Source organism: Stenella coeruleoalba (genome assembly GCF_951394435.1).
Source record: "Stenella coeruleoalba genome assembly, chromosome: X".
NCBI lineage: Eukaryota > Metazoa > Chordata > Mammalia > Artiodactyla > Delphinidae > Stenella > Stenella coeruleoalba.
The window spans coordinates 94,378,390-94,450,478 of NC_137152.1; the positions used below are offsets into that span (position 1 = coordinate 94,378,390).

At 36.6% G+C, this 72,089-nt stretch overlaps 1 protein-coding gene across 1 annotated transcript; it reads left to right on the forward strand.

Annotated features, from left to right (window-relative positions):
* Window positions 1–7,707: 7,707 nt before the first annotated feature.
* On the forward strand, window positions 7,708–32,962 carry SLC6A14 (solute carrier family 6 member 14). Its single transcript, XM_079911381.1, has 14 exons — window positions 7,708–7,834; window positions 8,799–8,964; window positions 12,343–12,474; window positions 13,849–14,010; window positions 14,812–14,950; window positions 16,435–16,567; window positions 18,156–18,296; window positions 23,580–23,808; window positions 25,527–25,652; window positions 26,859–26,977; window positions 27,526–27,625; window positions 27,884–27,993; window positions 29,957–30,124; window positions 30,827–32,962. The coding sequence occupies exons 1-14, from the start codon at window positions 7,787–7,789 to the stop codon at window positions 30,971–30,973; spliced, it is 1,920 nt and encodes a 639-aa protein (XP_079767507.1). The 5' UTR covers window positions 7,708–7,786; the 3' UTR covers window positions 30,974–32,962.
* Window positions 32,963–72,089: the final 39,127 nt, after the last annotated feature.

Sequence of the window (72,089 nt, forward strand, 5' to 3'; positions counted from 1 at the left end):
TGAACTCCATTTTATTAACAAGCCCTCCCTCCTATGTGTATTGGCAGAGGTCTTGGTACTGGTTTCATAAACTGATCTCTGGTTGTAGGAAGTTCATGGAACTGATCCAATTGGCTTACACACTGAATCACCACTCCTCTCCCAAAAGAGATCCCCAGCTTGGAGAAGTGAGATATCTGGCAGGTTTAAGGTATTATCTGTTCAGGCTGGCGATGAATACTAATGACCCTTTGTTGTGTTTTAAAGAGAGACTGACTGAGAGGGGAGGGATAGAAGGAGGGGAGACTGCCAAGAAAGGGAAAACAATTTGTAAGAAGGACTGGGTTAGGCATGATATAGTGTAAAGGAAGGAGAAATAAAAATAAACAACAAAAGGGAGGAATGCTGAGAGGAGGAAAAGAAGTTATAGAATAATCAAGAAAGGCTGAGGTGGGAAGGAGAAGCCTTGTAGTATGATTTCTGGTTTTGTTACTTAGGTTTTGTTAACAGAACTGGGTTTGAATATCAGCCCCTGCATTTTCCAGCCCTATGACCTTGGACAAATTATCTCACCTCTCAGTGCCTGTTTATTAATCTGTAAAAATAAAAATAAGAATAGTACCTGTTTGGTAGAGTTGTTGTGAGGATTGAAAATAGCATAAAGTGTGTGGCATGTGGCAGCTATTCAAAGAGTAGCTGATATTATTACTGTTGTTCTGGTTATTGTTATTGTTGTTAGAGGCAATAACATTATTGTTGATAGTAACGGTACTGTTTGACAGTAATAAAACACAAACAAATCAGTTGCCATGAAATTCAGCAATAAAAGAAAGTGCAAGATGAAGGAGGCCTCAGATGTCAGTTTTAGCAAAAGAAGCTAGAACATCGCTGTGCCTGGTGAAGGAAGAAAGAATGCATTATATTATTCACATATTAGACATTCTACTGCACATCACTTTTAATTTAAAGGACTTCAGCCAAGCAAGAAGAAATAAATCCTATACTGTATACACAGGATCGGTTTTGTTCAGAGCCCTTCTTTTTCCAGTTCTTTAGAATATGTTGTAGTGTCAACTCCCAATTTGACCTTTATTAATTAGAATAAAAGATTGAGAATTCCTGCACATCAACATAGATAGTGTTATCATGACTGTTCTTTAGTTGATTTTATCTTCTTAAAGGACCCTAGCAGGTGGATTTCAGTTAAGTTTCATACTGAAACGATTCTTTTTTTTTTTTTGCTGTACGTGGGCCTCTCACTGTTGTGGCCTCTCCCGTTGCGGAGTACAGGCTCTGGACGCGCAGGCTCAGCGGCCATGGCGCATGGGCCTAGCCACTCCGCGGCATGTGGGATCTTCCCGGACCGGGCCACGAACCCGTGTCCCCTGCATCGGCAGGCGGACTCTCAACCACTGCGCCACCAGGGAAGCCCTGAAACGATTTTTTTTTTAATGCTTGATTTTATTTAAGAAGTCAACAAGATTAGTTATTCTGTGGCTCATATGAGATGAATGATTTCCTTAGGTGGGAAAGCAAAAGATTAGGCACCTGGATTTCTAAAGGACTTGATATTTAAGTGCTATAGCACATAGTTCTGATACAGTTTATTATTGTAAATGCAAACTAGCAGTATGCATGCTTTACAGCAATGATTTTAAAAGAAGTACCAGTGTATCAAGGGTGAAAACTAAATATTTCTCTCCTTTAATGCATCATTACAATAGTATCAGATAACTAAGTCAAATTAAAATGTTTATTCATTGTTACTAACAATTTAAAGAGTACCTCTAGTGGGTACATAATCAAAGTTCCAGGGTGATAGAAAAAAAAAATATTGGTGTACTGAAGGAAGACCGTCTCTGTCCTGGGAGAGAACATTCTTGATTTATTTAAAAAAAAATCCACATTAGCTCCATTGCCTAGTGTGATTCAGATATCTCTTATATTAAAAAGTGCTTTGGTAGGGCTTCCCTGGTGGCGCAGTGGTTGAGAGTCCGCCTGCCGTTGCAGGGGACACGGGTTCGTGGCCCAGTCCGGGAAGATCCCACATGCCTCGGAGAGGCTGGGCCCATGAGCCATGGCCGCTAAGCCTGCGCGTCTGGAGCCTGTGCTCCGCAACGGGAGAGGCCACAACAGTGAAAGGCCCGCATAACGCAAACAAAAAAAGTGCTTTGGTAAATGATATTTTGAAGAAAAATCTGCATTGTATGGGATGGTTAGTGAAGCACCTAAGTGTTCCGTAGGCTCTAAATCCTATGTGTTTGTTACACCTTAGAGAACAATGGGTGTCCCTCTTTGTTTTGAAGTTCTCACTACTGAAATCCAGCCCTCACCCTGAACACCCAGTACTAATCATCCTCACTGTGAGTCAGTTGAATCCGAATCTCTCAGTGATGACCCTTGAAAATTGACAATGTGAAACTCCGCTGGGAAGGAAGCAGAGATGTTGTCTAAGTTGTGACTTCTCCTTCAAGGAGGGAATACAGATAAGCTTATTCAATCTCACTGAAGATGAAATTAAGCAGAGTTTCGCTTATGTGTACTGTTCTACTGGATATGGAGGGTCAATTGGTGCCTAATTACTCCATATCGTCGTTAATGCTGATGGAATACCAAGCCCTATGCAGCAGGAATGCCACAGATAAAGCATTTTCTAACATCTTGTCCTCATGTTCTCATAGTAAAGTGGTCCGAGAGAACAGTATTTAGAGTCATAAAGTCTGGGTTCAAATATCAGACTTGTCATTTACTAGTTGTGTAGCTTCTTTAAGCCTCTGTTTCTTCATTTGTAAAATGGGGGTTATACTCGTTTCTACCTCAAAGGGGTTCTATGAGAACTAAATGAGATCATAAATATAGATCACTTAACACAGTACCCCACTCGGTAAATAATTATTTCTTCTCTTTTCCCACCAAGCACCCTCTTCCTTCCATCTTCCTTCTGCTCCTTCCACAGCCCATTCTATTCCATGTGACCTTTAAAAATCTATGGGTAAAATGCAAAATCGATAGCTAGTGGGAAGCAGCCACATAGCACGGGGAGATCAGCTCATTGCTTTGTGACCACCTAGAGGGGTGGGATAGGGAGGGTGGGAGGGAGACGCAAGAGGGAGGAGATATGGGGATATATGTATATGTATAGCTGATTCACTTTGTTATAAAGCAGAAACTAACACACCACTGTAAACTCCAATTAAATTAACTCCAATTAAACTCCAATAAAGATGTTTAAAAAAATCTATGGGTAGTGCTGGTAGGAATGTAAATTGGAAAATCACTTAGGAAAACTCTTTGGCAACATCTACTGGAGCTGAACAGGGTATACCTTGTGATCCAGAAAATTCACTCTAGCTCTATACCTAATAGAAACACGTACAGAAGACAATGTTGCAGGAAAGTTCATAGCTGCACTCTTCAAAACAGCCCCAACCCAGAAACAGACCACGTGTCATCAGTAAAACAGATAAATAAATTGTGGTATATTCACACATTGGAATACTATACAGAATGACAATAGATGAACTACAGATCTATATTACGGTACAGTTGGGTCTCCAAAACATAATGCTGAGCCAAACGAAGTCAAGTATAGGGTGTATATGCCATAATATTCCACTTATGAAAAGTTCAAAAACTGGCAAAACTAATTTACCGCGTTAAAATTCAAGATAGCGGTTAAACGGGAGGAAGGTAAGGAGGGGTCTTCTGGGCTTCTGGCACTGTTGTTTCTTGAACTTGGTGCATGGGAGTGTTATATTTGTGAAAACGCATCAAGTTGTACACCTATGATTTGTACACATAATACTTAAGAAAAGCTGTATGATATGCTATGGCGAATGTTAAAAAAAAATCCTGAAATTTAACAGATTCACTTTTCCTGTTTAGAAAGCACCAGTATGAAATTATGCATCAGGCGCCTTTGTTTCCTTTCAAGGATCTCTGGCATGTTATCCTTTAGTATTCTGTAGGAAACTAGTAAGCGTTTTCTCTGTCCTTTAACTAGTTGACATAGCTAGAGAATCATTACCTCTTTGGCTGGCAGCAAGGAAATCTATGTAATTGTCTTTCCTAAGTATGTTTTACTTCCTAGGATTGAATGAAACTTTTTCAGAAATTATTAATATTTTGACTATGGGTGTAGTCAGATGTTTTTGAATAAAGTGGTTGTCTGAAACTATAAACTTTAAAGAGATAATTCATAAACACACATTTACTATGAGAGGATTTTTCCAGAAATATATTTCTTTTTCCTGTAGGTAGACTCGTAGGGTTCCTTCTCTTATACTTTCAGCTGGTGAAGTTTAATAGGGTTCTTCCAGCTGAAGTCTAGAAAACAGCGTGGTTACTCAGTAAGGCACTGGGTTTGTGAGATTTTTCAACTGCCTTCTGATTTGTGCAAAATTTTCACATCCAAGTAGCTAGAAGAAAGCCTTAGTTAATAATACACTTTTATACTTAGTGACTAAAAATAAGATCGAAGGGACTTCCATGGCTAGTGACATAAATTTAATCTCAGTAAGAAGGGGAAAGAATGTGGGATATAACTACTGGATCGGTTTTTATTTTAATGTTTCTTTTCCTGGACAAAGTCATAGTTAGGAGCTGATTTTTAGTTGCTAATGACTTACTACTAAATAAATCTTTAAAATTCTGTCAATGATTTTTTTTTTTAGGCTAAGCAGATTCATGGCTGAGGTATGTGTGTCCTGGAGGAGACGGCCCATAGTTTAAAGTCCAGCATTGCACAACTTGATGCTTCAAGGTCATTCATCATAATTTTGAGGTGTTTTTGCACAACAAAAATGAGTGTGCTATGTGTGATTCCCAAGTTTACAATCACTTTTCTATAGTTTACCAGACCATGGTTTAGGCCTGGATTTAAAGGCACGTGAATGGTCACGCTTTCTCTCTCCAACTTTATTTCTAACCCCAACAAACAGATTCGTTTCATGTTCTCCCATACTATGCTCATTCCTACCCTGTGACTGAGTTTATGTAGTTTCCTCTCTCTCGTGCCTGTAACTGAGCGGGACCCTACAGGGCCTTCCTGGGACAGTTCTTCCCCCATATCCTCTGCTTTAGCTCCTCTCTGAAGTACCTAGATAACAGTATTTAATGCACATTTCCTGAGTTGTTTTACAGATGTGAAAACCCCCCACCAAATGGAAGATATCAACTATTTGATGACCATGAGCACATGGGCCCAGGCCTAAGGACTGATAATGTTAACCCTTGTGACACAGTCCTGTTACCTCGCCAACAGCCAATCAGAGAATTGTGCATCAGCTGATCACATACCCCGTGACCCCCCCTCCCTCACCTGGCTTTTAAAAATGCTTTGCTGAAACTCGGGGGAGCTCGGGGGCTTTTTAGGGCTTGAATCACCCGTCTCCTTGCGTGGCCTTGCAATAAACCTTTCTCTACTCCAAACTCCGATGTTTCGGTTTGTTTGGCCTCACTGTGCTTCGGGCACACGAACTTGTGCTAACATTCCCACTCAATTTCCACACTTCTTTCAAGTGCCAAATAAATAAAAGAATTCACAAACACAGTTTGTTCATCAGTTAATAAGTCAGACCCCCAAAGAAGAGAAAATGAGCTCCTGGTATTTTATTATCTTTTGGGGATGGATTCTAGACCAGTTGTCTTTTCCCTTCTTTGACCACAAAGTTATTAAATGGCCTTTTCTGAGTCAAATTTTCTAATAAACATTTCCTGAGTGCCTGCTCTGTGTCTGTGGGGTTTTGTGCTAGGCGTTGGAAATACAGGAATGATTAAGACAGTTTCCCTGCCCTCAGAGAATTTGCAGTCTAGAGGACTGTAAGCAAATAATTTCACACAATGTAAAATGAGTATTGAGTAGCATAGGAATCCAGAGGAGAGGCATCTAAACCCAGTTTGTAGTAATAGAGGCGCAACCATTGTGGAAAGATCTGGAGGAGGTAACACCTAAGCAGAGTCTTAAAGGATGAGTTGTAGTTAGCCAAATGAGGGAGGCAGGAATTTCCAGAAGAAGAAACAGCATGAGCAAAGGCACAGAGGTGAGTAACAACATGTATGTGCATGCACAGGAAAGGACACACAAGCTCAAGAGTTTGAGGCAGAGAATGGCAAGAGATGATACTGAAAAGGTAGGAAGAAGCCATGTCATGGAAAGCCACGCATGGCCATGGGAATAATATACCCGAAGCAAGCAAGTAAACAAAAAATACATTCTCTAAAATACCTTGTATCTTAAATTTTACACCTCTAAACTTTCAAAGTTGTTAGAAGCTTCTCTACTGTATAACAGGCAGGGAAAATTGCTGGTTGTTTCCTCTGCTTACCACCTACCCCTGGGATAGATAGATTCCTAGTCTCTATTCCCACGGTTACCATCTGTTTCCAGTGCCCCATGCAAACAGAACTTTGATATGGGACTTTGATAGTTTGGTAAATGCTATTAGATTTGCTTTTTAGCTCATTCTTTCATAAAGAGGTTTATAAGTCTTCCTTCTTCTCTTCTCTTCTATGTCCAAGACAGGCTAATGTAATTCCTTCATTTTAGCCTTTAGGTCACACCAGTAGCATATAACGCTAATCGGTCCATGCACACGCGCACACAGACGCACACACACACACCAGCCTGTGCTGTGTTCAGGACAAAATTAGATGAAACCTGCTGATACTTTCTCCTTACTACCTTCCCACTTCACTCGTGGACTTTCCTCTGCCTTACCTGCTCAGATTCCCCAGGGCATATTTGTATTGCAAATGGAAGAACAAAGGACCTGCAACATAGGATACAGGATTTGGCTGTAGGCTGGTTCCTCGTGTGCAGTGATTTGTACTGTGCTTCGTAGAACTGCCGTCATCTTTATCTGTCTGATCGAGTTTAAATCCTTTGAGTTTTCTGATGAAAAGCTGCTACATTGGTAAATAGCATTATAATAATACTTTCCTCCCTGGGCAAGCTGGGATGCTTCCTCAGAGTTTATTTTCTAGGCCTCGCCTTTCTTGCAAAGTGAAGTCTTTGGTTAGGCTTAAAATTTCCCGTACACCTGCTCAATAATTTGTTTTGTTTGGCCTCTTTGAAATCAATCCCTGTAAAAGACAACGTTGTCCTGAAGGCTGAGAAAGGTGCTCGAGACATGGACTCAAAAGTTGCTCTTTTCAGGCAGAGCCAGCTGAGTAATCTTATCTCAACTGGCTACTTTTCAAAGTGCCCAGCTCAGGAGCTCTCCCTCTGGGAGCAGTGTTTGCCCCAGGGGATCAAGTGCTTTCTAGTGAGTGGCAAAACTTTGGGAAATCCCGGAGCCCAGGACAGTACAGTGTGTTCAGGAGAATCTTGGGGAACGGAATGGACCCCACAGACCATGCCCTCCCCACCTCCAGCCCCGGTGGAGATCAGCACTTGGCCTCAGGACAGAGACCAGACTAAGAGAGGAGGTTACGAGGAATCAGGGAACCCCAGAAAGGAGGCAAGATTGCGAAGGCACCTGCGCGGCTCTGAGTCAAAGGCTGTCAGTCATCTCGGCTCTGACTGCTCTGTTCTCTCACAGCCCAGCCCTTTCCCGGGGCCCGGGGCAGGGGATTGCTACATGCCAGCTTGCCAGGGGAAAAACCGGAGCCTCACTTTAGTCCCTTCCAGTAATTGACACGACAGGGTGCTCAGGTGGGGGAGGAGAGAGCTTACCTCCATAAATGGCCCCACCCCTGGGCATGGTGGCTCACTCTGGCAGGTAGCGACGGGGGAGTGTGCACCTGCCACCAGTCAAGCTCCGCCAGACTGCGAGACCGGCAGAGCAGCCCAGGGAGCCAGTGAACCATGGACAAGTTGAAGTGCCCGAGCTTCTTCAAGTGCAGAGGGAAGGAGGTAGGAATCTGGGAGCTATGGGAGGTGTGGAGGGCTTGGGAAGGGAAAACTTAAGGGGAGGCAAGTCTCAGATTTTGCTCTCTGCAGCTGTTCCCTGTTTTCCACATTTCTGTTCAACTGCCTTCATGTGTGCCCAAGATGTCCCCATAGAGTAGAGGAAACATAGAACAGTTCTTACTCTGGTGGCTAGATGTCTCAGGGTCACCTCATCCTCTGCCTTGGGTGTGCCCACCACCTTGTGTTTTCTGTCCCTCTCCAGACTGTGTCCATATGCGGGAGGGAAATGAGAAAATGTACTGTCCTTATCTGACCTGAAGAACTCTCCCCTGTCCTCTGAAGTGGAGCGAGCATTGCTCCACCTGGTGGGACAGAAGAATTTGTCTCTGAATATTATTTTGTGGCTTTCAGAAAAGCACTGATTTTACTCTCCAGGATATGGAGAGAAGTTAAACTTCCCTGACAACTCCAAACATCAAAACTACCACCCAGTATGAAAAAGAGTCTATGAATTTTTTTTTAATAGAAACTATATTTCATCCTTTTTCTCAAATATCTCCTCTGATTTCAAGAGCGTTGATTTTACCTAATTCATCTTTAAGACTTTTGTATTTGAAATTTTATTTTCCCACCTTCATTTGCCCATCATGCTGGGTGCCACATGTACCCTTTCCACCAAAATTTGGATGATCTAACCCGAAGAAGTAGTAAAAATATCCACCTACAGAGCTTTTTTCATTTCATGGGATAAACGTTGTAAAGTAAAAGCAGCCATCCTCAGAAATCTCCCCAGCCTTGGAAAGTGTCCTCCTTAGCTGTGGTTTTCAGGGTTCATTCTCTCAATCTCTCTCTGCCTCTCTGTCTCTGTCTCTGTCTCACTGTCACTCTGTGGTTTTGTGAAATTATGCGTCTGTGGAATTTTTAATAGTAAAAAAAAACCAAGCTGTTGATATTTTCCCTTTTCTAGAAAGTGACGGCTTCATCTGAGAATTTCCATGTTGGTGGAAATGATGAGAATCAGGACCGTGGCAACTGGTCCAAAAAATCTGATTACATTTTATCTATGGTTGGATATGCAGTGGGATTGGGGAATGTGTGGAGATTCCCATATTTGACCTACAACAATGGCGGAGGTATTCCCCCCCCCCAATTTATTTCCTCTTCAGTTTTAAGTGCGGTGTTTTATGGCCTCTGAGGATATTATAACAACTGAGGAAAGGTATATGATAATATGGGTTAGTGGGAGGATGGGAAATGAGCATACTGCATTTTATTATTAGACTATGAGTTTCTAGCTCACGTTGGAAAGCTGGCTTCACAAGATGTTCAGATATAAACTTGATAAAAGTTGTATATTTAGCACTTCTGAGCTTCTGATCTGAAATCCCATGTCATCTTCAACTATGACTTCGTCTTCTTAATTTACACCTTCCTATGATAATCTGTTCACACTCAAGTTGTGTTTTGCCTAATTTATAGCTGAACCTAAGCAAAAGGCAGGGAATTCTCGTTCTCATAAGAAGCTCAAATAAATTGTTTGCTTAAATAAAATAAGGCATTACATTTTGGAAATTTAAGTGTGGAAGGAGTTGATTAAAAAGTAATTAAACGTTTTGTACTTTAAGCTGCAATATTCAGTTACATGTATTTCAAATTGGATTGATCATGTAGAAGGTCCTTTGAAAATGCAATAGAATGTAGATCAAGGCTAGGTGTTTAATTTCTGCAAAATAATGCAGTTTATACCTCATGGATCACTAAGGAAGACTCCATCAGAACAGGAGAAAAAAATAAGTCTGAAGTGACACACAAAAGGAAACAAAATGAATTGCATAATCTTCTAGTAATGTTGAAACCACTTTTCACTTACCATATTTTATTTACTTGTAATTACAGGTTCTGTTAGAAGTGTAGAGGTGACATCCCCTTATATTTCATAATTGGTTACCAGTGAAACGATGTCAGTATAAGTATTCTTCTTGGTACAATAGGATTTTGTGTGGTGATATTTCAATCTTATATTCCTTATTAATTGGTTATATTAAACATTCGTACTGGCCTTCAGAGAGTTAAGAAAGGGGCTCTGTTTATCAAACACTTTAAGTGTTGGTGACATAAATTACCCTATCTAGAGCATACATTGTTTAATCATGGGTTTGGTATAAATTTGAGCTGGAAGATGACTCAGGAATCACCGTCTTTTTGGTGTCTATGTCCTAAGGTCCGTGTAGTGGAGAGAAGCATTCAGGCTCCTTTCCAACTTCTTATGTTCAAGTTTAGAATAGGAAATTCCCTGTGAGTTGACATCATACATAGGCCCAGTACTTACTATAAATTTCCAGGAACTATATTAAACTAGATTTAATAGAGAATTCTTAAACTTAGCTGAAATAAAATGGCATTATTTATTGTATGCTATTACCTCTTTCACCACTTCCTCTAAAAATTAATGTATCATATTGGCTCTCAGTTTTTAAAGATCACATCATTTGGGTAATGGATGATCTAGTCTCTCTCAATTGCTTCTTTCTCTTTTACCCAAGGGTAAAAGAGGAACATGAAATTCAAATTTGTCAAATGTTAATAGATTAGATTTTAAATTATGGTCAGGCTTGAAAGACTTGTTAAAATCTGGGGTCATTTTTATCTGTAGGAGCTTTTTAACAGTTTATGAAAGAGGAGTATCAGACTACCTTAGGGTCTAGGTCAGCAGGACTAACAATTGGTGACCACTATACTGGACTGATAATTTACCAGTTATGGTTGTTATTAATAATGAAATAATGAAATAATATAATGGGTGACAAGCCTTATACAGCATTGAGGAAAATCCTTCTTTGTGTGTGTCTAAAAACCTACTTACACTGGGCTAGCAAAGCGTTGCTTATTGTTGTGTTTAAACAGGGATATTTTGTATTACTTTTTCTTCATATTTATCATTGGTAGGAATTAAACTTCTATTAATCATAGTAATGATGGTATGTACATTGCAACATCTATAAAAACATATTTGTCCCTATGTTCTGGTGACTAGTATGTAACAAGTACTTTATTGTCTCCTAATTTTTAAAAATTAATTAATTAATTTTTGGCTGTGTTGGGTCTTCGTTGCTGTGCTTGGGCTTTCTCTAGTTGCGGCGAGCAGGGGCTACTCTCCGTCGTGGTGAGTGGGCTTCTCATTGCGGTGGCTTCTCTTTGTTGTGGAGCACAGGCTCTAGGCATGCAGGCTTCAGTAGTTGTGGCGTGCGGGCTCAGTAGTTGTGGCACACAGGCTCAGTAGTTGTGACTTGCGGGCTCTAGAGCGCAGGCTCAGTAGTTGTGGCGCACTGGCTTAGTTGCTCCGTGGCATGTAGTATCTTCCTGGACCAGGGCTCGAACCTGTGTCCCCTGCACTGGCAGGAGGATTCTTAACCACTGCGCCACCAGGGAAGCCCGGTTGTCTCCCATTTTTAGTAGAATATATTTTTAGGGTTAGAAACAATGTAATTCCCAGGTATGATGTTATAGTAGCATAATAGGAAAAATATATGAGGAAAAAAATGTAACATGGCTGTATGAAATGTACATAATCCAAAGGCTATTTTTATTCACTTATCTCCACATTTTTTAATTAAACTTTGTTAAGACTTCTAGAATACTTGAACAGTAAGCTTAATATTCTGTCCCTGCCTCTACCAAAAATCTGGTCATAGTTCTAATGAATAGTATTATGCCCTAAAAGCGGGCAGAAAAAAAGTAAAATAATAAAAGGTTTAAAACAAAAACCAAAAATGGGCCTGAATAATGTAAATGTAGGAGAATTAGTCCTTATGAAATTGAAAGTTAATTCTGAATGCATCTCAATTGTTCAGATTCTTCTACCAAAAATAATATTTCTTATTAACGTTGAGTGAAGACCCTTATGACTATTTGGAGAATACTGAACTTAGCTGTAGTAACTTCCACTTTGAACCACATTTAACATTTGAACCCTAAGTCTTAAACACTGTTTATTTTTTAAGGAGAAAGGAGGGAACTTAACTTTGAAAATATACTATGTGCCTGCCCATTTCGCCAAGTGTTTTCACACAGGCTCTGTGATTTAACCCTTGCCACAAACTGATGAGTTGGCATTGTTCTTCCCATTTATGAGGAACCCAAGGTTAAGAGGTTAGGTAATCTGCCCCAGGTCACATAACTGGTATACGATGGAGCCAGGATATAAAGCTAGGGCTACCTGGCTCCAAAGCCTGTGATCATTCAACTTCTCTGGATTGCTTTTTACGGGCTATTGTTTTTAATAATCACAATAACCTCATTAGGTAATACTAGCATCCCCATTTCATGGATGAGGAATCCAAGATTTAGAGAATCAACTATTTTCTCACAGACAGTAGTAAATTTGGAGCCTAAACCCAGTACTCTCTGACTCCACTATATCAGAATGCTTTCAAAATGTTGTGCTAGTTGCCGAAGTGCCATCCGGATTTGGGCATATAATAGTGCTTTGGTTCTTTTTTTGTGTTTTCTAGGTGCCTTCTTGATACCTTATGCGATTATGCTAGCACTGGCTGGTTTACCTTTGTTCTTCCTAGAGTGCTCACTGGGACAATTTGCTAGCTTAGGTCCAGTTTCAGTTTGGAGGATTCTACCATTGTTTCAAGGTTGGTATTAAAATGTTTTCCTTATTGGTCTATTCCTGCATATAGCTGTCCTCATATTAAAGGCAAAAGGGCATACGTTGCTTTTCTGACTATTTGACACTGTCGAATTTAGAAATCAAATGTTACTTTATATTTCTCTTTATCTTGGGCTGCAGGTATGGTAGGGGTTAAGAAGGATATGAGAGAGTTGTTAAGGTGTCATTATTTTCCTGTTTTCACCTTTTGAATTATCTTGGCAGAAAAGTTGAAGGGCAGGTCACTATTTGTTCTTGAACATTCCTAATGGAATAGGACACTAGGAAAGTTTTTTTTTAATGCTTTGATTGTTATTAAACATCCAATAGCCTTTCTGTTTGAAGATTAGATATCATTTTGGTATGTGCTAGCTGCTGAAAACTACTCGTAAAGGCTTCAGTGTAACATCAAAAATATATTTATAGCGAGGTGGATAGAATATAGTGCTGGAATATTAAGGAAGCTACCTCAAAAGCTAGTCTTAACATAGGAGTTACATTCAGTATGCTTGCTGTGTTTTGAAACCACTGAGCTAAAGAAATTTCAGAAGTTTAAATTTGGATGGTTACTGAGTTATTGAATTTTCTTTACATGCACTTGTAGAAATGCTGTACACTCTCCTTTTAGGACATTCATTCAGAGGATTTATCTTCTACTTGTCAAAATGTTGGTTTATATATGTCCATACCACTCTCTCACTTGGTCCCAGTTTACGTAAAATAGCTAGCTAGTGGGAAGCAGCCACATAGCACAGGGAGATCAGCTCGGTGCTTTGTGACCACCTAGAGGGGTGGGATAGGGAGGGTGGGAGGGAGACGCAAGAGGGAGGAAATATGGGGATATATGTATATGTATAGTTGATTCACTTTGTTATAAAGCAGAAAATAATACACTACTGTAAAGCAATTATAATAAAGATTTTTTTTAAATGTTGGTTTGTAGATGAAGAGGGAAGTATTGGTCAGCGAGTCGATAGGATATGAGCTTTGAATAGTTTGTTTTTTTTAATAGTATCCACTCTGACCAGAATTTACAGACTTAATAAGAAATAATAATGAACATGGTTGTCCCTTATGTGAATTCGATGGCTTAATACAGGTCTTTGATCTTAGAACCTTTTTCTGATCAACTAAAAAACTGTCTCAGAAAGTCAATCATCAAAATAATTTTAAGAAGAAAGCTACTCAGACAGTAGTACTGTCTCCCCCATCAAAAAAAAAAAAAAAAAAAAGAGATAGAAAACATTGTTTGAAACAGTTTTCTCATTTTAAAATAGATTTTGTGGAAATTGAGATGCAACTTTACGAATTAGGAAAACAAATTTCACTTGTTTTTTATTTTAATTGTTCTCTTTTCCAGGTGTGGGGATTACAATGGTCCTGATATCCATTTTTGTGACAATCTATTATAATGTCATAATTGCCTATAGTCTTTACTACATGTTTGCTTCTTTTCAACGTGAACTACCATGGAAAAACTGTTCTTATTGGGCAGATAAAACCTGTAGCAGATCGCCTATAGGTAAAATTCATTTATTTATTTAAAAAATATTATTAACTCTGCATCATTCTTTTATATTTTCTAAGAAGATTAAAGGGGTAAATCATTTTCTAACCAATTTAGGTTCAATTTTAAGTGAAACATAGGTTATTGATAAAAGCAGAATAAAGCATGTATAACCTGAAAATTGATTAATGCAATATGTTAATTTCTGAGGGCACCCAGTAAGGCTAAACCACTACTTGGAGTACTTCTTGCAGGCCTAAGTTGTGGGCAGCAAGAAAAGGAAGAAAATGGGAAAGTGGTAAGAGAGAAAAGCACTATTTATGATAGTAGTAGTGTTTCAGTTGATAGTTGAGTGTTGCTAATCTTTGGGACAATGTAGCATCAGTATTGTAGACTATTACCACTGGGATTGCCTGTGTATATTGGAGGATAAAGTGATAAAGATTTAACACTTCTTAGGAATTTAAAGGTGTCATTTATCTATATAAGTTAAATAAGTCCACATATGAAAAGTTCCTTAGAGCACTAAATCCCAACTGAAATGATTGTTACTCTATAGCTGTTATTACTATAAATATAACCACAATTTTAAAAGGCAGATATTTTCATCCTCACCCCCAGCTTAGTAGTAGAGAGGATTTAAGATGCTGAATGTGCATGGCTTATTCCATTTGTAAGATTTCTACTCCACCTTCACCAAGTAACAATTTAGACAGTACTTTAAATATTTCATCATTAAAACTTTTTTTTTCCAGGTAAGTACTCTTCTAAAACTAAGTATGTGTCTGTGTATGTATTCTTTTTTCTAATTTTTAGTGACACATTGTAATGTGAGTATAAAGCTAGGTGAAATCTTCCAAGTGAATAAAAGCTGGTTAGACGCCAACAATTTTACCTGCATCAATGGAAGTGAAGTTTATCAGCCAGGGCAGCTTCCCAGTGAACAATATTGGAAGTGAGTACAGTAAATTATCTACATCTTAAACGGATGTTATTAAAATTTTTTATAACAATAAAATATTGATCCGCTCTTTTCTTAACTCATATAAGTAGAAAAAAAAAGGGGGGGGGGTGGAGTCAGAGCAAATTATACGTCGTTTGACTCAAATGTTTACCTAGCCTGTGTGAGTAGTAGTAGCCTGCAAAATTAGCTCACAGTTAACAGATTGTCGTTTATAAGTTAGTTATTAAATGGGCACAATGTTGTCAGTGATGATTTATACAGTGCTTATTAGCTATAAGCTAGGGCATTGCTTTGAAGGAAAAATATGCAACTTTTAGACTATAATGAGCAAGTTCTAATGATAAACAGTTGGGTGATGAGTAATATTGGGGGAAAATTGCTATTTAAGGCTTAGATTCTTCATTATCCATTTTGCTTATAATTGTCATTATATGGTAAAAATAGATGTTTGGGGTTATATTTGCTTTTATTAATTTTAAATGATCTCTCTTTAATCTCCTTACTGTATACATACCCTTTACCCTTACATAACTTCTTTGACTATTGCTGTAATGAGCTCTTCCTCAGCTCCATGTTGTTGCTCTTTTTTTTTTTTAAGATGTTGGGGGTAGGAGTTTATTAACTTATTTATTTATTTTTGCTGTGTTGGGTCTTCGTTTCTGTGCCAGGGCTTTCTCTAGTTGTGGCAAGCGGGGGCCACTCTTCATCGCGGTGCGCAGGTCTCTCACTATCGTGGCCTCTCTTGTTGCGGAGCACAGGCTCCAAACGCGCAGGCTCAGTAGTTGCGGCTCACGGGCCTAGTTGCTCCGCGGCATGTGGGATCTTCCCAGACTAGGGCTCGAACCCGTGTCCCCTGCATTGGCAGGCAGACTCTCAACCACTGCGCCACCAGGGAAGCCCCATGTTGTTGCTTTTTGTGACCCTTTTAAAATTTGGATCTTGAAATGTTCGAAATATAAAGCTAAGAATTAAAATCCTAGATCCATATATGTCCCTAGTGGAAACCATGGAATTATACCTTTGAAAAAGGTGTAAATAATGGGACCATTTAGGTTTGATAACTACAAGTATGATGAATAAGAAAATATTTAATACAATTTAAATGTTTTCTCCATCATTTGAACTTGAGAAAAAATACCGTAATAAGTAAAATGAAATAATCTGATGTAAGGTTAATTTCTTTCCATACAGGAGCTTTGAAATATTAGGGGAAAATCATAGCTAAAGGAATGAGTGGATCTTTTATTCTGGGGTTTGGAACTTTGGATTGGCTGCAGTTGACCAGAAAGTTCAGAGCCTAATTTTTCACTGAACTATTTTTGCCCCTCCATACAACTGCATCAATAAAAGAGTCACACAACAGTGATGTATTAATAAAATACTCATGAAGCTTCTCCCTGGATGAAAGATATTTAAAAATTCAGTGTATTAAGACAAGTGATTGTGTGTTCATCAAAGGGCTTATGTGTTTTCAGTAAAGTGGCGCTCCAACGGTCAAGTGGATTGGATGAGCCTGGAGTCATTGTGTGGTATTTAGCACTTTGTCTTCTTCTGGCCTGGCTCATAGTTGGAACAGCACTATTTAAAGGAATCAAGTCTTCTGGGAAGGTAATTTAGAAAACACATTAGACAGCGATGTAGCTGTTTTCCGATTTCATTGTAGTTCAATGCCAGGTATTACCAAATGCATGTTTTTTCTATGATGGGAACATTCAAATGTGTGAAAAGCTTTCTAAGTAGGCAGCCTCGCTCTAAGAAAATACATAAGAACACTGCTATTATTAAAAATAAAAGAAAACAAGCAAAAATTAGTACTACATGTGTGAAACTTCTCTAAACGTGGGCCCTTCTAGCTGATACAGCATTCTGAGGCTTGGGAGTATTTCTGTCCTACTATAATAAAGAAGCGTCTTGAATGGAATTATATATTGCAATGTTTGGTTTGGAAGGTTTAGATCCTTGTTATATATGTTGTATAGGGTAACAGTGTCAGGATTCCCCTTGTTAGAGAGAGAAGGATAAAAACGATACCATTGTTCTCTTAAAGCTTGCCAAAATTGACTCAGAACCTTGTCTCAGCAGAGTCCTCTTCTGAAAAACATTTCCCACTTCATTGTTTTATCTTTTAAACTTTCAGAGAGCATTGTGGCAATTTCTGAGAACAGTATGAAATTTTCTCTGTGAGCAGTTGTACAGTACTCAGAAAAGTAAATGTGTATGTGTTTGTAACTACTAGACTGAAATTTCCTTAAAGACAGAGGACAGGAATAACTGTGGATACTATCTTTGTGTTCTGGTACAATATCTAGCACAGTCACTTAATGTTACATTGTAATGAGACATGCCGTTAGATCACAAAAATACAGTGAACATCACAAAGTCAGTGGAAACTTTCCAAAATAATGTTGCAATTGCACATTTTTGAAACCTTTGGTTCCTTTTTGATGTTAATATCGAAAGAATCCATTAAAAGCCATTTACCCACGCAATTAATTTTTATTGGTCTCTGGATGACTTGTTTAAATCATCTCCTTGGACATATTATCAAACATACGACATCTATGGACCAAAGAAATCATCCACATTAATGAAAAGCCAGCCTCAAAGGCAGTCTGCTCATCTGGAACCATGTATTGTCTAGGACACAAGCAGTTCACACGTATATATGTGTGCTATCAAACTCTCTTAATGGTAGCTTTAAGGATAATAATAGCAAGTGTCCAGTATTCACTTGATCAACTTTCATGGAATTTGGACACCTACTAGGAGATTTTCCTTCTCCTTGGGGATTGAGTATCATTGCAGGGTTTAAAATCATTTCCCTTCCCACATCAATGCAGTAATTTACCAAGAGGTGCTATTCAGTCCCCTCAGACATTTATTAGGATACATTTAGGAAAGCGCTCGATCTTGATTCCAAGTTACCATTGCTAATGTATTGTGTATTTACAACACAAACCTGGTAAATATTGCTTCATACATCAGAGTGTTTTGAAAGTGGATCATTTGAGAGTGGTGAGAACAGGAAGAGAAAATTATGCCAACATTGGTATTAGTATTATCAGACATTAATAATCTAATGAAATCTTTGATACTTTATTTTACTAATTTCAACTGGCTAATAACTTTATTTGTATATAATTGTACACCATGATTTAAAGAGATAACATTAACTTTTGGTTGTTCTTCGTGGTAGGTGGTATATTTTACAGCTATTTTCCCCTATGTTGTCTTGCTAATCCTGCTGATCCGAGGGGCAACTCTGGATGGCGCATCAAAAGGCATTTCATACTATATGGGAGCACAGTCAAATTTTACAAAACTTAGGGAAGCTGAGGTAAGACAATTTGGATTTCAAATTATCTGAGGAGGTAAAACTTAAAAGCCAATATTGAAAATCTTTGATTGCCATTGAGTGTCATAACATAGTAGCTTGCAAAAGAATATGTACTTAAGTTTATTAGCGTTTCCGTCCCCTAGGATGTCTGATTTAACTATTTAACATGACACTAATGCTCTCTTATTGGAAGTGAGACAATCATTTTTAGCAATAGGATTTTCAAAGTCATTTTATTCAAACTGATTCTATTTGACCAAAAGGATTTGGGGCTTATTAATCTGAAAAAGAATATTTCATGCATGAATACCCACAAATTGATGACTAGGGCTATGTGACTTATCAGATAAACTCGTAGTAGGTTTAAAGATTATAGCTGATGGTTTAATGGTCTAATATAAATTTTAATTGTCTTCAAAAGTTAATATCAAAAGTTCATATTATGAAGTTAAAACATAAATTTGAAATGATGAAGCATTCCATAAACAAAACTGTTACTTGTACCAGACACATAAATATGTACCATGAATATGAATTGGTAACCCCTTTTAATATTAGTCTATCTCCAGACAATGGCTGTGTGTATCATAGGTACATAAAATCTTTTACAATTTTGACTGCAGACAGCATTGTCAGTAAGTGTACTCTATATACTATGCTTCTATTGATACAGGCTAATAACACTTTCACTGTTTTAGTAGTCATGTCACATTCTTGGAACACATTAAGCTTCTGGTCAGGTAAAACCCCACGGTATTACATTAAAATCAAGAAACACTATAATATCTACCATATTAGTACTGTTAGCCAAAATGGATATTAGTTTTAGTTTGCTATGGTATTCTTTGTGGAACTCATGCTAATTTCCAGCAATTGTGACTTTCTAAATACTCACAATCCAGATATTTAATTATCTGTTGTAGAATATTACTGGTAAGCAAGTCAAATTTATCAGTTTTTAGTAATGGAAATCCATCCTTTACCTTTCTGAAAATTGAGAGGTCAATCTCTGGCCTTCAGTTACCTTCTGTGTGTCCAATTTTCACTCAATAATTAACCATAAAACCCTAAATTATTTTAGAACTATGAAATTTTATTGTTTATGTGTTGGAGATTAACATAGTTTGATGTGTCTGTAGGCCCCTGTGTTGATTTCTTCATTTATCTTGGGCCTCATATCTTTTAATCTTGTCTGTTAATCTCTTTCCAACTAGAAGACCATTTTTGGTAATGGATGAGAAGCAAATAAAATGGAAGTTGGGACTCATCATCTTCCCTCTGTTAGGTTATTACACAAGATAAAATATGTTAATGTTCTTTGAAATGGTAAACTGTTATATAAATATGAGCACGCAAGTATTTTAATTATTGCTGTTATATAATACTGTATTGTAGATGCAACATTTTCCCTAAGAAGTGGACCCTCCATTTTCTTTAAACCTCATAACTTGGAGCACAGTTGAAAAGCCCCTTTGATATTCCTTTAAGTGGCTTTTACAAGCCTCAGATCACCTGGGCTTTATAGCTCCGTGAAACTATCCTGAAAATTTTATATGACTATTTTATACTGGTCTGTGTTTCGGTGTCTCTATTGTCTTTAAAACATCAGAGCTAAGCCTAAAGCTCCTTATGAAACATACAGTTTAATCATCCTACCTCCTCTCCCCAACACAAACACTACCCTCATGCCTTCTTTGGGTTTGCTGGCAATGAGAATTTTTTCTTAGATGCTTTTTATTCTGCTCCAATCCATACTCTAAACATGCAATCATAAGTATATATTTTTTCCTTTTCTTTAAGTATTTGAACTCTACTGATATCTCTAGGAGAGTAGAGAACCATAGAAATTTATAGCTAGAGGGGTCTCCAGTGACTATTTTACTAACTCCGTCATTTTACAGTGATGAAGTTGAGACCCAGGAAGAGTCACACTTCATTAAATTTACATAGCCTGCTTTTGCATCTTGAATTAAGGTTTCCTAATCACTCAACTAATAATCTTGTATATAGCTATGAGATGGGTAGATATAGAGATTATAACTATGTTTGGAACTATATTTCACTTTTATTTGCAGCCTAGGTACATCATGGTATGCAGTAGCATTCTGACACAACCCAGACCTGCCACACGACCTCCAGCCTCCTTCCCCCAACTCACATATGCATACATAATGTATCAAGTCAAAGCAGCTGAGAGACCAACATAAACATGTTGTTCATTTCTTAATATGTACAACTGCCTAAGAAATAAGAGAGCATTTTTTTCTCACATGATTTTGTTATATATAAGGGAAATAACCATGATCTAGCTGTCTATCTATCCATCTATTTATCCATCCATTTTACTTCCTACTGGCTTCCTGCCAGTATATATATTATATATATATTTCACTTATATATAACAAAATCATGTGAGAAATAAGATGTAATAATAATCTAACATCAAGCTGTATTCTGAAGACCTAGTATTTATTTCACTCCTAACAACTTTATTTCAATTGAAATTGGAAATAGATTACATATCTTACAGGGAGAAAATTATTGTTTTTAACTTCCACAAAAGAAACCGAGTATCAATTTATGTTTCTTTTCCATAAAAACAATAATAGCTATCACTGAGTATCCTACTAATTGCTTTACATATGTTATCTCATTTAATTCTCACATCCTTCCTAGGACACATAATTATTACTACTATCATTAGCATCATCATCATCTCCATTTTATAGATGACGAAACAGGCCTGAAGATGTTAAATAAATCAAATTCAATGAAAGTGAGACGTACTGGATTTAGGCTTCATTCTTTTTGACTCCAGAGCAAGAACTGTTAGTCACCATGTTATACGGCCTGCCTTCCACTGACCAGTCCTGTTTTCAGAAGGACTAAAACCACACTTTTGCCTACATATATGCCAGCCCTATTATGTGAAGTCTTCACAATTAGATTTTTCTTTGGGGTAATGTTATATCTACAGAATTTTACTATTAAAATGGATTTACCTAGGTTAGTTTCTAAGATTTATTATCGTCCTTTAGCAGAGACATAGGAGGGGTAGATCGTGAAAGGGGGAATGATAAAGGGGTCGAATTAGATGGAGAGATGAGGCCAGCCACGTGGGGCTCTAATCAAAACATGGAATGAGGGTACTGGATGATTGAGGGGATGCCTAAATGTATCATCATTCTTCAAAAACTGCCTAGTACCACCCTTGTTAAGAATTAATGTTTTTATTGTCCCCAAGTTGATATGTGGAGTAAATAGAATTCCAATCAAATTCCCAGCACAGTTTCCATGGAACTTGAAAATTTATTCTAAAATTTACGCAAAGGAGAAAAGGCAAAAAAGCAAGGTGTTTCTGAAGAAGTGAGGAAGACTTGTCTTACCAGATATGAAACAATATTATAATGCTATGGGTATAAAAATAATGTGGTGTTAGCCTAGGTATAGACATACAGACCTGTGGCACAGAATAGTAATCTCGGAAACAGATTCATGAACATATGGAACTTGATATGTGGCAGAAGTGGGGATGCAGGTCAGTGGGAAAGGGATTGACTATCCAATTGATATAATTGAAAATATCAGTTATCTTTGGACATAATTGATAATATCAATTATCTTCAGATAATTGATATTCCATTTAGAAAACAATGTGTTGAGGGACTTCCCTGGTGGTCCAGCGGATAAGACTCCACGCTCCCAGTGCAGGGGACACGGGTTTGATCCCTGGTCAGGGAACTAAGATCCCACAACCCACATGCCGCATGCCACACGGCACGGGCAAAAAAAAAAAAAGAAAGAAAGAAAGAAAGAAAGCAATGTGTTGGGATTCCTAATTTAATATGCATAGTATCAATTTCAGGTGAACTGAAAACTTAAGGATATAAGCAAAACTTTAAGTCTTTTAGAAGAAAATATAGGATAGTAGCTTTATGACCTTGGGCTAAGGATTCTTTTTTTAAGTCAGAGAAATCAAGAACAATACATAAAAGCAAAGATGAATACCTTCAGCTACATTAAAACAAAATCTTTGGTTCATCAAAGGACACAATGTTAAGAGGTGAAAAATATAAGCCACAAATTGGGAGAAAAAAACTAACATATATAACAGATAAAGGATTAGAATCCGAACTACATAAAGAATTCCTCGAGATCAAGTAAGGCGAATAACCCAAACAAGAAATTGGCAAAAAATATGAACAGGAATTTCACAGGAAAAGACTATGGAATATATACACATAAAAACATGCTACACCTTATAAAGTACTTAGGGTTATCAAAACTCATTTCACAGCCACTAGTTTGGACAGTATTAAAAATTCTGACCAGTGTTGGCAAGGATGTAGGGGAATGGGAACTCTCATACCAGCTGGTGGGAGTGCAAAGTGATACAACTACTTTGGAGCATAATTTGGCAATATTTAGTGGGGCAATACAGCAGTGGAAAAAAATGTTCAGAACTACATACATTTAATTGAACCATACAAATTTGCCTATATTCTTTCATTTTTGACTTACAAAATTGAAATTTTATATGGTTCAAATTGATAATGGATAAATCTCATATACTACTGAATGGAAAAAGCAGGTTGTATAAGTTTACATGCTTTAAGAAAACTTTTCTATAAACTCAGAAACATGTAAAGCTAAATGCCATATTGTTTAGGTTAGTAAAAATATAAAGAACATTGAAGAAATGATAAACACAGAAGTCAAGATAGCAGTTACCACTGAGGTTGGAAGAGTGATATGATCAGGAAGGGGCACAGGGAGGCTTTAATAGACTAGTAACAGGGCTTCCCTGGTGGCACAGTGGTTGAGAATCTGCCTGCTAATGCAGGGGACACGGGTTCGAGCCCTGGTCTGGGAGGATCCCACATGCCACGGAGCGACTAGGCCCATGAGCCACAACTACTGAGCCTGCGCGTCTGCAACGAGAGGCTGCGATAGTGAGAGACCCGCGCATCGAGATGAAGAGTGGCCCCCGTTTGCCACAACTGGGGAGAGCCCTCGCAGAGAAACGAAGACCCAACACAGCAAAAAAAAAAATTAATTAATAAACTCCTACCCCCAACATCTTCAAAAAAAAAAAAAACATTAAGTCCCTGGAATTTATAAAAAAAAAAAAATAGACTAGTAACATTTTATTTCTTAAGCTGAGTAGTGGGTACTTGGGTATTTATTTTGTTCTTGTATGAATATTTATTCATTTGTATATATGAAATATTTTATATAAATGAAAAATTAAGAGTGTGTTTTTAAATATTATTTTCCTTGTAGGTTTGGAAAGATGCTGCCACACAGATATTTTATTCCTTGTCAGTGGCTTGGGGTGGTTTAGTTGCTCTGTCATCTTACAATAAGTTCAATAACAACTGCTTCTTAGATGCCATTGTAATTTGTTTGGCAAATTGCCTCACTAGTGTGTTTGCTGGATTTGCTATTTTTTCTATATTGGGACACATGGCTCATATATCTGGAAAGGAAGTCTCTCAAGTTGTAAAATCAGGTATGTAATGCTATATATTATTAACTTTGATTAAGTCAATATAGCTCATTTAAGAAACACTGATATATTTTATACAATTAAAGCACTCAAGATTTAGGGTATTGTGTTTTCTTTCTCATTTCATCTTATATAACTTGGTTGTTTTAATGATTTAATAATTCTTAGATGATCTGAGAAACAACAGTACATTACAGAACACTTGTTTAAGAATATTTTTTCCAAATTTTGTTTAATCCTTAATAGGAACTACTTACTGCACAATTGCAAGTATCAGGCATCATGCTATGCACTTTACATGCATTATCTTCATCTGTGTGTATGTATATCTATATACACATACATATATATACATGTGTGTGTTAATATGTATACATGAATATATGAGAGACTATATATAAAAATTAATCCACGAAAAATTACACTATTAGGTCTGAATTTTTAAAACGCACAAGTGTCATACAGATAGAAACACAACTGACTTTGAGTATACAGCTGTGTCCAGCTTTAAAGGAATCTGATTAGTGAACTTCCTAACTTTAAAGACATTAACTAGGGATGCTTAATTATCTGGCTAAAGATTCTCTGGAACAGAATTCTAGGGTTCTTTTAAGTAGGACTTTCTTATTAAATTTCTATTTATGGTTAGTATCATTTGATGGAGAGATTGATGAATGAGAATAGAATGTTAGGACTAGAAAGGACTTTGGAGATCATCTAGTATCCAGCTCCTCATTTACCGAGGAGTGGATTGATGCACAGAAATGTTATGTCTTGCAGAAGATCGAATCATTAGGAAGTGACAGAGCCTAGGCTAGAAGCTAATTCTCCTGACTCCTAGGCCAGTCCTCTGGGAGGTTGGAGAAACTTAAAATACTTAAAACTAAGTATCATATAACATGACTGAAATTTTTTTATAAAGCGTCTCTAAAGGTAACATACATCAAATAGAATGAATTGAGTGATTGGGACTGACATGTATACACTGATGTGTATAAAATTGATGACTAATAAGAACCTGCTGTATAAAAAGAAAAAATGTGCCTTCCTGATAAAATGTTTAAAATAAGTAAAAAATAAAAACAAAAAAAACAAATAGAAAATAAGATTCAATTTATAGTTTCATTACATACAATTTTGCAGGTATCCATATAATAATTAAAAGGGCACTAAAATTATACCCATTACCTTGTAATAACCTATAATGGAGTATAATCTGCAAAAAATACTGAATCACTATGCTGTATATCTGAAAGTAACATAATACTGTAAATCAACTATACTTCAATAAAAAAATAAAATGGCACTACACGGCTGTGAAATGTACAGTGAAAAAAATAAATTAAATGGCACTACATATAGTGATTTGGGGTAAACATTTGGAAAGAGAGTTAAAGACTAAAAAGTTAATTCCATAAAGACTAAAAAGTTAATTCCATGAACATATCTTTTGCGGGCCCCTCACTGCTGTGGCCTCTGCCGTTGCGGAGCACAGGCTCCGGACGCGCAGGCTCAGCGGCCGTGGATCACGAGCCCAGCCGCTCCGCGGCATGTGGGATCTTCCCGGAATGGGGCACGAACCCGTGTCCCCTGCATCGGCAGGCGGACTCTCAACCACTGCGCCAACAGGGAAGCCCTCTAGTATCTTATCTTGAAAATGTTCAAATATGTGAATTTTCTTGGCAACTAATTTTAAATTAAAATGCCATTTATTTTCTTAGGTTTTGATTTGGCATTCATTGCTTATCCAGAAGCTCTAGCTCTACTCCCAGGTGGGCCATTTTGGTCCGTATTATTTTTCTTCATGCTTTTGACTTTGGGTCTCGACTCTCAGTTTGCTTCCATTGGTAAGAAATACTCCCAATGTTAACATATCCCTCTTATATTTTACTCATGTTTCCTCTACTTAAAAACATCCTTTTCTTACCCTTGTTGCCCCCCTCTAGCTTTTACTCTCAAAATCATCTTACTGAAAGTTCTTTTTAACTTAAGTTTTAAATATGGAAAAATACAAAGTACTCCTGTATCAGACATCCCAAAGGAGCAGAGATTAATATGTTATATTTGCTTCAGATATTTTTTAGAAAACTAAACTGTTATAGATAAATTTGAAGTCCCCTGTGTTTCTCTGTCTAATACAATTCACATTTCTTCCTTCTTAGAAGCAACCGTCACCATGGATTATGTATGTTATTCAGACCATGTTTGTATACATTTTATATGTATCCATAAATAACATATAAATTTTAAAAATTTCACATAAATGTGAAGTTTCATAGCATACATATCATTCTGACAGTTGTTTTTCATATGTGTTATGAATCCATGTTGATACATAGACATATAGCACTAATTAATTTACAATCTGTTGCCATAATGATGGGCATTTGGATTATTTCCAATTTTTAAAAATTACACACACTGCTGCAATGACTATTCTTGCACATGGTTCTGTGTACACATAGGGATTTTCCCTAGGGTACCCACCTAAAAATTCTGAATTTCATCATATCGTGCTCTTACATAAACCATTTAAATAGTTTACAGGATAAGGTCCAGCTTCCTCTAGTTGACTTTCAAAGCCCTCCAAAAATCTCGAATATGTTTCTTAATCCTTTTACTCATATATCCTTCTACTTTTAGCCAGTACCCTGTTTCACGAACACATTTATTTCTTAAACCTAGAAGGCCTTTCTGTCTCCATGTTATTTATTCAAATATTTACCTTATTTAAAAGTTCTACTAGAATTCTTCCTTCCCTATGACCCTCTTTCACACTACTTCAGCCCTCGGAAACCTGTTACCTTATAATTGCTACCAGTGAAAAGCCTTATAAAACAGACTAAAAACAACAAATAGGGCTCCATTTGATTCTTATCAGAACTGATGAGTAGTCACTGCCAAGAGAAAGGACCCCGTGGATTTCTAAAAGTAAGAAGTAGGGCCCAGCGTATATTCTCAACACATATTTGTAAATTTGATTAATAGAAGTTGATTTCTGTGATTAAAATTATTGGCAAATGAGTTGACATGTCATTTTTTCCCTTCTGAAGAAACGATTACAACAACGATTCAAGATTTATTTCCCAAAGCGATGAAGAAAATGAGGGTTCTCATAACTTCGGGTTGCTGCTTGGTTTTGTTTCTCCTTGGCCTCGTGTGTGTGACTCAGGTATACTACAGTATTTTTTCATAGACAAAATATTAGTTGGAATGTACTTTATAATCTAAATGAGGAAGCCAAGGTTTAAGAGGATGTTTAGTGACAAGTCCAAGTCTGACTTGCATCAAGATTTTCTGACTTTTAGCCCAGATTTTTTCCCCATTATAACACAATTTCAATAGTAAGTATATTTGGCAGAGGGGGAAAAAGCCCAATAATGGACAATTTCCCCGATTACAATAAAGTTATATACTTTAAACATAGGCTGTATTTCTTGTCAGCTACTACAGAGCACACACTGCATATCATTTTGATAATCAACTATTCTAAATGCTTATTTTTTAACAGTGACTCAGTATAGAATAAAAGGTACATCCTGTTTGAGATATTTAAAGCCACGTTTGTGTTTACATTTGAAAACATTCCTTTTCGCATTTTGGCAGAGGTGAAACCAAGGAGCATATGTTAAAATCAAATTAGTAGATTCAATTTGAGTACCTCATCAATCATAGAAATAATTAAAAATACACTGAAAAGTAACTGATTTTTTTTGGTAGGCTGGAATTTACTGGGTTCATCTGATTGACCACTTCTGTGCTGGATGGGGCATTTTGATTGCAGCTATACTGGAACTAATGGGAATCATGTGGATTTATGGTAAACAGTGACTATAGAATTATCTACACATTTTACTAAAACGACTTAGTTTGATTCCTTCTTATTATGTTTACTGTAAGAGCTAAGTATAATATACTGGACAAAAATTTATTACGAATAAAATGTAGTTAAAGGTATATATATGCTTCATTGCTGTAATATTGGAAAATGTTTAGACATGGAAAGATAATTTGGGGCCACAATGATTAATGCATGAAAGTATAAATAAGGGCTGAATGCACTCTTTGTTGTTTTTAGGAGGCAACAGATTCATTGAAGATATAGAAATGATGATTGGAACAAAAAGGTGGATATTCTGGCTATGGTGGAGAGCTTGTTGGTTTGTCATTACGCCTATGGTTTTGACGGTAAGTATTAACATGCCATGAATTTGGTATCAATAATATATATATTTAAACACTTTTAAGGTAAACTTGAATTATTCACACTGAATACAGTAAGGCAAATTAATGTCATAAAGTAATGATTTTCAACTTTTACTTCATGACTGGCGCCTCCAAGTTGCCTAAATTACAATGCCTTTCTTTGTAGTATTATTTTTGAGGCCATAGGCTTAAACAGTTACCATTTGAGAAAATAACCAGGCTCCTATAGACTTAAAGGTCCTAGATACTTAAAAATTATCAATAGGCTAAATTTTTAAAAACCAGTCATTTGCTCATTCCCTAAAAAATATGCTGAGCCATCTACAATGTTCTTAACCTCTCTGCTTAAGACCCAGTCTCTGCCTTCAAGGAATTCAATCTAAATATACTAATTGCTAAGAAACAACACTCAGTTGTTAATGCATATTTTTTTATGGGAAGTGTTTAGTATCTGAAATTACTAAAAGAAACTCATGTGTGTCAATAGAGGCAATAGTTTATGTTAAAAATTGGTGCTATTTAGGAGCTGAGGGAAAGCAAAAGATGCCTTCTTGGAGAAACATGACATATAGACATGATATCTTTAAATAAAAGCTCAGTAAAAGGCTGAATGCCAAAATAAACACTTAATGGGACAGAGAATTTCTATAGACTAGAAATAATGGTGGGGGTGGGGCAGTGGCAAAGCCTTACAGAGGATGCTTTGGTTCTCACTGCCCCCACGCTTCAAAGGTTTTCCTAGAAAAGGCCATTACATAATTTGATCTAGAATTTGTTTTAGAGCGTGTTTTTAACATTATAAGGTCAGGTTCAAGTAGTGAGCGGTTGGGATTTTCACAGTGCTACTAAATATTGTTTTCCTTATTTCACAAGTCTCCACAAGTCTCCATGATAATATAAGCCCTTTACCAACTTAGAAAATCTAACTAGACTTTTTAGCCAGCTAATTTTCACTGATTACTAGGTTTGACAACTGGATTTACTTTAAAATGCAAAAGTATTAGATATTAAATGATATACATTATCATCTATTTTGTATAAAGTCATATATATTAGATTCCACTATCCCTCAGCCATTCTCTTGTAGTTACGTAAAATTATGGTAATTGTGAAATAAACTTAAATTACTGTAATGAAATGAAAGAAATTAATCTATTTAATTCTAAAATTAAACTTGAATATCTATAAAATTCAAGACAGGTAAATTTAGAGGAACTACTAGATGATCTTTTAGTTTTTGCTCATTTTGTTTTGTTTGCTTTACAGATTTCTAAATAATTAGTTTTAATGCTGCAACATTCTAGTAGGTTGTTTTTAAAATACTTTTTAAAAAACTTGGCCTTAGTTTTCATCTTGAAGAGTCACTGTTTTGCCCAAACATATATTGAGCTTGTTTTTTTCTCAATAAGAAAGTGAAGGGTGCTTTGGTAATTATGTACCAATTTGTGAATGCGTGTGTGTTTTGGGTGTGGAGTAAGGGGTGCTCTGTGTAGTGGAAAATAATAGAAACAACTGCTAAGCAAGGTGCAAAGCATGTTCACTAAAGTGTACTTTACATTCTCATTGAATTGATTGATATGCTGGCTAGCTTATAGAACAGAATAAAACCATGCTATTATAAGTGAAATAAATGTTATATTTCAGTATTTTATTGAAATACATGTTGTACAAGTATTTGTATCTTTTATAAGTATATGGAAGTGCTAATTTTGGAAGAATCTATTCAGAGCCAAATACAAGTTATTTAGATTCATTCATTTAGTATTTTATCTTCTGGCTAGTTACCTGATTATCTTAGTTGGCTTGAATGTATTTTCATTTTAATTGCTTTTGATAAGTTATTTCTAAGGAATGGAATCAAATTGCTAATACTTAGTGCAAATGAAATCATTAGTGCAATAAAGTTTAATCTTTACCATTTTCTTTTCATATTTTACTTTCGCAGGCAATCTTGATCTGGTCATTGGTACAATTTCATAGACCTGATTATGGCAAAATTCCATACCCTGACTGGGGAGTTGCTCTAGGCTGGTGTATGATTACTTTCTGTATTATTTGGATTCCAATTATGGCTATTACAAAATTAATTCAAGCTGAAGGAACCATCCTTCAAGTAAGCATGTTAATATTATTTATACTTTAAAAGTTATGGTATCTATACCCGTACTGAGTTCTACTGAGATGACACAAAGCAAATGACCTTTTTCCTTTATATCTATAATTTTCACCTTTAAAACTTCATCTGGTTATAATACATACTGTAATAGCATGTTAAAACTGGAAAAACTCTGGTAAATTTCTTGAACTCAGTCTAGACCCTGAATTATCCCTCTTCCATGGAGGCCCAGGGGAGTTGATTATGACATCTCAATAGGACAATGACAAGGTAGGCTCAGCAGGCAGATTGGGTTCAAGATCTAGGTGAGTGCTTTGTGGATCTAGATCAATGGTTTGACCCTTTCTTTGGTTATTGAAACTTCCCAGGCATACCTGGTTTAGATCCTCACTTAACCCTCACCCTAAGGCCAGGATAGAAATGTCTGAGAATTCAGTGAAAGTATATGAAGTGATATTGTTGCTTGAATGGGTTCACGAAACATTTTCTTTTGAAATCATTTACATACTCAATTATTTTGGCTTTGTAGTTAATACAATTCTGTTAACAATTGGTTACATTTGAGTATCATTTTTTTTGGTAGACAGTATATTAAGAATTTAGATGATCATTTTTTACTTTTCTATGGTTCTTATTTCATTTTGGTTAGCAAGGAGACTTAACACTCTAAAATTTTCATTTTTTTTCTTTGCTTTTCAGCGCATTGTAAGCTGCTGCAGACCAGCTTCTAACTGGGGGCCATACCTGGAAAGACATCGTGGGGAAAGATATAAAAATATGGTAGATCCTAAAAAAGAGACTGACCATGAAATACCTACTGTTAGTGGCAGTAGAAAACCAGAATGAGATCTAGTTTTTAAAAATATGTGGTTGTGTAATGTGATTATTTTAGAATAGAGGAAATTTTTATTTATTTGAATGTTGAGTAGAAAAACATATATACTAGGTTCATAATAGTATGATGAGCTTTTTTTCCCATTTAAGCAGGAATGTAATATAAAAATGTGAATCTACTAATGTTTAGCAATGTGATTATTATATTTCTTTTAAGATTATCTTAACACACACATAGCTGCCTCTATTTCACAATAAAATATTAAAAATAATATTTTTCTAGTATATTGAAGGCTTTATTTTGAACTGGTTATTTAGAAAATAGTTACATTTTCTATTATACAAGTTTTTAAATTTTGCTTACGTTTTCTTAGTACATAATCCTTCCTTTCCATAAAGCTGGGGAAAATAAATCAATATGTTTAAAAGACAGTGTTAAAATTGAAAGCCTCACTTAATTAGAAATGCCATATATATGAAAAAATGGACTGTGTATATAATATGATGACTGTAGCTTAATACTTTTGGTTCATATGTCTAAAAACTTCATGTATTCATGGCTCACTTTTTCTAGGTGAACTTAGTGGTTACATTCTTTGTTTACAAATAGTGAAGTAAGACAGAAAACTAAGGATCCCATGGCCAGTAAGTGATAAATCTAGAAAATGGAATCCAGAAGCTTTGATTACTTCTAGTTAATAGATCAAGTAGAATGATTTTGTCTTATCTGAATAAGTTACTACTTATGGGTGGTAACTTATTTACATACTTACAGAAGATAAACGTGTGAAACTTGTCAAGAATGAGGGCAGCCAAATTAGAAAGTCCTATGTCCCAGTTTGCTTACAAAAGATAATGAAAACATATTATATCACTAATAGATTTTTTTTGACAACTCATGGGAGTTCTAAGTTCTCCATCCACTTTTTAAAAATTTAATTTAATTTTTATACAGCAGGTTCTTATTAGTTATCCATTTTATACATATTAGTGTATACATGTCAATCCCAGTCTCACAATTCATCCCACCACCACCCCCACACTTTCCCCTCTCGGTGTACATATGTTTGTCCTCCACATCTGTGTCTAGGTTTTTCTAGGTTCCACATATATGCATTAATATACGATATTTGCTTTTCTCTTTCTGACTTACTTAACTCTGTATGACAGTCTCTAGATCCATCCACTAATAGGTTTATACGTTGATTATATATCACTGACAACTGGTTTACTATCACAGCCTAGGATGGTGAACATTACCTAACTATGTAAGAAACTTTTCACTTATTCTTAAGGTTCTTAACCTGGGCTTCAGAGAATGTATGAAGCTGAAATTACATGTAATATTTTTCTACGTGTATGTGTGTATGCATTTTTCTAGGGTGAGAGTACATAGTTTTCACCAGAATATCAAAAGTGATCTGTGGCTCAGAAAAGTTTAAGAACCACATATACTACTGCTGGCTTTTTGTTCTTGTCAAATGAGGAATAAAAGAATAATTTTAAGCCTTAATTTCTTATACATTTTAAATTCCTTTTCCTCTTCCTTTTGATTGAAGATTAAAGGAGAAACGGATTAAGGTGTTTCTTTAATTTACACTGGTAACTTATTTTGGGGGGAGGGGGCATGAAGGTAGGTAAATAGGTAGGCCTGTAACTGAACAACCTCAGTGAATTATGTACATATATAAGATGAACTTGTGTTAGGTATTTTGAGGGTTTTCTTTGAGCGTAGATCAAATGCTGTTAGTGAATGTCAACAGATTGTTAATTCCTCAATTATACTGGATTTTATAAAATACTATTTGAAATCGATAACTACAGCTTAGACGTTAACTTTAATCCATATTATATTACATGCATTCTACCCTTATATTTTGGTGTTATTTGAGGTGTGGATTTTTCACCAAATAAAAAAATGCATGCAATTTTCTACGGTGACTCTTGTAGTTCAGGGAAGATTTAGGCACACTTTTAATGAAATACTGATAATATCTAATTGGTGGTAGTGGGGGTACTGGAAAAGAAGTCCACTTCAAGAGCTGACTACAAAGAGTAGTTAAGAGTTTCTGTGACTATCTTTACAGTTGTGTAAAGTACAGATCTTAACAGAGTGCCTGGCACATAGTAGGGTGTTCAATGATAGCTCTTAGTATTATTATTATACAGATTCAGCAGTGGTAAGAAAGACTATTCTGCATAATGGAAAGAGTTCCATCAAATCCCATTTACTTTAATGCAAACTTGGAGACATTTACAGTATTGTATTGTAAACCATTAGAAAAAACTGTTTTTCACACTTGAGTGAAATTAAAATCACTCTATCTCAATATTCTTTTTAGTGTAGCTTATTAAAAAGAAAACAACTCGAACTGTTTCTTTTTCTATTGTGCTTTCATTCCTTTCCTAGTGAAATATATATTAGCAACATAATCAATTCTTTAAATGTGAGTGAGCAAACTGACAAATGTCTGAAGTTTGTATCTGACTTGGCATCCCCTCCCCCCCTTTTTTTTTCCGGTACGCGGGCCTCTCACTGCTGTGGCCTCTCCCACTGCATAGCACAGGCTTCGGACGCGCAGGCTCAGTGGCCGTGGCTCACGAGCCCAGCCGCTCTGCGGCATGTGGGATCTTCCCGGACCGGGGCACGAACCCCTGTCCCCTGCATCGGCAGGCGGACTCTCAACCACTGCGCCACCAGAGAAGCCCTCCCCTCTCCTTTTAAATAATAATTCATTCGGTATAAACACATATAATCAAATGAATCCACTCAAAGTGCCTTTAATGATTGCCTCCGGTGTCATTACATTCTGTATGCTTGTTAGTGGATTTCCGGTTAACTTAATGCACGATTTAAACCCTTAGTAACTAGGAATCGTTCCAATTCAGCCAGATTGTATTCCATGATGCTGAGGTTTACAAATATTTTCCTCTGCATGGCTATCGAGTTTTGGAGATTAATATCCCATTGACTGTTGACTGAAAGACACTTATCAGTATTGCTCTTAGCTGACTGAGTAGAAGAGGATGATCTCACCAGTGCAAGAGAAGTCGATTTGATGACATTTCACCAGTGTTTCTCTGTAAGGGAAGGAAATTATACATATGTAGTTTATTAATATCCAAATACCGCCAAATAACATCCTTAGTCTTGGTCTACAAAAATGAACTGATTGTCCATCCCCAAGATTAAAAATCTGTTGAATGAATACACTGATTTGGAAATATGCCCTTCCCAAACACAGACTGAGAAAAAAAAAAAATTAAAGTAGCCTTTTAATGCCCAAATGCCATACCCTTGGCTTACATTTCTTGGGCATTCCAGTAGGTCTATACTTGGATCCTGTCTGATTCCTGTCTAAAGGCACCTCACTTGGAACTTTAAATATCACCAGGAAACCCACATTTTGACCTTAATTACTTGTGAATGCCCCCAAAAGCTCTTATAAAGATGGCTGAAAAGGCAAATACAAGGGAGGAAGAGGCAAACAGAAACACATGTGGCAGTAGAAGCCAAAGAAGAGAGAAAGTACAGATTCTTAAAATGGGAGGTGGTGCTGGGGAGTGGGTGCTTTCTGCTGTACTTTTCAAGTGGGTGAAAAGCTGACCATATCACTTAGTGACTTGGGGCTTTTTATAACATACTTCAGCTGTGGAACCACTGGTCAATATGAGAGAAGTGTGTGGGTAAAGAGTCAACATCTGGGGCCCTTTCAAAAGAAAAAGGAATGAGGTGACCTCCCCCTTACTCTTATTTTACTATCTTTCTACTCTCTTAAACACGGCCCCTCCCCAGTCCATGTATTCATCGAGCTTCATCAAATCCAATTGCTCTTGGACATTTTATCTGAAACAGGGTTTTCCAGAAGACAAACTTGAAGGCAAACAGAACGCAGCTCACTAGCAGGAACAGGAGGCTCATGGCTCCTCTACGGCCTCTTCACTTCGCGGGCAACAAAGCACTCAGCTGGCACCTGGGAAACAGGGGGCTGCTAGCTGCCCAGACCACGGAAGCCGCTGACCAGTACGCTAAGCGCGCCACACCGCCTGATGCAACTGGGACGTGTGGCAGCGTCCAGCCTTATATACTGGAGTGAGTTGCGACCTCAGAATTAAGCACACGCAGCGGGGTGCTACTCACAACCGGATGACATAGCACCGGCTTTCAGGAAACCAGGCAGTGCCTACTAACCACCCACCTGGTTACAGAGTTAGAGACGATGGGAGAGTTTGGGGTTTTCGGGAAGCTGAAACATGGTAGAAGTACAGACTCTAAATTGACTGGTTAAATACTATATTTTAAAAATGTTCCCCCCCCCCTTTTTTTTTTTTTTGTTAAGATAAATTTATCTTTGCTGCAACCACTCCATTATTCATTTCAAAAACAAGTCCAAAAACGAATTAGGGCTTCCCTGGTGGCGCAGTGGTTGAGAGTCCGCCTGCCGATGCAGGGGACGCGGGTTTGCGCCCCGGTCCGGGAAGATCCCACATGCCGCGGAACGGCTGGGCCCGTGAGCCATGGCCGCTGAGCCTGCGTACTGCAACAAAACAAAACAAAACAAAACAAAAAACAAAAAAAAAAACGAAGTAGAAATGCTGTAAAAGTAGTTACCTGCAAATTGTGAGTCTTGGCCAAATACCTCCTCCCTACCCCCGCTGCTATTTTAGGATTCACTCCAACCCTATTCACACTGGGATAGTTAATGTACATTTGTGTCACTGTACAGTTTAAAAAGTAATTCCAGGGTCATTCCTCCACATAGTTCTCACAATAATTTTGTGCTATAGGTATTTTTAATACTGTGTCTACTTTTGGAAATGCAGAAACAGATTCAGATGTTAAGTAAACTCATTTGAAACTAGCAGCAAAACCACGACTTGAACCCACAAGTTTGAGTCCTGAGATAAACTCTCCCATTCCCTTACCCTCATCCCCTTCCCCAGGACCTCTACCTACACTTGTGAGCCTCAAGTATATACTATTCTCCACCCAAGGAATTGAACAGTATATTTGGATTAGATAGTGAGAGGGGATAGATACAGGAATCATTGTACTAGACAAGTTAGAAGCATTCAAGAAATTCAGGTAAATGTACAAAATGGCACTGAACTAAAACACAGAACTAAAAGCAATAGCCAGGGTGATCTCAAGATGAGTGTCAAAGTGTAATCCACTAACCCTGCTTGGGGAATAACTCAAATCTTCATACAGACAGGAAGGAGAGGAATTACATTTATACATTTTTCATGTCAAACTTATTTCCCAATTATGAGTTCGGAGCTTAAAGATTTATTTAACACGTATTTATTAAACACCCACATAAAGGGTGGGCACTGTGCTGTATTCTGGGAATATGACTTTGAGCAAAAATAAAGTCTCTGTTCACCTGGAATGTGCACTCTAGTGTGAGAGATAGACATTAATCAATCAAATACTCACAGAAATCCTGTAAAAGTATTAATGAGATAAGTGATAACAAGAAGTACATGATGGCACAGGAGCTTATAATAGGATATGAGATGTAAAGGAGACTGAAGGTCCTGGCTTTATGGCCTACTCAATTGAATGGATGGGAAATAACCAAGTATGGGGATGCTGATCATGAATTTGGTGTTGGACATGTTGAGTTTGAGGAGACTTTGAAACGTAAAATAATTGATCTCAGGGAAATAAGTGAAAACATACATTTGGGAGGCATCTGCATATAAATGACAATTGAAGCTCTAGATGTGTAAGAAATTCCCTCATGTCAGTGTAGGGCATACAAACTGAAAGAGAAGTAAGAATAGAGCATTGAAGGATTTAAATATTTAATAGTTGGGTGATAACAGTTCCTTTGGCAGGTAATTGTGGTTATCTTAACATTTAATTTCTTATTTCATCAAATAAAGTTGACTGAAGCCCAGTAACATTGTCTCTAACAATAGAATTTTGAATTTTGATCTTACTGGTATCCAAGGGAGCACCTCAAAGATTTTGGAAAATATTCTCATCATGCACTTTGACTGTTGCTAACATTGACTTTTTATGGCTTTTTTTAAATTGTCATAAAGTATATAAAACATAGAACTTAACATTTTAACCAATTTTAAGTGTACAGTTCTGTGGCAGTAGGTACATTCACATTGTTGTGCAACCATCACCACCATCAATCTCCAAAACTTTTTCATCTTTCCCAACTGAAAATCTGTACTCATTAAACACTAGCTTCCTATTTTCCCCTCCACACATGCCCTGGAAACCACCATTCTACTCTCTGTCTCTATGAATTTGACTATACTAGGGTACCTTATATAAGTGGAATTACACAATATTTGTTGTGTTGTGACTGGTTTATTTCACTTAGCATAATGTCTTCAAGGTTCATCCATGTTGTAGCCCTTGTCAGAATTTCCTTCCTTTTAAAGCTGAATAATATTTCACTGCAACAATAACTTAAACAAAAAGAGTTGATTAAAAGACAAGCAATTCAGTGTGGGCACAGGAGATTCATAAACGTATTGGGAACCCTGGTTTGTTATACTCTGTTGCTTTGTCATCTTCAACATACATCTTCCTCCTCATGGTCCAAGTTGTTGCTGAACTGTTCTGTTACCAGGCTGGTGGAAAACGTGAAGAAGGACGTGCCTCCTTTCTTTTAAGGACATTTCCCCAAAGTTGCACATGATACTACCACTTTCATTTTACTGGCCAGAATGTAGATACATGGCCAAATCTAGCTGCAAAGGAGGCCAAGAAATATAGTATTTATTCTGGGTACTGATAAGCCCAATCAAAATTTATGGTTATGCTACTGAGAAAGAGAAGATGAGGAATTATTGAAGGATGTCTATCAATCTCTGTGACATCTTCTAGAGGAGGGGATTTAGAATTATCTCATGATACCAACCATCCTTGCACCCATAAGACACACATGAACTCCATCATTTGTAAGGACTTGGCTGATATTTGAAGATTAGGGAAAATGAGGGGGGGAGGACAGCAATCTGGCTTGTTCAGAATTCCACCCATCTACATCTTCCACCTTGCTTTAATTGAAGTTGTCTAAAAATGGTTCTTCCCTTCCAATTGTTTTTCTTCGAGAACAAGTTCCGAGTAGATCACACCTATTCAAGGCCATGTAACTGGGCCTACTGCACTAACCATTTATATGTTGATACTTTTTCCTATTAACTGACATAATTTTGTGCTGATTGCTGTAAAAACAGAACATAAAACATTTATTTTATGAAATTCAATTAGGACATATTTTAGAGAAACTAAACAAAAATGAACTAAGAAACATATGCTGAATTTTTTCTTTCTGATCATGCATTCTCTAGTCACATATTTCATCAACAGAGGGCATTGTAGGTTTATTTCATTTTTTTGGTTGCTCTGTACTTTTCAATTATAGCTTCCTTTCATTTGGAATTGCACCATATTATCCAGGGCCAAATAAATAAGTGGTATGTTGTATTTGTTAAATATAGCACAGATCATTGATCTGTGACACCATAATCCAGACTTCACTACATATAAATTGCCATAGAATTTTGCTGAGAACATGCCCTTTCAAATTAATCATATTTGAGTCAAAATTACTAGACCATATTTCTTTTATTTGAAAAGAAAAAGGATAAAGACTGTGTATGTTATGATCAACCCTAACCTGAGACATTTTTTGCTCCTCTACCCCCATATCACCTCTGATGTTGTAATATAGGTAAAATAAAAAGATCATATAATCTGATTGATGATGCTTAAATCTGGTATTTTATTTTCAGTGGCATTGTTTTACTTTAAGTGACATTCACAGCTTATTTTAAGTGACCTTTAGAACTGTAATATGTTCTGGAAAGTATTATGGGACTTGGAAGAAAAATTGCTTTTAGCTTTTTTGCTAAGAGAATGAGCTACAATGTCCATCTCAAATTGAGACTTTAACAATTCATTATGTTTGTCACTGAAACTTTGAAATGCCAACCTGAAAATTTTATTAAAATATAATTTTCAGCTTTTTATAACTTGTAATAATGGAAAATATAATAATTGTTCTTAATGTCAGTGGGAAATTTAAGTATAATACATGATTTTTCTAGTAATACATATACTTGAGTTGCCTAAAATAAACCAGTGTTTTTTTTTGAGGGGTGGTATATGTGTGTGTGTGTAAGTGATGCCCTAGAAGAGCTTTATAGAGCAAAACACGGGATAAATCAGGAAAAGGAAACCTTCTAAACAACTCTACCAAAGGTCCGGGAGACTATTCATTACTTTCCGTTTATTCAACAAACGTTTACTGAATACCAGGTACTGTTCTAGAACAGTAGAGATACAGCTGTGAACAAAACAGACAAAAATCCTCCTTGCAGCTTATATTCTATTGGGAAGCTATATTCAAATTCTCAGACTGATTATTTATGTTTTTTTTTTCAGATTTTCATGTAATATTTAATTAGCCAGTAATTTAAAAAGTCAGATCTTGGCAAAAGAGGGAAGGCTCCATAAAGCATTTTTTTGAAACTAACATAACCCTGACATAAAATCTTGTCAAATATACACAGAGAATTTAAAGACTGATTCTCTTAAAATGAAAAAAATCTAAAATAAAGCACTAAGCAAATAAAATATGGACAATATTAAAAAAATAATATCACCAAATATAATTTATTTCAGAATGTTAGGATGACAACATTAGGAAATCTCTTAGTATATCATTTCCATAGGTAAAAAAAAAAAAAAAAGACAATATTATAAGACTATCTCAATAGACGCCCAAAAGAGGCATTTACTAAATTTTAACACCCATTTCTGGATTAACAAACTAAACATTAATTTTTTAAAAACCTGGGCATGAAAGAATAGGTCCTTAATATTAGGATATTGAGATGAAAACAATAACCAACAACATCTGTAACAGTGACACACTGGAGACATTATAATCAACATCAAGAAAAAGACAACTGTGCTCCATCACTATAATCATTTAATAATGCTATAGAAATTCCAGTGAATGCAGTAAGAAATATCTGCATAGAAAATCTAAAAGATTCTACATAAAAAATCTTAGATCTAATGAGTTTAGTAAAGTGCCTGGATGCAAAGTAAATGAACAGATTAAAGAGCTTTCTTATATACTGGTAATAAATAGTTAGAAAATATAGTAGGAAAACAAGACCACTTACAATGACAATATAATATACAAAATACCCAGAAAAAAAATTGGCTGAAGGAAATTATAAAACTTTACTGGGAGAGATACAAGATTTACATAAATGTAGAAGAATAACATGTTCCTGGATAGGAAGACTAAACAATATAAACATGCCAAGTTTTCAAAAATTCAGATGTAATTTTACTGTAATTCAGATCAAAATCTCAAGAGGATTTTTGAAACTTGAGAAAATGCTTTTAACATTCATCTGGAAGTTTTAAAATATAAGACAGCCAAGAAATTTTTGAAGAACAAAAATAAAGAGAAGATACTTGCTTATATAAAAATGTATTAAAGAAACACTTTTTAAAACAATGTGGTGTTAGAACGGGAATATGTCGACATGGAAAGAGACTGGAAATCTCAGAACACAGATGAATATTCTAGTAGAAAATTGGTAAGAACATAAAAAAAGAAGTAAAACAATTGACAAAAAATTATAATAATAATAATGCTCAATCTAATTAGCAATCAAAGGAATAAAAGTTAAAGTGAGGTGTATATATTGATATTTGACTAATATTTTAAAGAAACTAATCCTCAATGATAAATGTGGATACTCATTCTTCTTTTTCCATTCATGGTTGTTTTCATATCTTGGCTATTGTATGTAATGTTGCAGTGAACATAGGGGTGCATATTGCAAATCAAACCCACAATGAGATATCACCTCATATCTGTCAGAATGGCTATCATCAAAGAAACAACAAATACTGACAATAATTGGAGAGAAGGGAACCCTCACGCACTGTTGATAAGAATGTAAATTGGTGCAGACACTATGGGAAACAATATGGAGGGGCTTCAAAAAATTAAGACTAGAGGTACTATATGATCTTTCATATGTTTATTGACTATTCATATTCCTCCTCTGTGAATTACTTGTCCATATTCTTTGACCATCTTTTAACAAGTGTTTTTAAAAAACAAATATATAGGAGTTCTTTGTGGATTCTTGACCCCCGCCAACCTGGTTTTGGTTATACATGTTGGAAATGTCTTCTCCCAGTTGTATCTTCTAATTTTACCTTGTCTTTTGTCACATGGAAATTTAAATTTTTGCATACTCAAATTTTGACATTTTACTGTATAGTTTTAGCTTTGGGTTCTTGTATGAGAAAGCCATTGACACCCACAAATCATACAGATAATCCTCTATATTTTCTCCAATAGTTTTTTTTTCATATTTGGTTTTTACATCCACTTGGAATTGATTTTTATTATTATGTGATGTTGGGTTCCAATTTTATTTTTCTTCATATATACTCAATTGAACCAACACCATTTATTGGAAAGCTTGTATTCTAATTTTAACAACATCTCTATTATATGCTGATTTTTCATATATGTACAAATGTATGCATATACACTTGGCTTCATTTCAGTTTCATTAGTCTGAAGGCTCCATCAGTATCACGCTGTTTTAATTACTATAGTTGTATAGTAAATTCTCACGTGTAGTATTTTTGTGATTATTTAATTCTAAATATATAACCATTTCCTTTATGATTTCTTCTTTGAACCATTGATTAAGAAAAAAATGTTCTTTTTGTTTTTACAAATCTGTGCTTTCATCGTGGTTTTCATTTATTTCTATAATCTCTATAATCATTTTAGATATTTACAGTCGCTTTTCTATTGTTCTATTACTGTATTGTGTTTGGAGAATGAAATCAGTCATTTAGCATAGATTTTCTTTGTGGCCTAGTAATTTTTTAAAGGAAAGTTTAAACTTTAGAATAGCTATCCATTCATAGAAAAATTGCAAAGCTAGTACAAAGAGTTCACATATATCCGTACCCCTATTATTAACATCTTACATTAGTATGGTAAATCTGCCACAATCAATGAACAAATATTGGTACATTATTTTAAACTAAACTCCATATTTTATTCAGATTTCCTCAGTTTGTTTTTTTTTTAATCTAATGTTCTTTTTCTATTCTAGGATCACATCCAGGAAATACAATACATTTAGCTATCATGTCTCCTTACGCTCCTCTAGGCTCTCAGGTATTTTGTAGAATGTCCCTTAATTGCGGTTTCTACTGGTGTCCTTATTTTACCATTCTGAGTGAAATATTGAACTAGTACCTCCCTTTATGTCCCTTTTCCCTCCCTGTTTTGCAGGATAGTTGTCTTAAATATTTCTTCTACATACATTTAAAACCACATCAAACAGTTTTACTTTTTTTTTAAACCATCAAATATAATTTAGAAAACTCAGGAGAAGAAGAAAAGCATATTGTATTCACCAATATTTTTGCTTGCCATGCTCTTTCTTACTTCCTGATGTTCCAAGGTTCTTTCTTTTATCATTTCCCTTTGGTTTAGAGGAACCCTTTTAGCCATTCTTTTACAGTATGTTTGTTGGCAAGAAATTCTCTTAGTTTTTCTCTCATTTGAGAATGTCTTGATTTTCCCTTTATTACTGAAGGGTATTTTTGCTGGATATACATTTATGGGGTTGCCAATTTTTTCCTTTTAGTTAATTCAACATCTCTGTCTATCCTCTTGGACTTGGCATTTACTGATTGTCTATTCTTGTTCTGTTTGGGATCATCCAGCTTCTTAGTATGATGAGTGACTTTCTATTGAAATTTGGACATTTTCATATTATAAGATTCTGGATAGCACTGAAACCTTCAGGATTTTTTGCTGATTTTCTCTTTTCTCTGACAATGCTCTGGCAGTGAAAGAAGAGATGCTGCCTCATTGCTGTCAGTTTGAGTAGAAGTAAAGATTCCCAACTTGGCTTCCATTGACATCTGAGTGTTGAAGAAGGGTGAACTCATTTCTGCTGTTAGGAGTGGACTTCCAGCTCCCCACATGGTCTCCACTGACACCGTGGTAGGGGTGAATTCACTGCCTCTCCATAATGGTAAAAGTCCTGACTCTCCACTAGACCTCCTTTGACACAACCTCAGCAGGGAGGGAATACAGCATCTCATTAATGGTGGGTGGGAAGTAAGCTCAGGACCCCCATGTAGTAACCACTGATGCCATGGGAATGGGATTCGTTGCAGGGATTGGTGTTGAAAGTCCCTGTTTTCTATTTGACTTTCTCTGAGCCACCTAATCAGGGGTGTTGGAGAGCCTTATTACAGCCTTGTGAGTGTAGATGTCTAGGTTCCCCATTTGGCCTTTGCCATCATGGGTAGGGGTCGGGCCACATTTTTTTTCTGTGGTGTCTCAGTGTAGTATTTAGGTTCTAAGATGAGGATCAGAGCTCACTGTTTCTATTGTCTGGAAAGCACAGTTTCTACAAAACGTCAGATGATGTTTTAGACACATACATTCTACAGGTTTTGCACAGTTCATTATTTTTTCCATGAAAGCCTGCTCTGGACAGAAGAGGTTAAGGTGGATCCAATGAAGATATGGTGAAAGCCCTGACCGAAGTCACATAAATTTGAAAGGAACTGCTGTCCTCTAGTCTCCACATTAATCTAGCCCGGTAACTATTGGAAGATAGACTGAATGTGAAAAGTGGTTTAAAATATGGGTATTTTTTGTTTGTTTTTTTGTCCATTTTTTTTAGAATATTTTGTTTTATACAGCAGGTTCTTATTAGTTATCTATTTTATACGTATTAGTGCATATATGTCAATCCCAATCGCCCAATTCATCCCACCACCACCACCACCACCCACCCCCCCACTTTTCCCCCTTGGTGTCCATGCGTTTGTTCTCTACATCTGTGTCTCTATTTCTGCCTTGCACACCAGTTCATCTGTACCATATTTCTAGATTTCAAATATATGTGTTAATATACAATATTTGTTTTTCCCTTTCTGACTTACTTCACTCTGTATGACAGTCTCCAGGTCCATCCACCTCACTACAAATAACTCTATTTCATTTCTTTTTATGGCTGAGTAATACTCCATTGTATATATGTACCACACCTTCTTCATCCATTCTTTTGTCGATGGGCATTTAGGTTGCTTCCATGACCTGGCTATTGTAAATAGTGCTGCAATGAACATTGTGGTACATGACTCTTTTTGAATTATGGTGTTCTCAGGGTACATGCCCAGTAGTGGGACTGCTGGGTCATATGGTAGTTCTGTTTTTAGTTTTTAAAGGAACCTCCATGCTGTTCTCCATAGGGGCTGTATCAATTCACATTCCCACCAACAGTGCAAGAGTGTTCCCTTTTCTCCACACCCTCTCCAGCATTTATTGTTTGTAGATTTTTTGATGATGGCCATTCTGACTGGTGTGAGGTGATACCTCACTGTAGTTTGGATTTGCATTTCTCTAATAATTAGTGATGTTGAGCATTCTTTCATGTGTTTGTTGGCAATCTGTCTATCTTCTTTGGAGAAATGTCTGTTTTGGTCTTCTGCCCATTTCTGGATTAGGTTGTTTGTTTTTTTGATATTGAGTTGTGTGAGCTGCTTGTAAATTTTGGAGATTAATCCTTTGCCAGTTGCTTTGTTTGCAAATATTTTCTCCCATTCTTAGGGTTGTCTTTTCATCTTGTTTATGGTTTCCTTTGCTGTGCAAAAGCTTTGAAGTTTCATTAGGTCCCATGTGTTTATTTTTATTTCCATTTCTCTAGGAGGTGGGTCATAAAGGATCTTGCTGTGATTTATGTCATAGAGTGTTCTGCCTAGGTTTTCCTCTAAGAGTGTTATAATGTCTGGACTTACATTTAGGTCTTTAATCTATTTGGATTTATTTTTGTGTACGGTGTTAGGAAGTGTTCTAATTTCATTCTTTTACATGTAGCTGTCCAGTTTTCCGAGCACCACTTATTGAAGAGGTTGTCTTTTCTCCATTGTATATTCTTGCCTCCTTTATCAAAGATAAGGTGACCATATATGTGTGGGTTTATCTCTGGGCTTTCTATCCTGTTTCACTGATCTATATTTCTGTTTTTGTGCAAGTACCATACTGTCTTGATTACTGTAGCTTTGTAGTATAGTCTGAAGTCTGGGAGCCTGATTCCTCCAGCTCTGTTTGTCTTTCTCAAGATTACTTTGCTATTTGGGGTCTTTTGTGTTTCCATACAAATTGTGAAAATTTTTTGTTCTAGTTCTGTGGAAAATGCCATTGGTAGTTTGATAAGGATTGCATTGAACCTGTAGATTGCTTTGGGTAGTAGACTCATTTTCACAATGTTGATTCTTCCAATCCAAGAACATGGTATATCTCTCCATCTGTTTGTATCATCTTTAATTTCTTTCATCAGTGTCTTATAGTTTTCTGCATACAGGTCTTTCGTCTCCTTAGGTAGGTTTATTCCTAGGTATTTTATTCTTTTTTTTTGAAATGGTAAATGGGAGTGTTTCCTTAATTTCTCTTTCAGATTTTTCATCCTTAGTATATAGGAATGCCAGAGATTTCTGTGCATTAATTTTGTATCCTGCTGCTTTACCAAATTCATTGATTAACTCTAGTAGTTTTCTGGTAGCCTCTTTAGGATTCTCTATGTATAGTATCATGTCATTTGCAAACAGTGACCATTTACTTCTTCTTTTACAAATTAGATTCCTTTTATTTCTTTTTCTTCTCTGATTGCTATGGCTAAAACTTCCAAAACTATGTTGAATAATAGTGGTGAGAGTGGTAGGCCTGGCTCTTTTTATAAGCAAAGCATCTGTCTAGTTTGTCACATGATTTGAAGGATTCAATGGTAATTATCCCTAAATATTTCTTCCATGGATATAGGCGTAGTATTTAAAATTTCCATATTATATTTACATACAAGCTATTGAAGGCTTATTTAAAAATGTACATTTTTCTGAACAAGGTAAAATTCTGAGGATATTATTAGGTAGTAAAAGATTATGAAAAAATTTTTCTGTCCCCTAAAACCTTGATATTCAGAGTGCTGTCCTCAAACAAGCACATGTGGGCTTCACCAAGGAGCTCGTTAGAATTGTAGGCCCCAACCCAGCCCTACTGTATAAGAATTAGCATTATAACAAGATACCAGTGAGTCATATGCACATTAAAATTTGAGAAGCACTTATCTGAATGACTTCTGGAGAAATGGGATACCTTTTGAGATGAGAAAGTGGTTCAAGTCTGGGCAGGAAAGAAGACAATTACCATAGTAGAGGGAGTGAACATTCAGATGAGAGTAGGAAGACAAATACCAAGGAGAAAAGACAGAAAGAGGGTTGCAGAAGGGACATGCAACCTATTTCCCAACCCCTATTCCCATCCCCTGAAGGGATGTATCCTTCAGGACAAAGAGAATTAGTAAACTGAAGAAAGAAAAAGAAAAAACAGTGAGAATGACAGAGAGAGTGCTCCAAGTGCTACAGGGACAATTTTCATTTTTATTTAAATCTTTATCAGTTCAAAAGAACAATTTCTTCTAGGCTAGTAAAACATCCTAGAGGCCTTGGAACCATGAGCAAATTTACATGTTAGTTCACGTTCATCCTACAAAGCATAAAATGCCTGATAACTTCTGGTACATAAATCTAAGACATATTCTACTCTAAAGCCTTATTCCTGAAAACCCATTGGCTTTGAGCCCACTTATGAAAAGGTACTTGATTTCATTCAGTCAATGAGATCTATGTCTTTGTATAAATCAAAATCTTTCTGAAGTTTTAATAATTATTCCACTAATTGTAATGCAGGGTCATTTATTTTTTCTTTTTTGAATTTTAGTCCACAACGTGAATTAATTCATCGGATGAGAACACAAGTTAAAAATAACCAAACTTTGGCTGTGACCTCTGGAAGGAAGTGCCAAGAAGTTTCTGCTCCAATGCTGTTTTCTCAATGATTCACAGCATGGCATCAGCAGCATTCCTTCTGGAGAAGGCATATCATCTTGTTTGCTGTTTGAAAAATGGATGAATTAGAAGTCAGACTGTGAGGTAAAATTGAGTGAATGACAAAAAGGACTTGGGACTTTTTTATTAATGAAAATAGTGTATATTGAAGCCATATGAGTTCATACATCCATATGTCTAATACCTATAGCTATATTTACTTTTATGAAAAACATTGGTTGGCAATGTATATTTTAATAGCTTTTGTAGTTAAGGAGGAGATGTTCTGATAGCAGTATATTCACAGGTAATCTTACTCTTTGCAGAATAGTAAAACTTGTTTCACTTTTTCAGCAAATATACCCTGTATCCCTTGCTTTACCCAAAGAACTAAGCTAAGCATTATGGTGGTTACAGATTGTCTTAGAAAAAGACTTTATGCGATTATGGTCTAGTAGGGGAGACAAGACATTCTAATACAATGCATAAGTGCTATAAACAAAATGTTTCTGGAGCTCTCAAGAGAGTGGGAAATCAATTCCAGCTTAGGAGAAGTCCCAAAGCCCAATAGAGGAAGTGGCCTTGGAATAAAACCTTCAAAAACAAGGATTGTAATTGGCAGACGTGTGAGGCGAATGCATTCTAAGCAGAGAAAACAGTACAGTATATACAAATAAACAGGAAAGGCAGATGGTATTTAAGGAATTGCTATAGTCTTGTTTATGTGTAGTGCAGCAGAAGGAGATAGGACTGGGAAGGTGTGTTGAGAAGATGGTTTTCAAACAATTCTACACATCAAAATCTTCTGGAGAGCTTTTGGTAATATCAAATTCCTGGGCCCCATCCTAAGAGTTTTTGATTCAAGAGGTCTGGGATGGGGATCCCAGAAAGTTTTCTATTGGAAAAGGTCTCCCAGGTGATCCGAGGCCCACTGTGTTGAAATCACGGAGTTAGGGACAGATTGCAAAGGTAGACACTGAGGTAATTTAAGAAACATTACTCTGGCCTCAATGATTAAAAGGGAGTGGAGAGTGGAAAGGGTACAGGCAGGACCAAAGATTGAACACCGAGGTAATAGTCCAGTTGTAAGACAATAGCCAATAACTGGGCAGCAACAATGGAAATATAAAGAAAAACCAAGATGTGTGAGATATTTCTCTGAAGGATAGGATATAGGGACTGAATGGGGGTAAGAGAAGTCCAGGAAGAAGGTTAGATCAATGATGATTGTGAAATTCAAGTTTAGGTGACTGAATGAACAGGAATACCATTATCCAGCTTAGAATATAAAAATTAAGTGATGCTTAACGTGTCACTTATGTGTCATTATGAAGAGATAACCTAATAAAAAGCATTTCTTGACACCCATGACTTTAGGTTAATCTCCCTGTTATACAGTTTCATAGCACCCTGTACCTTTCCTTGTAGCATGTCTTAAAGTGTAATTTCATATTAATTTGCATGGCACTTTGATTAATATCTACGTGTCCTATTAGACCACCAAGTCCATGAGGGCAGGGAAACACGATACCTGGAAAATCATAGGAACTCAGTACATTTTTAGTTGATTCAATTTTTCTACATGAGTGGTTGAATAGACAAAAAAAAAATGAACTTTTCAGTAACTCATTAAGATTAGTAGTATATATTACTGGTACAAAAATATTTACATATGAAGGATTAAATGGTAACCGTACATATTTTTATTCCAAGTATTTCATAATACATAATGGTAAAATTATGCATTTTCTCTCAAGTTAGGGGGACAAAAAATTGAGTAAACTAGTTTTGATGAAAGACTCTTTAGATGAGTTTATGTATGCTTACTTGAACAAGAAAAATTCCAAACATTTTAGAAGCTCCATCTATCTGTTTTGTTATTGTAAGAAAGGTATGTGCACAATAGATTTGCTTTTATAATTCAAGGTCATAGCATATGATTCTATGTGAATTTTGGAAATTCCAGGTTGCCTTTTTATAAAATAAAACAAAATTACATAATGAACCCACTCTCCATTAAACCATAAGGATTTGGGTCTGTACACTACTGCATCCTGCATGATCGAAAATAAAAATAACCCAGAGGAAATTTACAGAGATAAAGTTCTTTTTTTGTTCAAGATCTGCCCAATCTTCTGTCTTACTTTTTTTTTGTGTGGTACGCGGGCCTCTCACTGCTGTGGCCTCTCCCGTTGCGGAGCACAGGCTCTGGATGCGCAGGCTCAGCGGCCATGGCTCACGGGCCCAGCCGCTCCGCGGCATGTGGGATCTTCCCGGACTGGGGCACGAACCCGTGTCCCCTGCATCGGCAGGCGGACTCTCAACCACTGCGCCACCAGGGAAGCCCCCTGTCTCACTTTTGAATAATAATGCTCCATTGATCTTCTTCCTCATTTTACTCAGAAGAAATGGAAGCTAAAAGGATTAAAAGGCTTGATGAAGATTCTACATTTGGTTAGTGCCAGAACTAGACAATTAGGGATAATATTTATCGAATGTGTCTTGTATGTGACAACACTTTAAACATATTTCTATTTAAATGTCACAACTCCACTACATGATAGATGCTACCCCATTTTTATAGACAAAATATTGAGGCTCAGGATGATGCACTTTTTTTTTTGTAACATCTTTATTGGGGTATAATTGCTTTACAATGGTGTGTTAGTTTCTGCTTTATAACAAAGTGAATCAGTCATACATAAACATATGTTCCCATATGTCTTCCCTCTTGCGTCTCCCTCCCTCCCACCCTCCCTATCCCACCCCTCCAGGAGGATAATGCACTTTTCCTATGCCATATAGTAAGTTGTGGAGTGTTGATCTATTTGATTTCAAACCCCATGATTTTTTCCCCACAATGCTTTATTTTCAATTAAATAGCAAAACTAGAATTAAATAAACCAGGCGCTGCATTGTAGAGCCAGTAATATTTTATAATTATGATTATTTGGCAAATTAAGGCAACAGACCAGGTAGAATGGCAAAAATAAGCTACCTCTATTTATATTATAATTACAGTATTCTCCCTTATCCAGAAATCACTTATCCAGAAATAATTAGTTATATGAAAAAGGTCAAAAAGCTAACAAAATTAACATTTGTACGATTTTTAAAACTGAAATATAGTTGATGCACAATATTACATGAGTTTCAGGTGTACTATATAGTGACTTGACATTTACATACATTATGAAATGATCAGCATGATAAGTCTAGTAACCATCTGCCCCTATACAAAGTTATTACAATATTATTGACCATATTCCTTATGCTGTATATTACCTCCCTGTGGCTTATTTATTTTATAACTGGAGGTTTGTACTTCTTCATTCCCTTGACCTATTTTACCCCACCACCCCTCTCCCTTCTGGCAACCACCCTTTTGTTCTCTGTATCTGTGAGTTTGTTTTCATTTTGTTTTGTTTTGTTTTTTAGAATCCACAGTACTTGTCTCTCTATATATATCATATATATATGACATATATATGAGACATACTTTCTATAAATATAAAGATATATATATATCTTTATCCAGTCACCTAAACCCCAGGCTTCTTTACAGCATGCTGTGTCCTAATTCTGCTGATTTCCACTACAGTGTTCCATACTGATATCTTTCTGGGAAACACAGAACAATTTCAGCAGGAACATTTTCATCCAACTGTAAGCAGAATGAGAACTTATGTGATTATTGGCAAGGTTGAGGAGATAATGCAGGTGTCATCTGAGTGACATGTAGCACTGACTCAGCAAGACCAGACCTAAAAGAGGCAGAAAAATGTAGCTCTGGGTAGACAGAGCATAGCAAGAATCATCATACAATTAGGGAAAGGTAGACTGGAAGTTGACAGATGAGTTGGAAAAGGGCAATTGTGAGTCACCAAGGATGACTTGGTTTTCTTTGTAATTTTTGTCCTGTTCTTTTTTTCCAGATTCTTTTCTTTTTTTAATTGTTGTGAAATATACAACATGAAATTCACCATTTCAAATTGTAAAATTCAATGGTGTTTAGTACATTCACAATGTTGTGCGACCAACACTACTATCTAGTTCTAGAACTTCATCATCTTAAAAGAAAAATTCATATCCATTAAGCATAGATTCCGTTCTTTTTAAAGTGAAGCTAGAGAGCAGCAGTTCAGGTTGGGATAAAAGCACTTAGCTGTAAAATAGCAAGCTTTCTGCTGAGAAAATATCAGGACCATCTCCAAGTTTCCCAGTCATTCAGTTTCTTCCCTCTGCTGCAATGTTCAGGGTGGAACTATCTCTTGAAATCCAGCCCTTAGATCAAAGGCAGCTATCAGAGAAACCATTCTCTCTGGTCAGTCCATAGGCATAGACTGACAGCTGGAATTTAATAAACCAAGTTGGTTACACACTCATTCTTGTCGTGAACAAAGAGAATACCATTCAGAACATGATATAAGACTCCGTTGGGACAGTGCACTTTGGTCATTAAGACCTCCCTTACCACCCATGCACATAAAAACCCTGACAAAACTTGGTATGTGTGGGTAGGGGTGAGGAGGAATCTTTTGTAGTTATTGCTTCAAAGGAGAGAAGAGAAGTTTGTGATAAAATGTTAGCACATGATTTAGTGTTTCTAGACGAAAAGAAATAAGGAAAGCACCTAAAATGTTGAAGAAATATTGCACAGCAGTGTACAAGAGGAACAAATGGAATGAAGACAGCATTGAATGAGGAAAGCTGAGGCGTTAGAGCTTAAGTCTTATAAAAGCTTTATATAATGGAAGCTACAACATAGTTCACTGGAAGGTTTCTTGAATGGAACAGAGCAATCCAGCCTCCAACTGAAAGAGAAAAAGAAACTGATAATTGATTTTCTTCCCCAACAAGCAATGCTCCATTCACAGTAACGGGGCAGGGTATTGTCTGCAGAAACCCACCAGATGGTCTGAGGAGAGAGAGAGAATAAGCAAGATGATATGAGGGAATACAAATCAGTCACTTTTATTGCAGCACTGCTTAGAGTTTGATGGGAATGGCAGACGGCAAGTTTTTTAGTATGCATTTGATATCTTTCTTTTGGGAGCCAATTTATTTTGATATTTTACCTCAAACATCAAAATGATACACAGAACTGCAAGCTCTCAGCAGGCTTCCTTAGCTTGTCCCCAGAATGGGGTCAGATTCAATCTCCCAGCCTCTCAGGTTACAACTCATTAGAAGGGAGAACAAGACGACTAACAATTTGAGACAAATGGACCAAACATTTAAAAAGAATATTCAACCATTCTGCATACACTTCTTGGAACGTTTCAGTAGGCAGAGGAGAGAATAATTTTGACTTTAACATGGCTTTAATACACTTTTCCTAATGGACAAAATAGTCTTAAATATTCTGCTTTTAGAATACCAGCAAGGAATGTATTTATATCTTCCCAGAAAGAATCATGATATAGGAATTGAGGTAGTCCTCAACTAAAGAAAATGGGTGGGCTCCAATATTTCATTGTATGTTGGTTGCTTAGAATTTGTAATACGTTTTTCTTTAAAGACAATTTCCAAAATAAATACACAGGTCAACTTCCAAGCCCGGACTGTAACGCAAAACTAAGTGTGAGGTCCTGGTTTTGGGTCATGAAATAAAGGAATGAGATATGGGAGGAAAAATAAGAAATTTTTTTACCCTCTTTCCAGGGTGAATGATCAGTTCAAGGTAAAATTTTAAAATAAGCAAGTTTGGTCTTTGATTTGGGGCACATACCAGTGTCTTCAGAGCCACGTAAAACTCAATGCCCTCAGGCTGCCCTGCATAGCCCTCTGCCCACTACTGTGGGATTCCAAACAGGCCTGATCTGCTTCTTAAAATGCTGCAGGATCCAACAGTATCTATTTTGTTTGCCTCTAATAAAACTGCCATAATTTCCTTTCAGATAATTCATTTTATATCCCAGTGTTAAGAGGAAAACAATCTGCTTTGTCTCTTTTAATGCGTGGATGATCAATGATCCCTTTTTTATTGGCATCGATGCTTAAATTGCTCAAAGAGAATTTGTGTTAATCCAAAAATATCACTAATTAACAGACTTCCTTTGTGTTAATAACATGAGGTGAAACTATTCAAGCAGTGCAGGCAGAATTTTTTTCCAAGCCGGAGGCCACCAAACAGGTTAGTTATTCCTGAATGGTTCTCTCTCTCAGGAGACATTTTCTCTAAGATGTTTCTGATTTTTAGCTTCTTCCTCTTTTATTATTTTTGTGTTAACAACAACAACAGAATACCTTTTTACAGTGACATAGTGACTCCTGAGGCAGCGTTGGTGATGATTCAGTATCAGGGATTTTAGCAGAGATGAAGCAGGGACAGGAATAGCAATCCTGATTTGTGAGGTATAGGTGTTTTAAAGTGGAGAAATTGACTGAAATCCCCTCTTATGATCAAATTCACTAGTCTTCAAATACTAGTTTTCAGTTCACTCTTGTCTACAGCCCAATGAATCATCAGCAGTACAAAAATAGTACACACAGGGGGCTTCCCTGGTGGCGCAGTGGTTGACACGGGTTCGTGCCCCGGTCCGGGAAGATACCACATGCCGCGGAGCGGCTGGGCCTGTGAGCCATGGCCGCTGAGCCTGCGCGTCCGGAGCCTGTGCTCCGCAACGGGGGAGGCCACAACAGTGAGAGGCCCGCGTACCGCAAAAAAAAAAAAAAAAAAAAAATAGTACACACAGCATTTGACAATAATAAACTGTAAGATGGTAGAATAACTTACTGTACATCTTGTGTGAAAGAGTTGTTTTTCCTCCATGGGGTGATTTTTGCTGTGATGCGCTGGGGAAAGTCATGAATAGGCAACATAAACATTAGCACCTAAAAACTAAATTGCAAGGCTAACACAGATTTCATTCATGGTATGTGTTACTGAGCAACACAACTTGAAAGTTTATTAAAAAAAAAAAAAAAGATGAGTGAGCCATTACAATTTCTAAGAAAACACGATTGAAATTCATTTACTTACTGTCCTAACCCTCGCCAAATCTTCAAAATTTCTGTATCAAATAAAAAGTATAGATGAAGAATAACAAGTAAGTATAAATTTACCTCTCTGGGAAGCATCAACCAGGCAATAGACAGGTCAGAGAAGTAGATGATATCTCAGAAAGTAAGCAGTAATGAAAGTATTCTCTTCACGGACCAATAGATTTATTCACTGTGAACTCATCGGTTCCCTAAGCATGGCCAGTTTGGGAGAGAGTCCCATCCCAAATGGCTGTCCTCTGAGGACAATTCCAGCTAACGTGTAGTAGATATTTCCCATCACTTTTCAATGACACATTTCTGGAGATTCCAAACCTACAGAAGTAATCTTGCTAATAATGGATAAAATATATCGTGTATTAATTATGTGCTGGGTTTGGTGGCAATTATTTTACGCACGTTATCTCATTTAATTCTCATAACTCTATGTGATAAACATTTTAACATCTTCATTTTACAGATGAGAAAAATGAGACAGTGAGATCGTGTCTTCCCGAGGTTACACAGCTAGTAAGTGGTGGAATAGAGATTTGGAACCCAGATCTGCCAGAGCAAATCCATGCTCTAAATCCATGGTCTTAAAAGTGGGTACACGCATGCTAGCAAGTGTACAAGAAGATTCACTTGGGTGCTGGAAGTTAGTAATAAATTGTGTATTTAAGAAAAAACAAAAAATGAAAGTTTACCAAAATTTAGTATTATAGGTTGACACAGGCACCTTCGCTAGATCTGCATGTCAGATGGTCGAATACTACATGTGGTACATGACATTTTAGGGAAGTGCAGACATTTCATTATGCAGAGGGGAAGGCAGTGGTGTCCTGTTGCTTGTGGCATATTGCCACATGTAACAATCCGTGTGCTCATTTTAGTGCATTTATGGATTACATTATGCACTTCTGAATGGAAAATTATGTATTTACTTAAGAAAACATTGATTATAGGTAATACCAATATATAAGCACAAACGAACAAAAAAAGATGGGGCAGTTCCCTCTGGAGCATTATTTAACATATAAGTGAACTTGTCTACTATAGCATGTTTGCAAAATCATATATTTTTGCCTTATTGTCTTTACTTATTTATCTCTTGGAGGTTGGTTTCCTGGGTTTCCAACCCTATGAAGCACTTACCAGCTGATTTTCTTCAGCAATTGTGAGATAATTAGATATGATTGGTACATTAATACTTTTGTGTTACTATATCAAATATATTTTAAAACATAATCTAGGTCATGTGTATTAATTTCCCTCCGTCACACATGACAATAGAACCTCTTGAGCCAATTTGATCTAATAGCGTTGGTGCTGTCATACACCTGGTGGCAGCTCCTTGAATTGCAGCAAAGATGTAGAGAAGAAATGCCTGGGTCACCAAAACAGAGGAGGAAGAGAATTCTAAAAAGGAAGGAAGACAAATGAAAAAACAAGATACAATATAGTTTATATTTACCATTTATAAACTCAATGACTTTTTTTTTTTTTTTTTTTTTGCGGTATGCGGGCCTCTCACTGCCGTGGCCTCTCCCGTTGCAGAGCACAGGCTCCAGACGTGCGGGCTCAGCGGCCATGGCTCACGGGCCCAGCCGCTCTGCGGCACGTGGGATCTTCCCGGACCGGGGCACGAACCTGAGTCCCCTGCATCGGCAGGCGGACTCTCAACCACTGCGCCACCAGGGAAGCCCTCGATGACTTTTTATAAAAGCTATACAAGTAATTCCGAAAGTAAGTTGACTCAAACTGCAAGAACACAATTAATATTTACAAACTATTTAGAATTATTTTATAAACTAGAAATAAGGAGCTTTAGGGAATTCCCCGGTGGTCAGGCAGTTAGGACTTGATGCTCCCACCCTGATTCCTGGTCTGTGAGGCGTGGCCAAAAAAAAAAAAAGAAAAGAAAGAAGAGATTTAGTGTTAAAAGAAAATGGCAGGGTATTGGCAGTGAATACTTAGTTTAGATTTATTTTATATTACAGCTGGAGTCTTTTCAAGGAGTACATAGATTCAAGAATATGTTTTAATCCCTGTGAATAAATAGAACTACTGCACTGTGAAATGACTCAGCAAATTGAAAAGTTCCGTACAATTTTTTTATTAGCTATAATGAGAGATTTTTATTATCTGTTAGGATCCATAAAACCTTGCCCTAAAATCACATGTCATTTTGAGAGTAATCTCAGCTCGGATAGGACCAGAGCATGTGTGTGTGTGTGTGTGACTCGGGGAGGGAGTCGAATTCCTAGTTGAAAGGATTGATAAGAGGGGCAAGAGATACACATACGTATAGAGAAGGGATAGTTCAGGGAGCTGAGATGCATCTTAAAGGAAAGAGGCAAGTTCAAGGATATTCCATACTGAGGCTGTGCATGCCCCTGAGTTGAGGAGTTTTTCTGAAATGATGGGGGTGGGGGTGGGTGGAGGCGGGGTGGTGAGAGGCAGATACTCAGGAAGGACAACATTTCCTCAAGTATCCAAGGAGATGAGATAAATAGCTTAGGCTGCCACCTAGAAATAGAAGTACATGATCAAGAGAGGACAGTGTGAACCCACATATGAGGCTGAAAGGGAAATCTCGAACAAGAACCAAGTATTAAAAGCAGGAAATGTTGAGTAAGTATTTACACTAAGTCAATTGAGCATACATGATGAGATTTGTACCTGTAATTTGACTATTCCATAGATAGTCTGCACCCTGAGATTCCCCTGTCCTCTAGTAAAAGATGTCATAGACATTCACTTAGACATGATGTAAAAAACACTGGTGGGCACTGTGGAGTTTCAACTGAAAAGGTTTTCATTGGAGGATATATTGTTTTAATACTTGTGAAATTAGGAAAGGGAAAGCTATGAATCCTAAAGATATTGTTTTTGGAAAAGAACATACCATACCATATTCTTCAGATGGTAGAAGCAGAAAGGTACCTACTATTTTTCATTCTCTCTGTATATAGTGTATTCTTGAATTTTGTAGGAGATGTAACTGGTTTACTGTTCGCGATCAGTCTGATCTTGGTGGGTTACAATTATGGAACTTTTGTTCTCTCTCATCATTGCTCCCAACTATGCTACTTCTGATATCCCTTCTATAATAGGTGACAAATACCTTAACACTACCTTGACCAGATGCCATAGCTTTCTGGTCACTGGCCAATTTCAGTTATTTTAATAAGTTATCTAATTTGAATACTCCAATATTGAATCTCATATTGGATTCAGTTCTTTCCTCAGAATGATATCAGGAGACATCTCTCCACCACTGACAGGAAACCCGACCTCTTCCTCTTCAAGCAAAACTCTTATAGGAGGGACTTCCCTGGTGGTCCAGGGTTAAGAATCTACCTTCCAATGCAGGGAACACAGATTCGATCCCTGGTGGGGGAACTAAGATCCCACATGCCGCGGGGGCAACTAAGCCTGCACGCCGCAAGGAAGAGCTTGCGCGCCACAATGAAAGATCCCGCCACAATGAAAAATCCCACGTGCCACAACTAAGACACGACACAGCCAAGCAAAAAAACAAAACAAAAAAGACTCCTATAGGATTGGGAGATAGAAGGAATAAGAGAGATTGCAGGGATCATCTTACATAACTAGTCTTCTGTCAGCTGCTGGTGACTTTTGCTAATATGTCGTCATTGATGGAGTAACAGGATTTTTGAGGCTCTGTTACAGTAATAAACAACTCTAAAATCTCAGTGCCTTGCAAAAAAAACCCCTTTTTCATTAATCTTACAAAGTCTTCTGGAGTCTAGGTGACTCTTCAGCTCATATGCCTCCATATGTTGTCTCAGCATTCCAGGATGCTTCAGTCAACATAGCATCTCATCAATAAATGCTTCCACAATCACTGCAGTGGGCAAAAGTAGGCTGTAGCACCAAACACTGGCAATTAAATCCTTCAATATAGAAGTGATGCATGCTACTTCTGCCCACATTTCATTGGTCAATGCAGTTCACACCTCATGGCCACACCACACAGCTTCAATGGGCAATCGCTCCATGTGTACAGAGATAAAAAGGCTTTGAATATTGGTAAATAATGGTAATGCTTACCACAGACGTTTTTGTTGTTTTTTCTTTTGGTTTTGTGGAGGTTGGGGCAGTGTACAGAGTACAGTGTAATCTCAGTGAGCCTTCTACTTGGCTGATATGTTATAGAGTCACATCCCAAGCCCTTCTCTGATTGAGATGTTTCCTCACTTTTTGGCTGCCTAGGTAGCCCCACTGCAGCTGTCCCTCCTGTATCATATACTCCTTCGTGCGGATTCAAGGGAACCGCTGAGGTCCTTTTCTGTACACTCCAGTGCTACTGAGTACTGGGTAGTGTTCTGTGTGAGGATTCTCCCCTTCTTACCAAGGGCACCACACGACATCCCCTCCTTGCTCTGGCTGTACTAGCAAACTCCTTGCCTCCAGACATTTCTAGTAGAGAGACAGGCAACAATAGCTATGTCTACATATACCACACACACTCAAAGAGGTGCATGCCATGCTCTCCCATAAGCTCCCTCACCACCCTCCACTACACTCCTACAACAGCGTCACAGGCAGGCCATAACTAGCATTATGCCAAGGAGTGAGATACTTATCCTCCTATACCTTCAGGGAAAGGAGAGAAAAAGCTGCTGTAACTTGTCATTAAGGTGCTTACTAAATGCTGACTTGCCTTACCTCTCATTAGTCTTTTGCTCTTATAGATTTTGGCAGTGGCCTGCAGAGGTATTTTAGGCTCACAGAGACAATTCTGCAGCTTCTTTATAGTAACCAAGGGAGATATCTGGCCCCAGTTACGGACTGGGCCTTGGAGGGCCTCCTTAAAATGTGGAGAGTTTAACTGTCCTTGCTTTCTCAGCTTTGGGCTGCAGATACTTATTCAAAGGCAGAAAGAAAAGTCACCTTCAATGTCTTCTTATGTTGGTAGTCTTTGTTTATATTTTGCTTGCATAACCCTTAAAAGAAATTTGAAAAAAGTAGGTACTCCCACACATTTTTAAGTTGATATCTAAAAATTTCCCCAAGTTTAAAAAGTTAGAAAGGATTCCATTTCTGGCACATTGTAAATGTTGATTTTGAGATTTTAGGAGTTTATATGTGGAATCTAAAATAATGGGACAAATAAACTTATTTACAAAACAGAAATAGAGTCACAGATGTAGAAAACAAACTTATGGTTACCAAGGGGGAAGCGGGGGGAGGGATAAATTGAGAGATTGGAATGACATATACACTACTATATATAAAATAGATGACTAATGGGGACCTACTGTATAGCACAGGGAACTCTACTCAGTGCTCTGCAATGGCCTATATGGGAAAAGAATCTAAAAAAGAGTGGATATATGGATATGTATAACTGATTTACTTTGCTGTGCAGCAGAAACTACCACAACATTGTAAATCAACTATACTCCAATAAAAATTAGTTTAAAAATAAAGTTATTACAAAATAATAAAAGAAAATTTTAGGAGAAAAATTTCAAGCCTACATGAATAAGACAATGTACTCCCTATGCCCATCACTTTTTTTTTTTTTTTTTGAGGTACGCGGGCCTCTCACTATTGTGGCCTCTCCCGTTGCGGAGCACAGGCTCCAGACGTGCAGGCTTAGCAGCCATGGCTCACGGGCCCAGTTGCTCCCCGGCATGTGGGATCCTCCCAGACCAGGGCACGAACCCTTGTCCCCTGCATCGGCAGGTGGACTCTCAACCACTGCGCCACCAGGGAAGCCCTGCCCATCACTTTTTATAAGAGAAACATAATGTAATTCTCAGCGAACAAACCAACAATAGTTCTGTGATAATCTGTTTCAGTTCTCTACTGCTGTGTGTGGTAGTCAGCCTCTGAGATGACACCACATGATCCCCACTTTCTGATATTCTTAGATAGTACCTTCCCACATGCTACCAAAGTTAGCCTATGTGACCAATGGCATACAGCAGAACTGATGATATGTCACTTCTGAGATTAGGTTAAAAACACTGTGGCTTCCGTCTTGTGTACTCTCTCCCTCTAGGGTCACTCACTCCAGGAAAAACAAGCTGCCATGCTATGAGCTGGCCTATGGAGAGGCCCACATAATGAGGAACTGAAACCTCTAGCTAACAGCCAGAAGGAGCAGGGGCCTGCCAACAACCATGTGAGTGAGTTTGGAAGCAGATTTTCCAATCCCAGCTCTGGCCAAAACTTGACTCCAACCTCATGAGAGACCTTGAACCAGAAACACTCAGCTAAGCTGCTCCAAGACTCCAGCCTCTCAGAAACTGTGTAATGTAACAAATGTTTGCTGTTTTAAGTTTCTAAATTTTGGAGTAATTTTTAAATAGCAGTAGAAAACTAATACACTATGTAAAAAGTAACCCCCGCCCCCAAATTTAGTGACTTAAAACAGCAAGGTTTTATTTATTATTTTTATGAATGTGAAGTGACTGGGCTATCCTGCTGTTCTTGCCTGGGCTCACTCATGTGGCTGCATTCAGCTGACAAGTTGTCAGGGGGCTTGACTCATTTGGAACAGCTGGGATAGCTGGACCTTTCTCTTCACAGAGACTTTAATCCTGGTCTTTTTCAACAGCATGTCAATTTCAAGACAGCATTTTAAGTGATTGAAGGCAGAATTTTCAAGGCTTTTTCTTTTTAGGCTTAGACTCTGGATTACATACGATGTCCCTTTTATCATATTCTGTTGGGCAAAATAATAGGGAAGATCAAATTCAAGGAGTGGGGAAAAATATGCCAACTCTTGATAGCAGGAGCTGCAATGTGTTGTGGCCATGTTTTCCAATCTACCACAGTTTTCTTCTAGGCACAATTATTTATATCCCTCCCTTGTATAAAATAGTTTATCCTTTCTCCCCAAATTCAAATCCCATTATGACATTTAGCTCAGGCTCAAAGTCCTAATTTCGTTATCTAAATCTGATCTAGACATAGATTAGACTCATTAGATATAGTTCATCTAGTACAGCTCTGGAGGTGCAGATCTTCTTGATTCTGAGACCTGTCAAATAAGAGACATGTTATCTACCTTCCTCAGATATACCCAAAGGTAAGACAAAGATAGGGTTACTACAATGAGTACTCCCATTCAAAAAAGGGACATCCAAAGGTAAACAAAATAGATAAATCTTTAGCTAATCTTACCAAGAAAAAGAGAGGACTCAAATAAAATTATAAATAAAAGAGGAAAGACATTACAACTGGTACCACACAAATACAGAGGATCATAAGAGAATATTATGAACCATTATATGCCAAAAAATTGAACAACCTAGAAGAAATGGATAAATTCCTAGAAACATATGACCTATATGGAGACTAAATCATGAGGAAATAGAAAATCAGAACAGGCCAATTACTAGTAAAGAGATTGAATCACTAATCAAAAACCTCTCAACAAACAAAAGTACAGGGCCAGATGGCTACACTGGTGAATTCTACCAAACATTTAAAGAATAATTAACACCAATCCTTCTAAATTCTTCCACAAAATAGAAAAGGAAGGAACACTTCCAAACCCATTTTATAAAGCCAGCATTACTTTTATACCAAAGCCAGATAAAGATACTACAAGAAAAGGCCAATATCCCTGATGAACACAAATGCAAAAATCTTCAACAAAATATTAGCAAACTGAATTTGATAGTACATTAAAATGATCATATGCCACCATTAAGTAGGATTTATTCCAGGGATGCGAGGATGGCTCAACATCTGCAAATCAATTAATATGATACACCACATTAACAAAATGAAGGATAAAAATCATATGATCATCATGATAGATACAGAAAAAGCATCTGACAAAATTCAACATCCATTCATGATAAAAACTCTCAACAAAGTGGGTATAGAAAGAACATACCTCAACATAAGAAAGGCCATATAGAACAAACCCACAGCTAATATCATACTCAAAGGTGAAAAACTGAAAACCTTTCCTCTAAAATCAGGAGCAAGACAAGGATGCTCATTCTTGCCACTTTCATTCAACACAGTACGGGAAGTCCTAACCAGAGCAATTAGGCAAGAAAAAGAGATAAAACGCATCCAAATCAGAAAGGAAGAAGTGAAATCATCTCTATTTGCAGATGACATGACATTATATGTAGAAAACCCTATAGACTCTACCAAAAAACTGTTGGAAGTAATCAATGAATTCGTCTTTCATTTCCTGCACTTTGTCATGCATAGCTAGGAGAAGCCAAGTGTCATATTCAACATTCTACAGAGACTTGTCCTTAGCCAGAGCTATACTTCCTGTTTTCCAGGTTTACTCGAGTGCTGTTTTGCTGATTGTTCTGCTACTCCACAACATGAATTCTCTTTTTACCAGATTCAAATGGCAGTTCTTCACTGCCTTTACATTCTTCACTAGCTGTTTAACATTCCTCAAGTCTTTGCCAACAGATTCCTCACTATTTTTCTAGCCTCTGCATGCTTCCTGATCCCATAGACAATGTCATACCTTTTAGTGTTTTATTACAACATCACCATGTTTCTACATACAAATTGCTGTATATCTATTACTAATAAGCCACCCTAAAACTTAGTGGTTTAAAACAACAATATTTTATGTGACTTCCATCACATGTAAGACAGAGAACATCCCCAAATATACCCTTGTTCCCCTTTCCAGTTCATTCCCATCCTTGACCCCAGATAATCACTGATCTTTAACTATAGAGTGGATATGTATTTTCTCTTTTCATGTAAATAGAATCATGTACTATACACTCTTGTGTCTGTAATCTTTTTCCCAGCATGGTTTTGAGATTTAGCCCATTTTTTTTTTATGTTCAAGAAGCCCTATGAACACAAAGTAAGATAAATACTAATGAAACTACATCTAGGTGCTATAAAACTGATGAAAATGATGGAGACACAGCAAGCCTTAAATGCATTCAGAGGAAAATAAAGGTAGATTGCCTCCAGAGGAATAACATTAGATGATGGCTGAATTCTCAGTGGAAACAATGGAATTTGGAAATCATGAAGATGATATTATCTGATCATAGTGCTATTGGGCTGGATATATTAAAATTCAAATAGATAACTAGGAAATACTCATATATTTAGAATTAAGAAATACAATTATAAATAATCAAAAGGTAAAAAACTGATTGTAAATTAAAAATATTTTGAGCTGAATGAGAAAGAAATTTCAACATGAAAATTTGTAAGATACAGCCACAGCTGTTTTTAAAAGGAAATTGATAGGAGTGACATCAGTGGGAAAGGTGGACAAAAGACTGCTCAGGATGCAAACTGGTGTATATAGAATGGATAAACAGTAAGGTCCTACTGTATAGCACAGGGAATTATATTCGATATCCTGTGATAAACCATAATGGAAAAGAATATGAAAAAGAATGTATATATATATGTATAACTGAGTCACTTTGCTATACAGCAGTAATTAACACAACACTGTAATTCAACTATACTTCAATAAAAAATAAATTTAAAAAAGAGACTGCTCCTCCATAAAAAATAACAAGAATCCTGGCAAAATTTTCAAAATAAATTTTTTTGGAACTCTGGAAATTAGCCAAAGGCTTGCAACAATCACAACAGTGCTTAATCAAAGAAAGTGACTGGGTCTTAATAAGAACAGTGAGCTTTGTAGTGTTTTAACGTACATTATTACCATCCTCCTCTCCCTAGCTCCATGATAGTTTTGGAAATAAATGACCCACAATCATGGTAAAAATCAGCAAGCTAGTAGTTGATGGAGTGGTCAAAATGGAGTTTAAGCTTTTTCGTTTAAGCTTTTTCAAGTCTTCATTTTTAGAAAATTGTCATTATTTGACCTGAGAGTTCCCTAGAAAACTCCATATGAAAGGCTTACCTTTATTTGATTGGATACATAGATATCCCAATGACAATAGCCTTTGTCCTGGGAGTATTTGTCTAAAACAAGAAGTAGCAATGGTTTAAAATCACAGCTGCCTCAGAGTGTGATAATAGTTGAAGCAAACAACAAGCTGACCAAGAAAAAAATGAACATAGGAGGCTTTAAAAATATTTGACTAATTCCTGGAAATCTAGAAGGCCACACACATGTGTAGGACTGTGTGCATTTTCACAGCAGCACATGCTCAGGAAAGGCCCTAAGTTCTCACGTCTGCTAATCTTGAGGAAGTGAAGGCTAAGGCAGAGTTGTCAACTGCCTGACTGAGTGTTGAAGGTATGCCTCAGTACACACAAAGAGCTCCTAAGCAAGAGCATGGAGACTTACTAGTTCTAGGCATATAAGGAAATCTATCTAATCATTAATTGACCATTAAGATAACAAAGCAGAGACTTCAGAGGTCATACTCAAAAAATAATACATGCTTTAAGGAATTAGTTCTGGAAATGCACTAAACAAACAACTAAAACAATAACAATAATAAAGAAGGAGGGAGGAGAATCTGATATTCAGGATTACCACATTGTAATATTCAAAGTGCACAGTTTCCAATAAGAAAATTATGTGACATTCAAAGAAACAAGAAAGTATAGCACATTCACAAGAAAAAAAGAAATTAATCAAAACTTCCCCAAGGAAAGCCAAACATCGGACTTATTAGACAAAGACTAAGCTGTCTTAAGTATGCTCAAAAATTAAAAGAAACCTTGGACACAGAGCTAAGGGACACCAAGAGAACAATATATGAACAAATAAACAATATCAATAAAGGGAGAAATTATAAATAGGAACCAAAAGGAAATTCTAGAGCTGAAAAATAAAACTAATGAAAAGATCATTTTTGGGGTATCCAATTTGCCAATCTCTGTCTTTAATTGGTGAATTTATTCAATTTATATTTAAAGTGTTTACTGGTAATAAAGTACCCACTTCTGTCATTTTGCTATTTGTTTTCTATATGTCTTATATAGTTTTTGGTTCTCAATTCCTCCAATAATGCCTTCTTTCATGTTTGATCTTCTCTAGTGTGCCATTTTATTTCCCTCTTCATTTCCTTTTCTGTATATTTAGTTATTTTCTTAGTGGTTCCAAGTGGATTACAGTTAACATCCTAAATTTACAACAATCTATTTTGAATTGATATGAATTTAGCTTCAATATCACTTTATTTAGCAAGTACTTATTAATCTCTTCATGTTCGCCCATCACTCTTTAGGTACTGGGAATTTAGAGGTTTAATAAGGAGACAAAATCTCTGCTCACACGAGACATATGATGATAAGCAAGACAATAAACAAGTATATAAATACATATAAATTGCAGGCAGAATTAAGTGCTTTGAAGAAAAATAAAGCAGACTAAGGAGAGTATGGTATTTTATTTTAGATGGAGTTTTCAGGGAAAGGCTTTATAAGTGGGTAACGTTTAAATGGCGATCTGACCTAAGTAAAGGAGTGAGCCATGCTCACTGTCCAGGTAATAGTAAGGTCTTTACGTGGGAATGAGTTTGGCATGTTCAAAGATTAGAGAAAACGCTAGTGTGGCCAGAGATAAATCTGAGACATACGGTGGCATTTTAAGCTAGTGAGACAGTTTGTATGTTTCAATAAACTCAGTGGAGACATCTGGAAAATCATGCCACATGAATTCCACAGGAATTAAATGTTTCTTTTAAATTCTAGAAGAGAATACTGGTAGACATTGAAATTATAATGGGATGGGCTTTCTAAGCATTACATTACAGCTTCAGTTCATAAGGGGTAAGACTGATAGATCTGTTTAAATAAAATCTCACAACTTCTGTAAGTCAAACACTGCATAAACAAATTGAAAAGCAAATAAACAAGAGAAAATATTCCCAAACATGAATGACACAAAAATCACATCATGAGTACAGAGTAAGTAAGCTCCTACAATTCCATAAGTAATAGACAAGTACACCAATCCAAAACAAAAGGGCAAAGGACACAATTGATGACAATACAAGTGGACATCAAAATGTGAAAAAAAGCGTAATTTTCTTTTTTGACCAGGGACCACTGTACAGAGACACCATACATATCGCTAAGCAATGGTTCAAATCAGCACAATCTTTTTGGAGAAATGGTTGGTAGCAGTGTTTACCAAAGGCCTTGAGACTAAGAGGCATATTCCTCTTTTTAACAGGTGGTGGGAAAGAAAAAGCTGTGAATAATCAAGCAGAATTTATAACTTACCGTATTATGAATTTGCTGTGTGATTTTAAGAAAAGTCACATAACCTTTCTGCTTTCATTTTCTCCTCTGTACCTATTCACAAGTATATATGTAAATACAAAATGAAAAAAAAAGGCCTTTTAAAAATGCTATACAAATGCAATTCAGTTTTATTATACAGAATGATCCAGGGTCAAAACCGGAAATGCTTTAAAAACATTTTTATATAAAATAGTTTCAATCTTTAATGACCAAAAATATTAGTCATGGTGAATGTTCTTATATATTGGTCTGGGACCTTCTTTCTTGAAAATATTAAAAGTTAGAATTAAAATCATGAATCCTTTATTACTTATGCAACGTCTAGTTCTTATTTGACCTTTAAAAGTCTGAAGGCTTTAAACAATCTTCTGTGATTAATTTTAAAACATTATTTACATTCCCTACTAAGCATAACTTAAAACCGTGTTTTCTTTGTCTTTCATAGAATCTGTAATAATGTATAACTTTTTTTCAACTCGTTTAGATTTTTTCTGGGATTTGGTGCCATCATGAGAGTTAGGCATTTTATCATTCAAGATCCTGAGAATGACTTTCAAAGAATTAGTCATCTGAAGTGATACATTAAACTTCAGAGAAGATCAATTTGATTACATTTGGGACTAACTAAATAAAACTAAAAATATGAGCCCCTAAAAGACCCAGAGCAGCAGAAATACCAGAAAGCTGTGAATCAGCAAAATCCTTACCTTTCTCCTTTTTACTCTCCGAGAGTCAGCAGCACCAACCTCATTAAAAAAGCCAACAGACAAAACCTTTGATAGAGTGGGATCTCCATCTGCTTGGAAAGCAGAGGGATCTCTGGAGTTTTCTATAAAGTGATATATAGATACTATGTTCTACATTTTCCCTACATTTTTTTAAACTGTACTTCTGAGTTATTTAACAGGGTTGTGTGGTTGAGGATTAACTCTTGAATTGCTGTTGAGAAGGATGCTCCCATCAGCTTTCCAAAGATCTACGCCTCTGAAAAGAGTTGTGTGGCTGAAGGATGAATCATCCAGCTGGAGCTCTTTGTGCTGATTTTCCCAGACAACCGTATGTAAGGGAGGAGGAAAGGGGAGGGAGGAAGTGATGAGTAGATATTGGTTAAGCAAGGGGAAGGATCTTGAGGGTTTTATCAAACCAAAATTAAAAATAGGAGAAGCCAGAAATGTGCCTTTAACCCCTGAAATGGAAGAAAATTTTGGCATGAGAAGAGACAGTTTTTCTGGTACGTGCAGAGGGGTATGAAGTAGGGAGTGAGTGCTCAGAAGTGGCAACTAGAATCTCCTGCTAAAAGCCAGAAGGAACTAGCAAGAAAGCTACTGGCTTCTTTTCTTACTCGCATCCATAAGTTCTGTATTAATCCGCAAATTAGCCTTAAAATAAAATTGTTGTTTCTTTAGGCTTATAGGTAAAGGTGCAATCTGCTCTTGTATTTCCTATTCTAAGATTAAGGCATTTCTAACTTAAGTACTATTCATATCTATAGTTAAAATTCTTCATAGTTCTAGTTCTGGCTAAACCACAGAAGCAATGTCACCCATTTTATAATTTATGAGAATGCTGAAAGATTTAATTTCATTAAGCAGATCATAAAAGTCTGCTGTCTGCCTCCTAGAGAAATGGAAATAAAAACAAAAACAAACAAATGGGACCTAATGAAACTTAAAAGCTTTTGCACAGCAAAGGAAACCATAAAACAAGATGAAAAGACAACCCTCAGAATGGGAGAAAATATTTGCAAATGAAGCAACTGACAAAGGATTAATCTCCAAAATTTACAAGCAGCTCATGCAACTCAATATCAAAAAAAAAAAACAACCCAATCCAAAAATGGGCAGAAGACCAAAACAGACATTTCTCCAAAGAAGATAGACAGATTACCAACAAACACATGAAAGAATGCTCAACATCACTAATCATTAGAGAAATGCAATTCCAAACTACAGTGAGGTATCACCTCACACCAGTCAGAATGGCCATCATCAAAAAATCTACAAACAATAAATGCTGGAGAGGGTGTGGAGAAAGGGGAACCCTCTTGCACTGTTGGTGGGAATGTAAATTGATACAGCCACCATGGAGAACAGTATGGAGGTTCCTTAAAAAGCTAAAAAGAGAACTGCCATATGACCCAGCAATCCCACTACTGGGCAAACACCCTGAGAAAACCATAATTCAAAAAGAGTCATGTACCACAATGTTCATTGCAGCTCTATTTCAATAGCCAGGACATGGAAGCAACCTAATTGTCCATCGACAGACGAATGGATAATGAAGATGTGGCACATATATACAATGGAATATTACTCAGCCATAAAGAGAAACGAAATTGAGTTATTTGTAGTGAGGTGGATGGACCTAGAGTCTGTCATACAGAGTGAAGTAAGTCAGCAAGAGAAAAACAAATACTGTATGCTAACACATATATTTGGAATCTGAAAAAAAAAAAGGTTCTGAAGAACCTAGGGGCAAGACAGGAATAAAGACGCAGACGTAGAGAATGGACTTGAGGACATGGGGTTGGGTAAGGGTAAGCTGGGACGAAGTGAGAGAGTGGCATGGACTTATATATACTACCAAATGTAAAATAGATAGCTTGTGGGAAGCAGCCGCATAGCACAGGGAGATAAGCTCGGTGCTTTGTGACCACCTAGAGAGGTGGGATAGGGAGGGTGGGAGGGAGATGCAAGAGGGAGCAGATATAGGGATATATGTATATGTATAGCTGATTCACTTTGTTATAAAGCAGAAACTAACACATCATTGTAAAGCAATTATACTCCAACAAAGATGTTAAAAAAAAATCTACTGTCTGAAGATACAATGCAGTAAAGTTTCAATGTAATTTGAAGGGAATTAAATATGCATCCCTGTTATAGCTAATAGATCAGGGATAGCAACAGTTCTTTGCAGGCTATTAGGAATGAACTTGAATACATCTTACCTTTAGAATTCTGAAACACAATGGCATTATTCTACTGACAAATTGACTAAATTACTATGATGACATTTGTGTTTTTTAAAGTCAAACTATTTTGCTTATGTCCTTTAGTGGAAGAGAATAATATTTTTATAAAAATGGCAGAATGAATATTGGGAAGGGGGGACATTAGCCCAAGATATGTGGGGAAAAAAATTTAAAGACCACTTCTTTCTTCTAAATAAATATACAACTCTTGATCAAGGGGCATCACACACCAGGGCTCTAAGAGATTTTATAGATGAGATTGCTCAACATGTCTGTTGCTTATTGAGAATGGGGAAATATACCAAAAGATTAGAACAGAGAAATGTCAGTCCAGTAGTCAATAAGGAAAAGAAAATGGGTCCTTTACAGACTGATGGATATGTGTTCAAATTTGTGCATGAATTGAGGAGTTATGAAAGTCTGCAAGCTCTTATTAGAGAAAGCAGTGATCCATCAAATCCACTAGGAGGTCACCAAGAAAAATCATAACAGACCATTCCTTTCCTTGATAAAAGAGATCAGGGAAATTGTATACACATAGACTACCCAGACCACAGAATTTCACTTCTCCTCCCAACTATCCTTTAGTTGTATTTAACACAATTGATTATTCTTTCATTACTTCTTTTTTTAATTGATATTCTTTATTTGATTAATTAAACCTTTTTGTTTGATGATTATATGACTTTTCTCTTAGGTGAATTGGCTTATTAACTTTGTACTTTTTATTTAAAATTTTTTAAAAATTGAAATATCAATTGAAATATTGATATATAATATTATGTTAGTTTGGGGTATACTACATAATTTGATATTTGCACACATTATGAAGTGATCACCACAATGAGTCTACTAACTGTCTCTCCTGATACAAAATCATTACAATACTATTGACCCTATTCCTTATGCTGTATATTACATCCTTGTGACTTATTTATTATATAACTGGAGGTTTGTACCTTTTAATCCTATTACCCTATTTCACCCACCCACCTGCTCCCTCCCTTCTGTCAATCACCTGTTTGTTTTCTGTATTTGAGTCTGTTTTCATTTTGTTTTGTTTGTTTTGTTTTTTATATTCTACATATAAGTGAGATCATGTGGTATTTGTCTTTCTCTGTCCGACTTATTTCATTTAGCATAATACTCTCTAGATCCATCCATGTTGTCACAAATGACAAGATTTCATTTTTTATGGATGAGTAATATTCCATTGTATATATATACCACATCTTCTTTATCCATTCATCAATTAATAGACACTTAGGTTGTGTCCACATCTTGGCTATTGTAAATAATGCTGCAATGAACATTGGAGTGCATATATCTTTTTGAATTAGTGTCTTTGTTTTCTTCAGGTAAATACCCAGAAGTGAAATTGTTGGATCATCATATGGCAGTTCTATTTTTAAATTTTTGAGAAACCTCCATACTGTTTTTTATAGTGGCTGCACCAATTTACATTCCCACCCTTTTCTCCACACCCTCACCAACACTATTTTGTTGTCCTTTTGATGATAGCCATTCTGACAGGTGTAAGGTGAGATCTCATTGTGGTTTTTGACTTGCATTTCCCTGGTGATTGGTGATGTTGAGCATCTTTTTGTGTGTCTGTTGGCCATGTGTATGTCATCTTTGGAAAAATGCCTATTCAGGTCCTCTGCCCATTTAAAAATCAGGCTGTTTTTTTGATGTCGAGTTGTGTGAGTTTTTGTGTATTTTGGATATCAACTCCTTATCAGATATATCGTTTGTAAATATCTTCAGTAGTATCATATTTTTGATAGCATCCTTTGCTGTACAAAAGCTTTTTAGTTTAAGGTAGTCCTACTTTTTAATTTTTGCTTTTGTTTCCCTTGCCTGAGGAGATATCCAAAAAATACTGCTAAGACCAATGTGGAAGAATACAATGTCTATGTTTCCTTCTAGGAGTTCTATGGTTTCAGGCCTTACATTTAACTCCTTAATCCATTTTGAGTTTATTTTTGTATATGGTGATAGTAGTCCAGTTTGATTGTTTTGCATGTAGCTGTCCAGTTTTCCCAACACCATTTATTGAAGAGGTTGTCTTTTCCCCATTGTATATTCTTGCCTCCTTTGTTGTAGATTAATTGACCATATAAATGTGATTTCTTCTTGAAAAACTGTTGCTCCATAATTCTACAAACTTTTTTCCATCTCTGGCTGCTCCTTACAACATTTACAATCTCCTTTCCCTAAACCTATATAAACGATACCCTAAATACTAGTATTCCTAAGCATTTGATCCTCTGGACGATTTCACTATTTAGATTCTTACCAATTAGCTAATGATTCCCAGAGCTATATCTGAGTCCCAGACCTCTTCTCTTGCATTTGCACAGGGAGCTCAAGCTCAACACCTCCAAAATAAACTCTATTCTTTCCCCTACATCGGGTCTCCTTCCTGAGTTTCCTATCTCTAGGAACTGCATTGCTCAGTAACCAAAATCAGAAAACTGGGCATCATCCTTGACTAGTCTCTTGACAGTCTGAATCCAATAAGATACATTTTTAGCAGAGATAACCATAAGATACTGCACTAGGATTCCCAAACCTCACCTAAATGTGTGAGGACACATTCCTCACACATTACAGGAAGTAATGTGTGAGGAATGTCAGTTCCTGACAGTACAGGAAGTGTGACTTTACAGCTATACACAAAAATCACTTTAAGTGCTTTTAGCTAATTTTTAAATCCAATATGCATCAATAGTTTGATGTGGCTGCTGGAAGAGGTAATACTTTCTTAAGCTGCATCAACAGAAGAAAATCTAGAGTGAGGAACCAATAAGTTCTATCTGCTCTTGATGCCACACGAGTAATATTGCAGGGAAGTAGGAATTGCTGTGGAAGAGAGCAGCCATGCTCACTCACCATGTAAGAAATGGCAGGAATATTTTAAAGACCATTAAAGATCAAATAACCTTCAGTAGCCCTTTTAAATTTTATTTTCTATTGATGCATTTTAGATTTAAAATAATGATATTTAATGGAAATTCATTCATTTTAGATGTTAAAAATAATCATTGTATTTTGAT

Excerpts from the sequence above, each read along its gene's own strand:
- SLC6A14 (XM_079911381.1), top strand. The coding sequence starts at position 7,787 with ATGGACAAGTTGAAGTGCCCGAGCTTCTTCAAGTGCAGAGGGAAGGAG. Across the intron at positions 18,297-23,579 it reads CAAAACTTAGGGAAGCTGAG|GTTTGGAAAGATGCTGCCAC; the intron begins GTAAGACAATTT and ends TTTTCCTTGTAG. Across the intron at positions 27,994-29,956 it reads TTACGCCTATGGTTTTGACG|GCAATCTTGATCTGGTCATT; the intron begins GTAAGTATTAAC and ends TTACTTTCGCAG.